This window comes from Rattus norvegicus, chromosome 15 (genome assembly GCF_021556685.1).
Source record: "Rattus norvegicus strain SHRSP/BbbUtx chromosome 15, alternate assembly SHRSP_T2T, whole genome shotgun sequence".
NCBI lineage: Eukaryota > Metazoa > Chordata > Mammalia > Rodentia > Muridae > Rattus > Rattus norvegicus.
The window spans coordinates 27575641-27647729 of NC_141548.1; the positions used below are offsets into that span (position 1 = coordinate 27575641).

At 40.0% G+C, this 72089-nt stretch overlaps 3 protein-coding genes and 1 long non-coding RNA gene across 5 annotated transcripts in view; all 4 read left to right on the forward strand.

The window, feature by feature from the left end:
• Window positions 1-3549, forward strand: part of Or11g1 (olfactory receptor family 11 subfamily G member 1) — an 11061-nt gene extending 7512 nt beyond the window's left edge. The window contains exon 2 of one of the 2 annotated variants that reach the window (XM_087586361.1): window positions 2603-3549. In XM_087586361.1, coding sequence (XP_087442487.1) covers window positions 2614-3549 — 936 coding nt within the window. In that variant the 5' untranslated portion in view covers window positions 2603-2613. Of the gene's footprint in view, window positions 1-2602 lie in introns of those variants that run through there. The other variant, NM_001001003.1, reaches the window with a different exon arrangement.
• A 22240-nt stretch (window positions 3550-25789) lies between these two features.
• On the forward strand, window positions 25790-26725 carry Or11g24 (olfactory receptor family 11 subfamily G member 24). The gene has a single exon (NM_001000840.1). The coding sequence runs from the start codon at window positions 25790-25792 to the stop codon at window positions 26723-26725; it is 936 nt and encodes a 311-aa protein (NP_001000840.1).
• A 12441-nt stretch (window positions 26726-39166) lies between these two features.
• On the forward strand, window positions 39167-40102 carry Or11g26b (olfactory receptor family 11 subfamily G member 26B). Its single transcript, NM_001000839.1, has one exon. It carries the CDS (start codon window positions 39167-39169, stop codon window positions 40100-40102), a length of 936 nt encoding a protein of 311 aa, NP_001000839.1.
• Window positions 40103-42432: 2330 nt separating this feature from the next.
• On the forward strand, window positions 42433-48777 carry LOC134481959 (uncharacterized). Its single transcript, XR_015638291.1, has 2 exons — window positions 42433-42988; window positions 43447-48777. It is a non-coding gene; the product is annotated as an uncharacterized LOC134481959 (long non-coding RNA).
• Window positions 48778-72089: the final 23312 nt, after the last annotated feature.

Below are 72089 nucleotides of genomic sequence, written 5' to 3' on the forward strand. Positions count from 1 at the left end.
TTTTCATATAGATTGTTTTTGGACTCCTTGCATAATTAAAAAGAAAACTTAAGATTGATTGATATGAAATAGCAAACAGAAAAGACAGTATTTTTCACAAATATAGGCCTGTCCTATTTACAAAGTTTTTTAAAGACCGAATATAAGAGGATGCTAGACTGGTAACGCAGGAGTGGGTGGGTGGGTGACAAGAGCTCCCTCATAGAGGAAAAGAGGAGGAGGGATGGGTTGGAGGGATTGCAGAGGGGAGACTGGAAAGGGGGGAACAACATTTGAAATGTAAATAAATAAAATAATCAATAAGAAAAAGAAGGGGAAAAACAGGTTGAATATCTAACTGTAGCATTAGTAAATATAGATAGTTGGGGTAATTTAATTAAGAAAAACAAAGCAATTTTGTGGAAATATAACTCTCCATAGTCATTGTACTTTGAGATATTCCTTAGCACTGTTTGGGACAGAAAGAAGAAGGAGGAGGAAAAAAAGGAAGAGAAAAAGAGGGAGACGGACCTTTTTCAAGTTTCTTTCCAAGGGAACTTAATTTAATATTGTACTAGCAATTACAGAATCCACCTTTCACATAACTGGATTGGGAACCAGAACTTTGATGATTCTATTTATAACATAACAGTCAAATATCTACTTCAGAAAATAAAATTGTTGATTCCATGCCTCAGCTACGTCTACTCTTGATGCTCACGAAAAATGCTTTAACAGAAGTAAAATAAAATTATGAATCTAAATTATTTAATTGATCTAAATGTCTTCCTACCAAAACTGATGTGTTGCATTATCAGAAAACATGAATCAATATATCAGAAAATAATATTTCTCCTAAACTCTCTGTCCCACTGCTTCACTCAGTCACCTGTGAGCTACATTCTCTCTCTCTCTCTCTCTCTCTCTCTCTCTCTCTCTCTCTCTCTCTCTGTCTGTCTCTCTCTCTCTGTCTCTCTCTCTCTCTTTCCTTCTCTCCCTCCCTCTCTCTCTCTCTCTCTCATAGATTCATTTTCTGTATGCTTGTTGGAAATTTTCTATAAGCAAAATGTGGATGATTCCCAATGACTTAAAAACAACTTTCAAGGAAATGGATAAACCCATGAAAAATTTCATTAGAAATCTATAAATATACACTTACACTATTTTCTTTTGAGGAGAGACATGGTTAAGCAAAAAGTGGAATTAAGAAACATCTGCTAAAGTAATTACAATAGTCAAGACACATAAGAGACCAAAGAGACAGAAGCAGCTAGCACAGGACCTAATGGGTCTGCACCAGGTCCTCTGTATACACACTATAGTTGCTATGTTAATATTTTTGTGGGACTCCTAACTTTGACAGTGAATAGGACTCTGACTCTTTGCCTGCTCTTGGGACTCTTTTGCTCCTGTCGGGTTGCCATGTTTAACTTTGATCTGATAGTTTTGGTCTCAACTTTCATATTTCAATCTTGTCATGTTACCTACTAGGAGCCTATTCTTTTCTAATGAGAGACAAGAAGAGAGTAGATCTGGAAGGGAAGGGAAGTAGGAAGCAGCTGGGAGAAGCAGAGGGAGAAAAAACTATAATCAGGGCATATACTATGAGAAAAGAATCTATTTTTAATAAAAGAAAAATTGTATTAAGAAAATTTAAGAAAAAGAAACCTTTAGTTCAAATCATAATACTGATCACAGGCTCATCTCCTATAGAGAACTTTGCAGAGTGGCTGTCAGTTTTAATCTATACTAAAATGGTCTCCTAGAACAGTTCATTGGCAATTCTCATGATCTTTTAATGATATTTTTGTTGAAAGAAAAGCATGTTAAATATGGCAGTCCACTCTGAAGAAAGTAAGAGAGCACCATCCAATCTGAGAAAGACAGAAAGGAAAGTTGTTAAAATACAACTTCTATCATTGCTCAGCATGAGGTAAAGCCCCTTGCCCTAAAAGGTGAAGACATTGACAGACTATAAATATGCCAATGGGAGTGATAAAATATCAGTTAGATGATGATACTGTATAAATGAATGATAAAGGAATCATTGATCCTGGAGATAAACCAAAATATTCATCCACAATAGAATGATAAAAGAATGAAAAAGTGCTTTATTTCTGTAAGACATACATAGAGCCATAAAATATCATAATGTTGCTATGGAACAAAAGATATATCACCCAAAAGACCAACAGGACAATTTCATTTGTGGCAAATACAAAAAGGGGAAAAACAAAGAAAGATTGTAGGTTAAAGTGACATGAAGTTATAAGGAAAGAGGAAGCAACTGTCATAAATAAAAAAATGAGTGATGTGACAACAGGTTGGGACAATATAGATACTAAGTATGGTGTTTGATTGTTTATTAAACTTTATACTTACATATTAAACACAGCGTCACTCACCACACTGCACAAAAAGAAAATTTCTGTGCCTTTGTGTTGGTGTCATCTTATATTGGGTGTTCTACAAATCAAAACCATGCCCAGCATACAAATTTAAGATTAAACAAAATAGTGACATTTGATGTATAAATGTTTGCATTCTTCGAAAATGACTTAAAATATTTCATGGTTAAATTTCTCTTTGAACTGACATTTGATAATTTCTGATACTTTCACAGGTCACAGGCAGATGAAAGCCCTCAGCAGTCCTAGCAACTCCAGCACCATCACTGGCTTCATCCTCCTGGGCTTCCCCTGCCCCAGGGAAGGGCAAATCCTCCTCTTTGTGCTTTTCTTCATTGTCTACCTCCTTACCCTCTTGGGCAACGCTTCCATCATCTGTGCTGTGTGCTGTGATCAGAGACTCCACACCCCCATGTACCTCCTGCTGGCCAACTTCTCCTTCCTGGAGATCTGGTATGTAACCTCCACAGTCCCCAACATGTTGGCCAACTTCCTGTCTGACACCAAAGTCATCTCTTTCTCTGGATGCTTCCTGCAGTTCTATTTCTTCTTCTCCTTGGGTTCTACAGAGTGCTTTTTCCTGGCAGTCATGGCATTTGATCGTTACCTTGCCATCTGCAGGCCTCTACATTATCCTGCCCTCATGACTGGACGCCTCTGCAACATCCTTGTGATCAGTTGCTGGGTGCTTGGTTTCCTCTGGTTCCCTGTTCCCATCATCATCATCTCCCAGATGTCCTTCTGTGGGTCCAGAATTATAGACCACTTCCTGTGTGACCCAGGCCCCCTGTTGGCCCTCACTTGTGTGAGAAATTCTTTACTTGAACTGACTAGTTCTACTTTAAGTTCCCTGCTTTTATTTGTTCCATTTTTCTTTATCATGGGGTCTTATGCTCTAGTAATGAGAGCTGTGCTGAGGGTCCCTTCAGCAGCTGGACGAAGAAAGGCCTTCTCCACTTGTGGGTCACACTTGACTGTGGTTTCTCTTTTCTATGGATCAGTGATGGTCATGTATGTGAGCCCAACATCTGAACACGCAGCTGGAGTGCAGAAGCTTGTGACTCTGTTTTACTCTGTGGTTACACCACTCCTTAATCCTGTGATATACAGTCTGAGGAACAGAGATATGAAACATGCAATGAAGAAATTACTGAAAATATAAAACTTGCATTCTTGTTTTTAAAAAGAATCTCATTTTGCCTATATATTAAAGGAAAACTAACCAGTCTTGATGGTATGGATCTGTAATCCCAGAACTCCAGAGGCTAACACAGGAAGGCTGTCAGTTTGAGGCCAGTCTAAGGTCTGAAATGTGAGCTTGTCTCCAAAATAAAACAAACAGGAAGAAAAATGAAAAGAAGCTAACTGATTTCACTTGGAACGTTGTTATTTTTTTTTATTTCCTAGAATATGTAGGAGCATAAGGGACCACTAGATATTAGTATAGAACTGTGAACTTTTAGAAGCTTGATTTGTTGGGAAAATAAAAATGTATCTGAAAGCAAATCTTCTACTGACACAGAAAATCTTTCCCCAGAAGCAGAAGAGAAATAAAATAATTTTGTTTCTCAGTGAGCATTAAGCCATAATGTATGATAATTATATTATTTGTATGATAATTACAAAGAATTCACTAAATGATTGTAAACATGAGAAAAGTTCTGTAGTTTTATATAGTAAGAAGACTACAATAAATTGCATATATTTTATCAAGACATAAGGCTTGACAAAGTCTAAGGGCAAAGTCTGTGAGCAGAGATCAACCTATACTCAGCTGGTAGTAGGATTACATCTGTGTTTGCTAACAAACTTTATACAAATAATACATTAAGTCATCTGTGACACGTTAAGATCCTGCAAATACAGAAGATGAGAGATGAGAGCACTATGCTCTTTGATGGTTATACCTCAAAGACACACACACATAACTCTGAGGGAGATTGCAAGTTCTCCAAAGTAAATGATCTAAGAGAAGAGAGGTAAGAAAGAAGAGAGATAAGATTAGCAAGATAAGAAAGCCTCTTTTGGTTGTTTTCAATAAAGACAATTAAGTGTATTGTCTTTTCCAGTATTTTCCTTTTCTAGTAACAGTAGCATAACCTTCAGACAAAACCTAAAACTTTCCACTAACTTTACTCCAACAGTAAGTTACCTTTATACCTTTAGTCGAACTTATATTTCTCTCCTCCAGAAAAATCTATCACAGTAACATTAAATAATAAAAGGTTAATATCTTTGAAATATGAAAATGTCCCGATCAGATGAATAAAACGCCAGTGCTAGAATATGAAAACTGAGAAATATATTAAGTACAACAAAGAAGATTTAGAAGTCTAAAAAGATATTCTATTTTAGTTAATGGAGGAAAACTAAAATTAAATCCAAGAAATTTACCACAGAGGTACAGTAACAAAAGTAGCATGACATTGGCATAAATAGAGGCAAGTGGATGGTACAAAATAGGACCCAGATTTGGAGCCTCTGACCTACAGTGACTTGATTATTGTTCAAAGAAGTCAGGAAATAAAGTCTCTTCTACCAAATAATGCTGGAAAACCTAGATTTCCATATAAGAAAACAAAATTGTATTCTATTTTTTAAGACTAATATAAAAACTTGTAACAAAAAACAACTCTGAATTAATCAAATACCTTAGTATATGACCTAAGACCCTGAAACAAAAGAAAAGATAAAGAAACACTTTACAGTACAGAAATAGGAAAGGGCTTTGTGACTAGGATGTCAAGAGCTCAGAGATAAAATCAAGAAGAGTTCACAAGTGAGATTGTATGGAAAAAGCTTCCAAGCAAAGACAATAATTACATGCATGTTCACTACAGACTATGCATTGTAGCCAAGTTATAAAATTAGACTAAGTCTCCATCAACAGAGAGCTGGGTTTAAAACTGTGATATATATATACACACAGTGGAATCTTATTCAGTTGTAAAGAATGAAATTATGATGTTTTCAGGAAATCTGATGGAGCTGGAGATCATATTGTTAAGTAAGATAAGTCAGATTCACAAAGACAAATATCACATTTTAAAATATGCAGAAGTATGTGTGTGTGTGCGTTTGTGACTATGTGTGTGTGCACGCACGCGAGTGTGTAATATTTAGAAGAATAGTACAAGAGAGAAGGAAGCAATCTAAAGGGAAATGGAAGGAAGAATGAGAGAATGCAATGAATGGAGTACGGCGTATGAAAGCTGGAAGGGACACGGAGGAGAAGGAATCACAGTAGAAGAACAAACAAAAACAAAGTTCAGTGATATTTATGTATGCAGATGTCACTGAAAATTAAAAAATAAAAAGCTCAGTATGTTTTTTATCAGAATTTGATTTGCACTAGTCTTTCCTCCTCTGCTTTTGTGATCGCCAACCTCCAGAGTCTAGCCATGACCTGCCTTGTCTGCATTCAACCTACAGACACACACTGAAGGATCCTAGGGTCTTTTTCCAGCCTTATGCCCACCTGCCTCAGGTCAAGGCTAGGCCAGATTCCATTCTCTACCCACAGCTCTCGGGAGGAACAGAAACATTCTTGAAAAACTGCAGAATGTACTGACTGATAGTCACCTGAACCTCTGTTTCCAGATAGAGATCAAAGGCATGTCATAATCTTCCCATGTTTGCTAGCCAATAGATTCAAAGGTCAATATGCTTAAAAAATAAGTTTAAATGGTAACCTTGATGATATAACCTGTACCCCTAAAAAGTATAAAAACTGTTTGTTATAGCCATTTGGAGTCGCCTTCTAGTTACTCACCTAGTTACTTGGTAGTTAGGACTCTTACAACACCATGTCCCAACCTCTCTATCTAGTGAGATATGTGATAAAGCAGATATTGAGTCAGCATTAATCAGCAGAGATGAAAATGCCACTACCCGATAGCAACAAGGACAATCCAATAAAGCTAGGCAAACACAGATTCATAATGGAACATTTCTAAGTTCATTCTATGACGTCTGATACCAAAACAAGATGGATAAGAGCAGAAGAAATGAAGAAAAGCACAGGTGAATTTCCTTGCCGATCATAAACACAAACACCCACAAAGACTCATAACCCTATAGGTCGAAGAGTCTACTAGAAAGCTTTTACATCTAAGAAACGGTGAAGGCACAGTATCAAGGAACAAATATGATTACTATCTTTTCTACACACCAGCAAATTTGATGAGAAAGAAAACAGAAAGTAATCATTTCATTCACAATATTCTCCCTCAAAAATGCCAAAGAGGTGAGAGACCTCACGAATAAAAATTATAAAATAGAGAAGAAAAAATTTGAAGAAGACATTATATGAAGAAAACTTACCATCTTTGTGAGTAGGCAGAATTGATATGAATTAAATGGTCATATCATAAAAAGTAATCTATGTGATCAATGAAATTTCTACCAAAATTATGATATTTTTCAAATCAATAGCAAATCTAACCCCAAAATTCATATGGCGATACAAAAACTTGAGTTACCTAAGCAATTGTGGGTGAAAAGAGCAACTGTGGAGATAACACATGGCTTGACTTAAAGTTGTACTGCAAAGCCAGAATAAAAATGGAAATTGCAAAAAAGTAGAGACCCTATTGAAATAGACTTGGAGGCACAAAGGTGTTAGCAGCTCTAGTTATCTGATTCTCCATGAGACAGCCCCAAATTATGCTGCTAAAGGACAAACGATGCAGAGTGAATTGAACATATGCATACAGACAAATGGAATTACATTCCCACTTCTCATTATCTACCAAAAACTCAAGGTAGACTAGAGATAGGAAATTTTGAAAGCACTGTAGAAAAAAATATGAAAAATAGTTCAATGTGTAGTCATGAGAATTAGCTTTCTAGAAAGGACTCTGATACCTCAAGAAAAATATCAAGAATTCTCAAATGGGATGCACTGAGTTTAAAAAGTTTACACGGTGGCAACCAACAGATTGGGAAAAGATCTTTACCAATCCTACAACAGATAGAGGCCTTATATCCAAAATATACAAAGAACTCAAGAAGTTAGACTGCAGGGAGTCAAATAACCCTATTAAAAATGGAGTTCAGAGCTAAACAAAGAATTCACAGCTGAGGAATGTCGAATGGCTGAGAAACACCTAAAGAAATGTTCAACATCTTTAGTCATAAGGGAAATACAAATCAAAACAACCCTGAGATTTCACCTCACACCAGTGAGAATGGCTAAGATCAAAAACTCAGGTGACAGCAAATGCTGGCGAGGATGTGGAGAAAGAGGAACACTCTCCATTGTTGGTGGGATTGCAGACTGGTACAACCATTCTGGAAATCAGTCTGGAGGTTCCTCAGAAAATTGGACATTGAACTACCTGAGGACCCAGCTATACCTCTCTTGGGCATATACCCAAAAGATGCCCCAACATATAAAGAAGACACGTGCTCCACTATGTTCATAGCAGCCTTATTTATAATAGCCAGAAGCTGGAAAGAACCCAGATGCCCTTCAACAGAGGAATGGATACAGAAAATGTGGTACATCTACACAATGGAATATTACTCAGCTATCAAAAACAATGACTTTATGAAATTCATAGGCAAATGGATGGATCTGGAAAATATCATCCTGACTGAGGTAACCCAATCACAGAAGAACACACATGGTATGCACTCATTGATAAGTGGATATTAGCCCAAATGCTTGAATTGCCCTAGATGCACAGAACACATGAAACTCAAGACGGATGATCAAAATGTGAATGCTTCACTCCTTCTTTAGGAGGGGAACAAGAATACCCTTGGCAGGGAATAGGGAGGCAAAGATTAAAACAGAGGCAGAAGGAACACCCATTCAGGACCTGTCCCACATGTGGCCCATACATATACAGCCACCCAATTAGACAAGATGAATGAAGCAAAGAAGTGCAGGCCAACAGGAACCGGATGTAGATCTCTCCTGAGAGACACAGCCAGAATACAGCTAATACATAGGCGAATGCCAGCAGCAAACCACTGAACTGAGAATGGGACCCCCGTTGAAGGAATCAGAGAAAGGATTGAAAGAGCTTGAAGGGGTTGTTGCCATACGAACAACAATGCCAACCAATAAGAGCTTCCAGGGACTAAGCCACTACCCAAAGACTATACATGGACTGACCCTGGGCTCCAACCTCACAGGTAGCAATGAATAGCCCAGTAAGAGCACCAGTGGAAGGGGAAGCCCTTGGTCCTGCCAAGACTGAACCCCGAGTGAACGTAATTGTTGGTGGGAGGGCGGTAATGGGGGGAGGATGGGGAGGGGAACACCCATATAGAGGGGGAGGGGGAGGGGTTAGGGGGATGTTTGCCCGGAAACCAGAAAAGGGAATAACATTCGAAATGTAAATAAGAAATACTCAAGTTAATAAAATAAAAAAAAGTTTACATGGGGAACAAAAATAATCAATAGAATGAAACATCCTACAGAAGTGAAAAAAATCCTGTGTAGGCATTATTTTTTAACAAAAGTTTATTGTCCAGAACATATATAAACTCAAAAAAAAAGAAAGAACAAAAATTGAGTATAAATTCAATCAACAAATTTCATATTTTGTTTTGCCCTATTAAGCTGTCATCTCTTGGAAGCCTGCTCTTTTCTGAAGAGGAAAGGGGGAATGCATCTGTCTCAGTTAGGGTTTTATTGTTGTGAACAGACACCATGATCAATGCAAGTTTTATAAAGGACAACATTTAATTGGTGCTGGCTTACAAGTTTTGAGGTTCAGTCCATTATCATCAAGGCAGGAGCATCGCAACATCCAGGCAGGCATGGTTCAGGAGGAGCTGAGTTCTACAATTTCACCAGAAGGAAGCCAGGGACAGATTGAGCATCCTCAGGCAGCTAGGAGGAGGGTCTCCAAGCCCACCCCCACAGTGACACATTTCCTCCAACAAGGGCACACCTTCTAATAGTGCCACTCCCTGGGACAAACATATGCAAACCATCACAGCACCTTCTTTCTTTTAAACATTTTATTTACTTACACTTCAAATGTTGCCCCTCACCTCTCCCTCCCCACTCCCAGAGTTCTTCACCCCATCCCCATCCCCTTTGCCCAGAGAAGGTGATCCCCCACCCATTCCCATCCCAAAACATCCTCTCAGCATTCTCTTTCCCCAGGGCATCAAGTCTCTACAAGATTAGGCACATCCTTTCCCACTGAGGCCAAACAAGGCAGTCTGCTACATATGGGGGAGCCACAGACTAGCCCATGTATGCTCTTTGGTTGGTGATTTAGTCTCTGGGAGCTCACAGCGGGTGGGTTAGTTGAAAGTGTTAGTCTTCCTATGTGGTTGCCATCCCCTTTAGTTCCTTCAATCCTTTCTCTAACTCTTCCGTAGGTGTCCCTGACCTCAGTCCAATGGTTGGCCCTAAGTGACTACATATGTCTCAACCAGTTGTTGGTAGACCCTCTCAGAGGATATTCATGCTAGGCTCCTGCCTGCAAGTACAGCATAGCATCAGTAGTAGTATCAGGGTTTGGGATGGATCCCAAGTTGTGCTGGTCAGTGGATGGCCTTTCCTTCAGTCTCTGCTCCACTTCTGTCCCTGCATTTCTTTTAGATGGGTACAATTCTGGGTCAAAAATTTCAAAGGTGGGTTGATGACTCCATCCCTCCATTGGGGGGAGAGGGTTGGAGGTGGTCTCTTCAGGTTCCATCTCCCCATTGTTGAACATTTCAGCTAAAGTCATCCCCATTGAGTCTTGCGAGCTTCTCACATACCAGGTCTCTGTGACTTTCTAGAGCTACCCGACCCCCACACCCCCACCCCCAGCAGGTGCATATTTCCATTCATTCTCCTGGGACAAAGCAGGCTCTAGGTAGAGAAAAGCTTCAATCCAGGCATGGTGGTACATGCCTTTAATCCCAGCGTTACAGAACACATAGCCATGTAGATCTCTAAGTTCAAGGTCAATCTACAGAGCAAGTTCCAGGAAAGCCAAGCTTAGTCAGAAACAGAAAGCTAGGAATAGAATAAGGGGGTCCAATTTCCAGCTCCAGCAAGCAGCAGAACACGGCAGCTTTGGTCAAGTAGCTCTGGCTGTAGAGTGAAAAAAAAAGAAGGGACTACTGGGACAATTGATGTTGGATGGCTGGAGCTAAAAAAAATAACTGTAATTAAAAGCAGACCAACATCACTGAGGTGAAATCTTCTGGGAAGTGCTTTCTGAAAGCACAAAGAAGCTGTGTTCCAGAGATAGCTGAGGTTGTACCTCATGCTGCAGCTGTACTTGGTAATGTGTAAGAGTCATCCAGGTGGTACTGTTCTTAAAGACATGAAGGAGTCATATAAAGCAGCTGAGGCTTAGCACTGTGAGAGGCCATGGAAAGCTATTGGTGAAGGTGCAGCCTTAGTTGTAGTTGAAGACCCAGGCCTGAAGGGGTCATGCAAAGGATTTGAGATTTGGCACCATGAAGAGAGCCTATGAGAGGCTATAGGTGAAACCTAGTTGCAACGGAAGACTCCAGCATATTGGAGACGCCAGTACCATGGGATGATCACCAAGAACAGCAGCAGCAGTGCAGTGGATCAACCTGAGTTTAGAGTGGTACAGAGGGCAGAGCTGGAGAAGGGACACCAGCCCATTGGAGGAGCCCAAAAGATCATGTGTAGATCACAGACATTAAAACAAGAAGCTGTAACATTGAAGTTGCCTTTAGAGACTCCAAGATTTTCGAGATGCCAGAACCATAGGATATCTCCTGAGGAATGTTGCTAACAAGGAGTGGAACTTTGAACTTTGGACTTTTGGCATTGTTGGTACCACTATAGACTATAGGGGCTTTGGAAGTTGGACTAAATGTACTTTTTAAATTATGCTATGGCTAGATATGGCCCACATAAATGCATATGTTTGAACAAGCCTATGTGGCTTGTATATGTCATGGTTTGTATGTGCTTGGCCCGGGGAGTGGCACTGTTGGGAGGTGTGGCCTTGTTGAAGTAGGTGTGGTCTTGTGGATATGGACTTCAATTCCCTTGTCCTAGCTGCCTGGGTGTCAGTATTCTGCTAGCATCCTTCAGATAAAGATGTAGAACTCTCAGCTCCTCCTGCACCATGCCTGCCTAGAGGATGCCAATGCTCCCACCTTGATGATAATGGACTGAACCTCTAAACTTGTAAGCCAGTCCCAAATAAATGTTGTCCTTTATAAGCACTGCCTTGGTCATGGTGTCTGTTCATAGCGGTAAAACCCTAAAACAAGAATGGATGTGGAAATAGCATCCATCATTTGATGTATACAAGAAACACACATTGCTGGGGACCAGCCCTGGTGAGGGTCTTCTTTCTTGTTGGTTCTTCTAGAGGCAGCAGGTGTGGAAGAGTGTTGGCAGAGGGTAAGACTTTGTCTTACGAGATATTTAAGGTTACTGTATAACAAAAAGTTTGCTTATATCTAAGTCTAAGTTACTATGCTACTGTAGCTGACCTGCCTTCTGCATTCCTCTGAGGCCAGAAACTGCAGCCTCTGGCATTTAGCAAACTCTTCCTAAAACAGCAAAGGATTAAGTAAATAGCCTTTGTTCTTTCTCTGCAGGAACTGCAGGCTCTAACTTTCAGCCTGCTGGTCTGAGGTCACAGGAAGAAAGGGGGACACTTGGAAAAGTGATTACAGCTTTATTACTAAATGTAAAAAGTTTCCTATGAAAGCTATCTAAGGGAGAAAGTGGAAAGATCCTCAGTGAGAAGGGGAAAAACTCTTCTAAGTGGGGAAAAGGAAAAAGCTTCTACTCTAAGTGGGGAAAGGCAAAAAATTCTCCCTAAGGGGAAAAGTTCCTTTATCTCTCTCTCATCTCCTTGTCCTCAGTACTTATACATCTTTTAGATTACATGATCACATGTTACAAAGTTCATCACAGGTTCACACAAAAAATCAAATTATAAATCGAAATAGAAGTTTACAACAGAGGATGTTTACATGCATATCCATTGGGAGAAATTATCTGGCTAAACATCCATCACCTGTCTCAGCTCCACAGGTTCACTGAAAGTTTAAAACCATATTAGTTGTTAGTGAAGTTTTGTATAGATAAAACCAGTCAATATTTTATCTTCTGTCCTAGCACCTATAATAAATCATTAGCTCCCTTTTTATGATTTTTAGTTAATTGTTTTACAACCTCTTGGAATGTGCTCTGAGTAAGAGAAAGTCTGGTTACCATCTAAGAGCAATTAACTGGTGACACTTGGAGACTGGCAGAGTTCTCACTGCAGTTTTGACTATCAGAAAAGGACCCAATAGCATTCCCACTGTAAAAAAGCTTAATAACCACTGTTATAATTTTAGCAATTATTTCAGGATCATCATTAGGACTGAAGAAGCCATCTATTTGTCTATGTAGCATCACCACAAGACAGTACATCTTTGTAGATCTGCAGAGATCTGCTCTAAAGAGATGGGCTATTACTTAATGATTGTTATATATGTTTAATAATAACAGGAAAAGCATATTAATAGCAGGAATCTTTCCTAAAATAAATTCCAGACTTAATAAGGGCGAACCTGTCTTAGATTATACAATCCGAAGCAGGCCATTTTAGGGAAATCACCTTCTAGTTATTAGCTTGTCCCATTTTGGCTCCTGACAACACATCAGCCATAAACATAGACATTACCTCAGAGTAAAAGTCTGGAAAAAAGAGTTTTCCAAGCAAATGTACTCAAGAAGCAAGTTGGAGTACCCATTCTTATGTCTAATAAAATAGACTTTCAACCAAAATTAATTAAAAGAGGCAGGAAAGGATATTTCATGCTCACCAAAAGAAAAATCTACAAAGATAATATCTCAACTCTAAAATTTATGCCCCAAAGACGAGAGCATTTATAAAAGAAACATTGCTAAAACTTAGATCGCACATCAAACCCCACACATTAATAGTGAGAGACTTCAACATCCCATGCTCGCCAACTGACAGGTTAGCCAGACAAAAACTAAACAGAGAAATAACAGAAGTAACAGACATTTGGAATCAAATAAACCTAATAGACATTTGTAGAATATTTCACAAACACAAAAGAATATACCTTCTTCTCAGAACTTCATGGATCTTCTCCAAAATTGATCATATACTCGGCCACAAAGCAAACTCAACAGATACAAGAAAATTGAAATAATGCCTTGCATCTTATCAGACCACCATAGATTAAAGATGCACTTCAACAACAGCAGAAGCACTGGAAAGCCTACATACTCATCAAAATTAAACAACTCTCTATTCAATGACCTATGCATCAATGAAAAGATAGGGAACAAAATTAAACACTTTTTAGAACTCAATGAAAATGAAGGCACAACATACCCTAATTTATGGGAAACTATCAAAGCAGTGCTAAGAGAAAATTCAGAACAATAAGGGCCTCCATAAAGAAATTAGAAAGTTCCCATACCAGTAATTTAAAGGTACACCTGAAAGCTCTAGAACAAAAAGAAGCAAGCACACCGAAGAGGAGTAGAAAGAAGTTAATAATTAAAATCATGGCTGAAATCAATTAGTTAAAAAACAAAGAAAAGAATAAAAAGAATCCGATAGACAAACTCATAGCCAAACTAACCCAAAGACAGAGTCATAGTATGCAAATAAACAAAATCAGAAATGAAAGGGGAAACAACAATAGACGCTGATGAAATTAAAAGTCGTTAGGTCTTAGTTCAAAAGCTTGTACTCCACAAAACTGGAGACCCAGAAATAAACCCACATATCTATGGATATTTGATTTTTTATAAAAAACCCAAAACTGTACAGTGTAAAAAAGAAAGCATCTTCAACAAATGATGCTGCTCTAACCAGATGTCTACATGTGGCAGAACAAAAATATATCCATATTTATCACCCTACACAAAATTCAAGACCATGTTAATCAAGAACCTCAACATTAAACTTGATACAATAAATTTCATAGAAGAGAAAATGGGAAATGCCCTTGAGTGCATTAGTACAGAAGACATTTTTCTGAACAGAATACCAATGGCTCAGGATTCAAGATCAATAATTGATAAATGGCACCTCATGAAACAGCAAAGCCTCTGTAAGGCAAAGAATACTGTCAATAGGACAAACAATAGCCTACACATGGGGAAAAGATCTTTACTAACCCTACATCTGACAGAAAGCTAATGTCCAAAATTTACAAAGAACTCAAGAAGTTAGATACCAATAACACAAATAACCCAATTAAAAATGGATTCCCGAACTTAAGGGAGAAATCTCAAAGAGAAATCTCAAATGGATGAGAAGCACTAAAATGCTCAGTACACCCAAGGCAAAATTTAGAGACCACATGAAGCTCAAGAAGAAGGGAGACCAAAGTGTGATTGTTTCTATCCCCCTTAGAAGGGGGAACAAAATACTCACAGAAGGATGGAGACAAAATGTGGAACAAAGACTGAAGGAAAGGCAATCCAGAGACCGCCCCACCTGGGGATGCATCCCATATAGTCACCAAACCCAGAAACTATGGCAGATGCCAAGAAGTGCATGCTGATAGGAGCCTGATATAGCTGTCACCTGAGAGGCTGACAAGTACAGAGACAGATACTCAAAACCAACCATTGGACTGAGAACAGGGTCTCCAATGGAGGAGTTAGAGAAAGGACTGAATGAGCCAAAGGGGTTTTCAACCCCATAGGAAGAACAACAATATAAACCAACCAGACAACCCAGAGCTCCCAGGGACTAAACCACCAACCAAAGAGTACACATGGAGGGACCCATATGTAGTAGAGGATGGCCTTGTCAGGCATCACTGGGAGGAGAGGCCCTTGGTCCTGTAAAGGCTCGATGACCCAGTGTAGGGAAATGACAGGGCAGTGAGGCGAGAGGGAGTAGATGTGTGTAGGGGGAAGCACCCTCATAGAAGCAGGGGGAAGTTGGATGGGATAGGGGGTTTCTGAAAAGGAAACTGGGAAAGGAGATAACATTTGAAATGTAAATAAAGAAAATATCCAATAAAAGAAAAAAAAAGAAATGTTCAAAGTCCGAAGTCATCAGGGAAATTCAAATCAAAGCAGCCCTGAGGTACCATCGCACACTGGTCAAAATGGCTAAGATCAAAAACTCAAGATGTAGCACATGATGGCGAATGTGTGGAGTACGTCATTGCTGGTGTGAGTGCAAGCTTGTACAATCACTTTGTACAGCTTCTCCAAAACTACCTCAAGACCCAGCTATCCCCCTGGGCATAGCCCCAAAAATGCTCCACCATAGCACAAAGATAGATGCTCAACTATGTTCATAGCAGCTTTATTTGCAATGGCCAAAACCTAGATGTCCCTCAACTGAAGAATGTATAAAAAAAAAATGTGGCACATCTACACAATGGAATACTATTCGGCGATTAGAAACAAAGACATCGTGAATTTTGCAGGCAAATGGATGGATCTTAAGAATATCATCCTGAGTGAGGTAACCCAGTTCCTTAAGGAAACACATGGTATGTACTCACGTATAAGTGGATATTAGCCATAAAGTATAGATATCTATGCTACCTACACTCTATAGACTCAAAGAAACTAACAGAGAAGGAAAGCACAAGGGAGAATATTTGAATCTCACTTAAAGGGGTAATACAATTGTCATTGGAGGCAGATAGAAGGAACAAGGTAGAAGAGTAGGAAAGTAAGTGGGGCAAGGGGGTCAAGATTGGTTGTGGGAAAATGTGGGGCTGTGAAAGGTACCCTGATTCCTAGTCAAGACAGATTGAATCCCTGATACCCTATGGGACAGCAGGAGCATTCCCAGTCTCCTATGAGATCAGGCCTCTCTCACATAGCTACAGCCCCCATAACCCCTGGTAGAGAGGTTTGAGACATATGAGTCACATAGGACAATGCCCCAAGCCCTCCTCTGCAGATGAGGATGTGACCAGGTCATGTAGGCTCAAGACATATTAGTCATGTAGAAGCAGAACCAGGCCCCTAAATATGTAGATGAGGTCTTCCCAAGCTCTCAAGTCAAACCAATAGGAAGTTCCTGCTGCCAAACCCTGACCCATCCTGAAACTGTATTGAAGAATCCTATTAAGAAGGATTAAAGATGTGTTCAAGAATAACTCCATAATCTGAGAGCTTCTGTTATAAGAGCTGTAACACCACTGCTTGGGAAAGAGATCTGCTCTCCCGAACTCACTGCCAGAATCTCCCTGCATCCTTCACCAGCTAGTCAGTTCCCTGCTGGTTCAGCCTCGCCTGATGTCCTGTGACTGAGATGCAGTGGAAGCAGCAAAAGCCGTTCCCAGTCTGCCCAAGTTCTCCCCACTTCAACTTAACCCACGCCCCTAGCCAGACCAGAGATCTCCAAGGAAAGCCTTCAGCATGGAGACCCACAGGGAAAAAGAGGTCAGATGGCCTCGAGAATGGATGGAAATGTGTGACAGATGGGGTGAAGAGGTAGAGGGCATCTCCCAGAGTAGACAGAGACCTGAGATAAAGGAGGTGCCCAAGAATCAATGGTGGTGACCTTAAATGTGACACACAACATTGTGGATATGGAACCCGAGGAGGCCAGGCAGGAACCCCAGTGGAATGATAGGGGCATAAACCCACCCAGAAAACTTTCAGCCCAAAATTTATCATGTCTACAAGAAATGCAGAGACGGGGGATGGAGCAGAATCGAAGAAATGGCTAACCAATAATCAGCCCAACTTGAGACCCATCCCATGCATAAACACCAATCCCTGACACTTTTAATGATACTGTTACACTTGCAAAGAGTCTAGCATGGTTGTCCTTTGCGAGGCTCTACCTAGCAGCTGACTCAGACAAATTCATACACTCACAGCCAAACAGTAATTGAAGCTTGGGGATTCTTGTGTAAGAAAAAGAGAAAAGATTGTACCCTAGAGGCATAGGAACTCCACAAGAAGACCAACAGAGTCAACTATCCTGGACCTTAAAGTTCTCAGAGCCTGAACCACCAACCGAAGAAAATTCACAGGCTGGACCTAGGCTTCCCCACTCATATGTAGCACAGTGTGATCTTCATGTGGATCCTGAACAACTGGAATAGGGGGCTATCCCAAATGTTATTGCCTGTACATAGGGTATGTTCTTCTAGCTGGGCTGCCTTGTCTGGCCTCACTGGGAGAGGATGCAATTAGCCTTCAGTGATTTGATATGCCAGGGTTAGGGGAAACAAAGGAGCCCCCACCAGCTCAGTGGAGAAGGGGAGGAAGGAATGTGGGAAGAATTGTAAGAGGGGTGATGGGGGTGAGGCAGTGAGCAGGATGTAACCTGAATAATAAATAAATAAATAAATAAATAAATAAATAAATAGCATTATTGTGTTGGAAAAAATAGGACACAAAGCTGAGTGAATTGAGAAGTAAATACATCTGGTAGTATATGCTACAGTGTTGAATATGACCAAGCTATATTATACAAATCCTCAAAGAATTAATAAAAGCATATAAAAATAATGAAAAAGTGAATACATAAACAAAAATAAAATTAAATTAAAAATAAAATATTTTAAACATTAAAAAAAAGAATGTTTAACTTTATTTGGAGTGAAGAAGTCTTGAAACTCAGCTACCTCCAAATTATAGCTTCTGTGCACATTGCTGCAGAATGACTCTAGTGTGATCCCGTGAGTATCCTCAGATCTGAGAAGTTTCCCACAAGAGGCAGGATTCTCCAGAGGAAGTATGATAATTCAGGGGCTTTGGTTGCAAGAAAAGAGAAGTCTCTATAATGATACACAGAGTGTGTGTGTGTGTGTGTGTGTGTGTGTGTGTGTGTGTATTAAACTTCACAGACCCATCCATCATGCCCCCAGTGAATCTCTTTCTAGAAGAGAGGAGTATCTGCCATCACAAGATTAACAAACTTCTGTAGCACTGATACCACTATTACATGAGCTTAGCAAGCATATGACAAGTATCCAGAAGAGGTTTGGTGGCTGGTTCATAAACTTAATAGTCACTTCTCTAAGACATCAAAGAGATTAAGACCAAACAAAATGAATGACTTCCTTACCCTTGGGTGAAAATAGGAATCAGAAATTAAGGCACAATTCCCAGAGGATTGGAGTGAACAAGGGAATAATATTACAGAGCTGTGCCCTAATGCTGTTCTCCAGAATAAAAAAAAAAATACTCAAGCAAAGAGCCTGCCCTGTTTAAAATCCCAGGACATATTTTTGCACCTTATCTTCAAGCTGGCTGTTACAAAATCAGCTACCTTTGCACTTGAAAAGTCCTAGAAGAGGCTATTGAAGATGGTTCTTCTCTTGATATTCTCTCTTTCAATTCAAAAAATAAGGTAATGTACTGGTTAACTGAGGAAAATAAAATACAGTTGTATCCACTTGACATTAGAAGAAATTAAGAGAAATAAATACTCACTTGTATATTATTCACTATTGAGTATTTAACTGCCCTAATCCATGCTGGGGTCTCATTTTCCATGACAACACTGCTTTTAGAGTATACAGATGGATAATCTTAAGAGTTTGATTTTATAAGTACAATAGAGAGCACCAACTAGATGCCAGGCACTTAACAAATACTATTTATCTAATTCTCAAAACAAATGACATGGGCAGAACTGTCACTCTACATTTTCCAAAGAGGAAACCAATATATGAAGAAGTTATAATTTGTCTAACATATACAGCACATAGACTGTCCTTAAACCCCCCAACAGTCAAGCTTTGGAACCTGTGCCTTTCCACACATGCTTTTCAGGCCAATGAAGTCATGGAAAATGCTGATGTGTCTATTGTCTGGACTGGTGGGGAGTTGACTGGTGAAAATGCAAAACGCAGACTCTACTCTGTTTCTGGGACTTAGCTTAATAGGGTGGGGGTAACCATGAAAAAGACCCAGGGCATTAAATTATTGCTCAGAATTCCACAGAGCCCTGAAGCCCTACTTTTATATACCACTTCCTAGAACACAACACAAAGTGGACAACGTTAGAAGGAACATGTCAATTCACAATAATATGTTAGGAGATGAAATTCTTTCATATTTAAGCATTAACTGAAAAAAAACTGAGTAGCAATAGTCTAGTGAACACACCTTTTCCTCAACTCACATCTACCTTTGTTAATATTCAAATCTTCCACAAGTTTACTATTTCCCAGGAGAGTTTCTTAAAGCTTATGCTTGGGAAACTATCCTGAGAGGGAACTGCTCTAAACAACACAGGGCATGATGTTAGTAAAAATCCCACAATTTCCAGATCAATATAGATAAGAAATAGTCTACTCTACATAAACACCCCCAGCCCAAAAACACAAATGCAGATTGCCCAAAAATGACGTTACACTTTGAAAATGCTTACATGATGTTTTATTGATTGCATGATAAAAATTAATAAATTAAATCATTTATCAAACACACCTTTATCAGACTCTCTGGGCATAGGAAGGTTAATATTTTTTGTCCTGTAGCATTAGAAAAGTTCATTCCTAGAATCTGGTAAAGATGGGGCTGAGAATCCAGGAAAGCAGTCTTTAGGAAAGAGAAATAGTAAATTCACTAAGAAGTTAATCCTTGAATCATATCAAATTCATCAGCCTGATAGTCTGTGTCTGACTTTCTTTATTCCACACTTTGAATCTGATATAACACTTGCCAATGACAAAATGGAAATATTGTGTCTAAAGTAGACATAGTCAAGAGCACAGGATGGCCTAAAGAAGTAAGGATTTCAGTTGAGGAAAACAGTTTGGCTGGCCAGTCCTAGTCTTTGTTTAAATTGTATGTTTCTCCCTTTGTCTATAGTTATCTGTAATTCATGAACTATTTTATTTGATGTTTAGATTATTTGATCTAATTTATTCTTTTAGTTCTAGTTTGCATTCTAAAAAGTTCCATATTTATGAACTCATGAGGAATAATTAGTTCTAATTCTAAGGGAGATTTGCCATAATATCTAAGTTATTATATTTCTTATTTGTGATTGATAATTTTAAGTATCCTGTTATGTTAGTAATATATTGGGCTTTAATTTGTGTATATTTCAGAAGAATTCAAATAACAAATGTTAATACTTTGAAATACTCGTTAAGAAAATTGTCTTATCTCATAAAACCACAATGGAAACAGAAAGCCAGATTTATAAATCAAGATTGCATAGGTTTTTATGACTTAACCAAATCTTCTTTTGTAATTGGATAGGGAAATTGTATCACAATAAGAGTCCCTTTGTACTATTTCTCATTTATCCTTACTAGTAAATATTATTATTAAAGTTATTAATAATAATTAAAATTATTAACTATCACCATACAGGCATGGGCTCTCAAGATATGAAACACCTTGAACATTGTTACTAGAAACTGTTTTGTACTACTTGGGTACAAAAGATCAACAAAACCTTGGAGCATTTCTGAAAGAGTCTACAGTAACTCTAAGGCGGCAGACGTCTGAATGTATCCTAGTGTTTCTCAGAACCTTAACTCTGTAGCCTGAGTCTGCTCCCTGAGAACCTAGAGAGTGGAAGTAGAGAACAAACACCTGTAAGATGTCCTCTGATCTGCACATGTGCACCATGGAATGTATGTACTCACACATGAACACATGCATGCACACATATGTGCACACAAGCACGCACACATTAACTAAAAAAAAAGATAGAAATGTGAATTTGAAAACAAAATTAGAATGCCAAAGGAAATGCAAATATCTTAGACAATTTTTTTTGAAAATCTGAACGTTAAAGGATTAAAGAGCAATACCGAATATGAGGCAGTAGAAATAGTACAAGAAAGGCTTTTACTTTGGTTAACTGGGGCACTCAACTGTTAATGTTGTTGAAGATGAATATCGCCCAGATTTTCTGAAGTTGATGTGGATTTAAAATGAAGAATGAACACACTGATACAAGTTTAAAGAAAGAAATACAAACCTAAAGGGTTTTCTCCTGAAATGATGAAGCATAGGACGTGGTTATTTGTACCTTACAGGACTGTTTTCCTGTAAACTGAAGGAAGCCTTTGCTGTGGAGTATTCTCCAATCCATGAGATCACCTTGCTATTTGTTTCCCAGGAACACATGGTGGAAATTCCGTAACCAATTCTCTTAATTATGATTTAAGGCTCTTTTAATAGGGCATGTCTCCCTAGCAATGCTAGGTCCTTTATACATATATATTTTATTTTTATAAAACATCAAGTAGTTGTTTTATGAGGAAATATCCAACATTTTCCAAAATAGACAGATCCTTGATTCAGATAAATTATGGGAACGTTTTTTGCTATGAATGCATATGTTAAGTCAGTTTCGAAAAGCAGCATCATTTAATTAATTAACCATCAATCTAGAAGTTCGGAAAGGGAGATCAGAAAGAACTCTGATGATCAGCGACACACTGAAATTTTGTGTAATATGCAACCTTTTACAAATATATTTATATATTTAGTTTTTATTTTATTATTTACAATTCCATACATGTATATAATGTACTCAGTTCATACTCAACTCTCCACCTTCTTTTACTTACTTTTTTTCTCATCAACCTCCTTTTATCAACAAGGCCTTCTGCCATTCTCTTATGTTCTATGGCCCACTGAGTTTGTTTAACCGGGGTCACCAAGGTTCTCCTGGTGTCCTCCATCCCCTCTGACTCCTACAATCTTTCCCCTTCTCCTCTGTGGGGTTTTCCAAACTCCAAAATGATAGACCCTGTGGACACTTCCAATCCAGACTCTTTCCGCACCATATCTGTCCATCTCTACACTCAGCCTTATTTGCTCTCTGACTACAACTGGACATGGCACCAATCTATGAGCAAAATATCATTAGGAACCATTTTATTGATTGATTGTTTGATTGCTTGGCAATAGTGTTTAGTTTTAACATAGGTCTATAGACTATCCAATCTCCAGTTCATGCCATAGGCCGTGTAGGTTATTGGTTCCCTCTCGTGGCATGGGCCTTAAATTAAACCAAACATTAGTTGTCCTCTTCCACAAGTCCTGTGCCCCCATTGGCCCAGTACATTTTACAATCAAGACAGATTGTAGATCAAGGGTTTTATGCCTGGGTTGGTATCCAAGCCTCTCTTTACATTGCCTGTAGAGTATCTTCTCACTCCAATCAGACTAGAACATAGGCTGTTCTATGCAGGCACCAGCTTGACCTCTCTATTCAATGCGCTGGGTGGATATTGCCCTTGGAAATGGCGTCCTGCTGTCAGTTTTCAGGGAACAGCTGTGTGTTCTAGTATCATCCTGAGTTTAGAGATTTCTACTGGAAACCCCTCAGCCAACAGCTCAACCAAATACAGCACAGTTCCACCACTGGAAGCCTTGTCAAGCTACAAATCATGTCTAATTCAGGCTCCATACACTTCATTACTAGAAGTCCTCATTACAGTAACCCTCATAGATTCCAGGAAGTTTCCACTGCACTAAGTTTCCACCACCCCCTCCCAACACAATGTTCCCCAATTCCAGATGTATCTCCTCTCACTCTCTCCCTTCATTATTTTCTTCTACCTCATCCTTACTGCTCCCATCTCCACCTGCCCTCCCTCTACCTACAATATCTATTCTATTTCTGCTTCCCAGGAAGATCCATCTGTCTCCCGCAAAGCCCTCTTCTTTACCTAACATCCGTCAGTCTGTGTGTTGTAGCTTTATTATCATTTTCTTAACAGTTAACAACCACTCATAAGTGAACCCATACTATATGTGTCTTTCTGGGTCTGGGTACCTCACTGAGATGATTTTCTCGAGTTCCATCCATTTGCCTGCAAATGTTATGCTGTCATTTTTAACAGCTGAACAGTACTTCATTGTATAAATGTACCACATTTTCTGTATCCAGTCTTCATTTGACGGATAGCTAAATTGTTTGCAGTTTCTGGCTAATATGAGTAAAGCTATAATGAGTATATTTGAGCAAGGGTACTTGTGGTAGGATATAGCATCCTTTGAGTATATGCCCAATACTGGTATAGATAAGTCTTGAGTAGATTGATTTCCCATTTTCTAAGAAAACACCATATGTATTTCCATAATGGTTGTACAAGTTTGCACTCCTACCAAAAAGGGAGGAGTATTTCCCTTGTAACACATCCTTGACAGCATGATGTTCCCCACCCCAATGTCCCCCTACCCCTGCCATTGATCATAATCATTGTGACAAATGTAGGGTAGAATCTCAAAATAGTTTTGATTTGCATTTTCTTGGTGCCTAAGGACATTGAAGATTTCTTGAAGTGTTTCCTAGTCATTTGTGACTGCTCTATTGAAAATTGTTAGAACTGGTTAGCCTTTTTTTTCCTCCATCTTTATTAAATTGGGTATTTCTTATATACATTTCAAATGTTATTCCCTTTCCCAGTTTCCAGGTCAACATCCCCCTAACCCCTCCCCCTTCCCTTCTATATGGGTGTTCCCCTCCCATCCTCCCTCCATTACCACCCTCCCCCCAACAATCACGTTCACTGGGGTTCAGTCTTAGCAGGACCAAGGGCTTCCCCTTCCACTGGTGCTCTTACTAGGCTATTCATTGCTACCTATGAGGTTGGAGCCCAGGGTCAGCCCATGTATAGTCTTTGGGTAGTGGCTTAGTCCCTGGAAGCTCTGGTTGGTTGCCATTGTTGTTCATATGGGGTCTCGAGCCCCTTCAAGCTCTCCCAGTTCTTTCTCTGATTCCTTCAACGGGGGTCCCATTCTCAGTTCAGTGGTTTGCTGCTGGCATTCGCCTATGTATTTGCTGTATTCTGGCTGTGTCTCTCAGGAGAGATCTACATCCGGTTCCTGTCGGCCTGCACTGCTTTTCTTCATCCATCTTGTCTAATTGGGTGACTGTATATGTATGGGCCACATGTGGGGCAGGCTCTGAATGGGTGTTCCTTCTGCCTATGTTTTAATCTTTGCCTCTCTAGTTCCTGCCAAGGGTATTCTTGTTCCCCTTTTAAAGAAGGAGTGAAGCATTCGCATTTTGATCATCCGTCTTGAGTTTCATGTGTTCTGTGCATCTAGGGTAATTCAAGCATTTGGGCTAATAGCCACTTATCAATGAGTGCATACCGTGTGTGGTTTTCTGTGATTGGGTTACCTCACTCAGGATGATATTTTCCAGTGCCCTCATTTGCCTATGAATTTCATAAAGTCATTGTTTTTGATAGCTGAGTAATATTCCATTGTGTAGATGTACCACATTTTCTGTATCCATTCCTCTATTGAAAGGCATCTGGGTTCTTTCCAGCTTCTGGCTATTATAAATAAGGCTGCTATGAACATAGTGGAGCATGTGTCTTTTTTATATGTTGGAGCATCTTTTGGGTATATGCCCAAGAGAGGTATAGCTGGATCCTCAGGTAGTTCAATGTCCAATTTTCTGAAGAACCTCCAGACTGATTTCCTGTGGAAACAATTCCTAACATATATTCTTTGCCTTGCCAATAGAAGCTGATCATCCAATAGCTGTGAAGAAAGGAGAATATGGCAGAACATCCAGCAGTCAAGAAAAGCGGGGGCAGGGGGAGAGTCATATTGGTGAGGAGAAGTTGGAATGAGAGCCAGGAGGAAGGGGTCCAAAGAGAGATCATGGAACACATGTGAATGCAAAGAGCCAGAACAATAATAAGTATCCTGAAAGATAATGGCTTGGAAGTAGCCAGATTAGCATGGAGAATTAATAGATTTAACTGCCCAACTATTGAGGTGCAGCTTGAAATAAATCTTGGTTTCTCTGTCTGGTTATTAAGGACTAGCAAAGGTAAAGATATAAAGCAAGATTAATTCACAATTTACATTTAAAATAATTCATTTTCACAATGTACTTACTTAGTTTTCCTTCATCTTCTATTTGGTGTCTGTTTGATTGATTGATTGATTGATTGATTGATTGATTGATTGATTGATTGATTGAAACAGGATCTCTAGTCCAAGCTCACCTCAAACTTAGTACATAATTGTCAGTGGCCTTGAACTCCTAATGCTCCTGCTTCCACCTCTCAAGTGCTAGGGTTACAGATCACAAACATGAGTAGCTTTCATTTATTTTTCTTAACTATGAGATATTTCTAAAGAAAAGTATCAAGTGAATCTTCCATCACACCTAAAATAATACTCTTTGATGTACCATTTCTATCAGTCTATGCTTGCAATGGCATTTGACGAGGAAATAGTCAACATAGTCTATTTATTCCAATGGAAGAGAAAACTGAAGTGGCTGTTATGAAGCACAAAATAGGGACTTAAACTTGTTCAATTCATTGCTGAATATCCAGTGCTTGGAAAAATACCCAGAAATTATAACAAATATTGTAATGCCTGAATTTACAGTATGTAAAATTATTTAATATTACAATAAATAATTAGTTGATGGTGAGAAAGCTACTCTGTTTTTGTTTTGGCAAAAATTAAACTCTGTCAGCTATTTCTAGAATATTCAACAATTTCTGTTACTTTCACAGGTCACAGGCAGATGAAAGCCCTCAGCAGCCCCAGCAACTCCAGCACCATCACTGGCTTCATCCTCCTGGGCTTCCCCTGCCCCAGGGAGGAGCAAATCCTCCTCTTTGTGCTCTTCTTCATTGTCTACCTCCTTACTCTCATGGGTAACGCTTCTATCATCTGTGCAGTGTGCTGTGATCAGAGACTCCACACCCCCATGTACCTCCTGCTGGCCAACTTCTCCTTCCTGGAGATATGGTATGTTACCTCCACAGTCCCCAACATGTTGGCCAACTTTCTTTCTGACAGCAAGGTCATTTCCTTCTCTGGATGCTTCCTGCAGTTCTATTTCTTCTTCTCCTTGGGTTCTGTAGAATGCTTTTTCCTGGCAGTCATGGCATTTGATCGCTACCTTGCCATCTGCAGGCCTCTACATTATCCTGCCCTCATGACCGGGCGCCTCTGCAACATCCTTGTGATCAGTTGCTGGGTGCTTGGTTTCCTCTGGTTCCCTGTTCCCATCACCATCATCTCCCAGATGTCCTTCTGTGGGTCCAGAATTATAGACCACTTCCTGTGTGACCCAGGACCCCTGTTGGCCCTTGCCTGTTCCAGAGTCCCATTGATGGAGGTTTTCTGGGCAATTATAAGTTCTATGCTCTTGTTTATTCCTTTTATCTGCATCATGGGATCTTATATATTGGTCTTGAGAGCTGTGTTTAGAGTTCCTTCAAGAGATGGACAAAAAAAGGCCTTCTCCACTTGCGGGTCTCATCTGACTGTAGTTTCACTCTTTTATGGTTCAGTGATGATAATGTATCTGAGCCCAACATCTGAACATGCAGCTGGAATGCAGAAGCTTGTGACTCTATTTTATTCTGTGGTTACTCCACTCATTAATCCCGTGATATACAGTCTGAGGAACAGAGATATGAAACATGCCCTGCAGAAGATTTTAAGAACGTAAAAATGTTGGAATTTTAAGCAAACAAAAGACAGAAGACAGACAGATAGATATGGCCCAAGGAATGACATTATAAGGATGTGTGGCCTTGTTGAAGTAGGTGTGACACTGTGGGTGTGGGCCTGCCTGGAAGTCAGTCTTCTATCTCTACATTGCCATGTTCCCAACTTGATAATAATGGACTAAACCACTGAACCTATAAGTCAGCCCCAATTAAATGTTTTCCTTGTAGATCACGGTGTCTGTTTGCAGCAGTTAAACCATATCTAAGACAATATATAATAGAATATTAATATTATTCAACAACAAGAACAAGTAAATTGTATCATTTACACCAACATGGAGATCATTGTATTAAGTAAAATATGTCAGATATGGAAAGTCAAATACTGCATGTTCTCAATTATGTGTAGAAATTTTTTAAAAAACTAATAGGATAATGGTTGTCAAAGACTAAGAAGTTTATGGAGAAGCAATATGGCTAGTGTTTGTGGGGTTCTGTTGGATAGTTATTCAACATATGCCTTTGATTGTGTAATAAGATGATTATGTCTGACAATCATTAATTCTGTTTCAAACAAAAGGACTGAGATTTTGAGTGTACTGAACATAAAAAAGTGATAAACATTTCAAATGATTTTTATAGCAATTACCTTGGGATTATATGTACTGTATTCACATACTAAATATCTCCCTTATATCACAAATATATATATATATATAATTATTGAATCAATTAAAACTGTAGAACTACACATCTTAGAATATGTCTATAAACTCAGAACTTGAAAGGTGGGACTGGATGACCAAAATTTCAAGGGAGTTTGGATATACAGTAAGATCATGTTTCATGAAACAAAATAAAAGAACATGGTGGTCCATGCCTGTGATACTTATATTTCCTGTTGCTATAGTAAACCTCATGACCAAAAAATTTAGTAATGAGAAGAAATACTTTGTATAGAGATTATGTATATAATTCATCATTCCATGGAACCAAGACAAGATATTAAAACAGGAAACTGGAAGCAGACACTGAAGACCATGGAGGAGCATACTTTACCGGCTTGCTTTTCATGGATTTCTTAACTTGTTGTCTTCTACAACTCACCTGCCCAGGAATAGCACCACCTACAGTTGGATGAACCCTTCCAAATCAAGCATTAATTACTAATGAAGAAAATGCTGCACAGATATGCTCATAGGCCAATCCAACAGAGGCTAATTCTGGGTGACTATAATTTATGTCATTTAGATGAAACATAACCAATATATATGATCACTTTACAACCTGATCTATAAACCCATAGCTATTAGATAACCTTTCTTTGTTTATTCCTAAGCCCTCATGTTAATTTAATAATGTAAAATACAGTCTAACTTTTTAAAACTCCCATATTATATTAAACTTTTCAACTCTTTAAAAATTGAGTGCATCTGTAAAATATCCAAACACTCATCAGGGTGAAACCCTGGAAAATCTACAATAAATTACCTGCTACTTTTTTAAATTTTCCTTTTTAGAACTTTGGAGATGAAGACTATATTTATATTATTTCCATCCTATCCTCTCCCTCTTTGCAACTACTCTGATGCCTCCCATGCCCTCATAAGTCTGAAACCTCTTATTTCTTAACTATTATTGTTACACATACATACACACACATGCATATATAATTATATATATGTTGAAAAATGTGTTTATCTGTGTGTGTATGTGTGGATAGGTATTTAAAAAGCAGCTGAGAATTATAATGCTACAGATTGGGGGGGAAAATCTTCACTAACCCACATCTGATAAAGGGCTAACATCCAAAATATATAAAGAACTTAAGAAGTTAACCATCAAAAAACCAAACAAACCAATAAAAAAAATAGGGCATAGAATTCACAACAGAGGAATCTTGAATGGCTAAGAGGCACCTAAAGAAATGTTCAATGTCCTTAGCAATTAGAGAAATGCAAATCAAAATGACCCTGAGATACCATACCACCTTATACCAGTCACAATGACTAAGATCAAAATCTCAGGTGACAATACATGTGGGCAGGGATATGGAGAATGAGAAACACTCTTCCATTGCTGGTAGGATTGCAAATTGGTACAGCCACTCTGGAAATCAATTTGGGTGTTCCCAGAAATATCACTCTTGGGGATATAGCCAAAAGATACTCCACCATCCCATGAGGGCATGTGTTCTGCTATGTTCATAGTAGCCTTATTTGTGATAGCCAGAAGCTGGAAACAATCCAGATGTCACACAACAGAAGAATGGATACAGAAAATGTGGTTCATTTACACAATGGAATACTACTCAGCTATTAAGAATGAGGATATCCTGAGTTTTGCAGGTAAATGGATGAAACTAGAAAATATTATCCTGAGTGGCGTAACTCAGACCAAAAAAGATATGCATGGTATGTTCTCATTAATAAGTGTATATTAGCCAAAAAAAAGAGTACAGAATACCCAAGATACAGTCCACAGAAGGTCAACAAAGATACAGTCACAAAGGTCAACAAGCTGAAGGGTCCAAATGAGGACATCTCAGTCCCAATTGGGAGGGAGAAGAAAGCAACCACAAGGAGGGGAGGGAGGGAGGAAGGGACATGGGAGGGAAAGTGGATGGGGATGAAGGAGAGAAAGGAACGTGATCTGGTATTGAGTGGTGGGGGAAGGACTGAAGCCCTTAGGGCAAGGAAAGAATGGAAACAGGTGACCACAGAAGGAAAAAAGTTGGGAGGACACCCTAGAATGTACCAAAGATGTAGGAAGTGAGAGAATCTCAGGACTCAAGTGGGGAACCCTAGATGAAAAACCCTACAATGGGGAGAGGGAATTTATTGAATCCACGTCCAGCAGAAAGACCGGACATCTAGTGAAGGATGGGGTTTCTATGCCACAACAAAAACTTTGACCCATAATTCTTCTTGTCTGAAAGAAACTCAGGGATGGAAATGGAGAAGAGCCCGAGGAAAAGAAGGTCCAGCAACAGGCCCAAAGTGGGATCCAGCTCCAGGGGAGGCCCTAAGACCTGACACCATTACTGAAGTTATGAGGTGTTCACATAAAGGGACCTACCATCACTACCCTCCAAAAGACCCAACAGGCAGTTGAAAGAGTCAGATGCAGATATGTGCACCCAACCAGTGAACAGGAGCTACCACCAGGGGAAGGTAGACTGACCCAGAGCTCCAACTGTATATGTAGCAGAGAATAGCCTTGTTGGGTCACCAGTGGAAGGGGAAGCCCTTGGTCCTGCCAAGGTTGGACCCCCAGTGCAGGGGAATATGGGGGGCAGTAAAGGGGATGGACGAAGGAATACCTGTATGGGGGAGGAGGAGGGGATAAGGTTTATGGATAGGAAATCGGAAAAGGGAATAACATTTGAAATGTAAGTAAAGAAATATATCTAATTTAAAAAAAAAAAGAAGTACAAAGGCATCAGTTCAGGCCTCCATATGCTACTGAAAACTTGTCACAAGAAATCTAAGAAAAGCATCAATGAAAGGAATAAAAGTGAAAAAAGAAGAAAGAAAAAAGAAATGAAGGAAGGGAAGAAAGAAGGAAGGAAGGAAATAGAGAAGGAAGGAAATAAATAGAATTTGAAAATTTATACCTGTAGAATCTGCCTAAAATATGGATATACACATTTATAAAAAGGGCTAAAGTGGAGTCAGTCTACATCAGATAGCAATGTTTCTTCTGGATACCGCAGATTAAAAAAATAAAAATCCTAGTGACAGTATAAGTTTCTTCCTTTTGGAGGTTCTTGTCATAATGGTTCCATAGACCCCCTAAATATTAAAGGCTATATCCATTGCTTTTGTTTATCATCCAGAACTGATAACCCTATTGCTAGAGATAACTCATACTTGCATCATAGAACCTGGAGAAATCAAGATGGTACTGACCCAGAAACTTCATTTATACTGACTAGCTTTCATTGTGCAGAAAGGTGCTATGCAGGACACCAGACATCAGTCTTACACAGCTATGATGCCTCTTTGCTACAATAATGATCAGCCTGGCAAGGGATGACCACTGGTACAAGAGTGGCACAAAGTCGTGAGTGCCCACAACTTTATTGTTAGATTTAAGGCCTGATCCACAAGGTACATTTCTCAACCCTCATCAAAAAAGCTAGCATTTTTAGTAGATAGTTACTAACACAGAGATCCACAACTGGGCAAGATACAGAAAATAAAAGAGTATAATTCTTCATAAATGGTGAATCTGTATCAAACCCTGCCCTCAAAATGCTCAAGGATAGAAGGGTGCAGAAAGGTCGTAAGAGGCAACGGAAGTGGTTGACTATAACAAAAGAGTCTTCCCAAACACAGCAGGGCAGTTGCATGTATGAACTCATAGTGGTTGTGACAGCGGGCACAAGATATGCACTTTCAAGACGAACAAATATCCTAGCATGAGAAAGAAGTTGGGAGTGAAGTCTGTCTCTAGCTGAGGAGTTCCTGGCAATTGATAGCTGCTGGGAGAGGGGTATCTGTTTTCTTTAAGGATGTGTCATCTGGTAGTTGAGTCATGCTAGACTGGAAGGCCACACATCGAAAGAGTATAAGGGAAACACAAACTGAACTGGATGAGTTGTTTTTTGTTGTTTTTTTTTTTAAAAAAGGACACAAATTTGAGTGAGCATGGACGTACATAGATCTGGTAGAGCTTAAGAGTTGTGAGTATGATCAAAATATACTACACAAATTCTCATATAGCTAATAAAAACATAAGAAAATAGTGGAAAAAGAAAACCAACTTAGAGAAGGATTGAAACTCATCCACCCTGAAGTGTAGCTTCTGTGCACACTGCTGCAGAATGATCTTAGTCTGATCCCCTGAGTGTTCTCTGAGCTGATAAATGCCCCCACAAGATTCAGGGGCTTTGATTGCAAGGAGGGAGATGTCACTATAGTGGTCCAAAAGGGTGTGATTTTTGATGAAACGTCACAGATCCCTCCACTACTCCCTCATGAATCTCTCTCAAGAAGGGAGGAGGATCTGTCATCAGAAGCCACAGTTGAAGTTAACTTGTCACAAAATTAAAAAACTTCTGTAGTATAGATACCACAATATTCTGGGATTGGTCACCATATACAGAGTATCTAGAACAGGGGTGCTGAGTGGCTGATGAACTTAATTCTCTCTCTAAGACCTCTAAGAGAATACAGTCCAACAAGTATACGACATCCTTACCCTTGGGTGAAAATAAGAATCAGAAACTAAGGCACAATGCCCAGAGGAAGAGACTGGGCAAGGGAATAAGTATTAAAGAACTGTGTCCTGACACCATTCTCTAGAATAAAGGATATTCAACAAGGAGAGAAAAAGCCCTATTTAAAATCCCAGAATTCTACAGAAAATACTCCACTGACCTTCCTGACAAATGTTTGCACCTTATCTCAAGCTAGCTATTACGAAGTAAGCTACCTCGACCCTCAGAAAATCCTCTAAGAAGCTATGTAAGACGCTTCTCTTTTTATTCTCGCTTCCAATTCAAGAAAGAAGGTATTGTAGTACTAAACTAAAGAAAATAGTAAAATATAGTTACTGAATCTATGCCCCTGAAAAAGGTCCACTGTTCACATTGTGAGTGTCTGATGTGTCAGATATAGGCACAGTGCGCTTTGTCTGTTCACTATCTCACTCAGCATACTTCATGACAACCCTTTCTGAAAGGCATTATCATACTCACTTGATATTAGAAAAAAGTAAGAAAAAATATTTACCCATAGCATTTTTCTTAATTATGTATTTAAATGTCATAACCCATGCTATAGTCTCATTTTCCATGACAATACTGCTTTTAGAGTACACAGGTAGATGTTCTTCAGAGGTTTTTTTTGTTGTTGTTGTTGCTATTTTATAAGTATAATAGACAGAAATAACTGGATGCTAGACACTTAACAAATATTATTTATCTAATTCTCAAAACAAATGACTTGGACAGGACTGTCACTCTACATTTTCCAAAGGGGAAAGCAACATATGAAGAAGTTATAACTTGTCTAACATACACAGCACAGAGGCTGTATGAACCCCAATGGTCTAGCTTTGGAATCTGTGCCTTTCCACACATGCTTTTCAGGCCAACGAAGTCATGGCATATGCTGATGTGTCTATTGTCTGGACTGGTGGGGAGTTAACTGGTGAAAATGCAAAAACATGGGCTCTACTCTGTTTCTGGGACTTAGCTTTAAGGGGAAAGAAAGTAGCCATGAAAAAGACCAAGGGCATTAAATTATTGTTCAGAATTCCACAGAGCCCTGTACTCCTACTTTTATGTCCCACTTCCTAGAACTCAACACAAAGTGGTCAACACTAGAAGGAACAAGTCAATTTACAACAATATGTAAACAGAGGAAATTATTTCATATTCAAGCACTGACAAAAATTGAGTACCAGCAATCTAGTGAAAGCATTTTATCCTCAGTTCACTTCTAATTTTATTAGCATTAAAATCTTTCATAATTTTCCTATTACCCAGAAAAGTTTCTAAAACTTATGTTTGACAAACTACCCTGAGAGGGAGCTGCTCACAAGAACATATTGTATGTTGTTGATATAAAGCACACAGCTTCCACATCAGTACAGATAAGGGCTAGTCTTAATTTGTGGATATTTCAAAAGAATTCAGGTAACAATACAGTATGCTACATGAATGCTCATAGTCTAGAAACACACGTGCAGATTGCCCAAAAAGACGTTATGCTTTGAACATGCTTAAATAGTATTTTACTTATTACACAATAAAGAAATTCATAAATTGAGTCATTTATCAGACACATCCTTATCAGACTCTCCCTGCATGTGAAAGTTACTTCTTATTCTACAACATTAGAAAAGCTCGTTCCTTGTGTCTGGTAAAGATGGGTCTGAGAAGCCAGGAAAACAGTCTTCAGGAGAGAGAAATAGTAAATCTGCTAAAGAATTAATCCTTGAATCATATCAATATATCAGCCCTTACAATCTGTGTCTGACTTCACTTTTATTCCACAGTTTGAATCTAATGAATTATTTCCTTACTACATAATGGAAATATTATATCTAAAGTAGAAATAGTTAAGAACACAAAACGGCCTATGGAACTGAAAATATCAGTTGAGGAAAACATATTTTGGCTGGCCAATCACAGTCTTTTATTAGATTGTATATTTCTTCCTTTCTTTGCAAATGTCTGTACTACATAAAACATTTTATTTGATGTTAAAAGTACTTGAAATAATTTTTCCTTTAGTTCTAGTTTGTTTTTTGGAAAATTTCAATGCATTTTTATAAACTCATGAGGAATAATTAGTTCTAATTCTAAGGGAGATTTGCCAAAATATCTAAATTATTATAATTCTTATTTGTGACTGATAATTATAAGTATCCTGTTATGTTTGTAGTACATTGTTTTAATTTGAGATATTTCAAAAGAATGCAGATAACAATACAGAACTGCTTTAACATACACTTTAGCAAACTTGCCTTTTCCATTAAATAAGGAAAGAAACAAAAATCCAGACTTGTAAATCAAGATTGCATAGGCTTCTGTAGCTTAATCAAATCTTATTTCTTATTTTGTAATTGGAAAGGGAAATTGTGCTACAATAGGAGTCAATTCTGTACTATTCCTCATTTACCCTTACTAGCAAATATTACTATTAAAATGCTTAATAACAATTAAATCAAAAGTATTAACTAGCACTTAATAAATACAGGCATGGTCTCTCATGTTATGAAATACCATGAACATTGTCAATGGGGGCTGTTTTGTACAATTTGGGTACAGAAGAGTCAATTAAATATGTAGTGTTTCTAAGAGCATCTAAAGTTACTCTGAGGTGGCAGAAGACTGAATGTGTCATAGTGTTTCTCGACGTCCTAAACCTAGGGTGACCTGAGTCTCATCCCTAAACTGGAAGGAGAGCTACAACACCTGTAATATGTCCTCTCATCTCCACACATGCACTGTGGCATGTATGTACTCACACATGAACACATGCATGCACATATGTGTATGCACAAGCACACATATACATGCATTAACTAAATAAAAAAGCTAGGAATGTAAATTTAAGACAGATTAGCATCACTTTTTTATCTTTTCCTGTATTGCTGCATTTATCAAAGACAATTTTTAATTCATTTTATGTTTTTAACCATGTGTGTGTTGAGATGTGCTTATGAGCACTGGTATCTCCAGAGGCTAGAATTCTTGTATCCTTCTGAAACTGGAGATACAGGTGAGATTGAGTTATCTCTCCTCCCTCCACAAATTAACCTTTATAAAAGTAATCTACTGTTATGGACCCAGCTAATGTTCTTTAATACGAAGTTTATTTGGGTTTGTCTCTTAAAATTTCAATGGAAGAGGGAGGTACTTCTCCAAATGGGGTTTCTTTGGAAGATTTAAAATATAATTAATTTAATTAATTTAAAAACTAGACTTTTATTCAAGTCATTTTGAATAATAAGAGATTTGTTATGAACTGTAGTAAAAAAAAACTTGAACCTTTTAACATATTCAAATAGGTTAAGTGAGATGAAAGCACAAAAATATGATTAGTGAAAGAACATCATATCCCCACTAGTAAGGGTGTTTCTGCCAAGCCTGGTGACCTGAGTCTGGTATCTGGGGACATAAGCAATAGAAGGAAAGAACGGACTCCTGTATGTTGTTCTCTGATCTCCACTTACACTATGGTATGTTTGTACTCACACATGAACACATGCATCCACATATGTGCACACATACACACACACACACACACACACACACACACACAAAAGAACTACATAAAGCTATAAGTGTAATTTTGAAAACAAAATTAGTATCATTGTTATTGGTTGGGAGCATGCCAAAGGAAATTCAAACTATCTTAAACAATGTTTTAAGAATATAAGTATTAATGGATTCGAGAGTTATAAAATAGGAGAATCAGTGGAAACTCTGCAAAACAGGCTTTGAACTTACTTAGGGTATTCAACTGTTGTCTTAGTTAAAGGAAAATATCACCCAGATTTTCTGAAGTTTACGTGGATTTGACATGAAGACACTGACACATGTTTAAGGTAAGATAGAATCTCAAAATGGTGTTGATTTGCATGCTCCTGATAGCGAAGAACGTTGAACAATTCTTTAAATGTTTTCCAGTGGTTTGGGAATCCTCTGTTGAAAATTCAGTTTAGATCTGGCTAGCCTTGACTGTCAGCTTGAGAAGCACCTGGGAATCAAATTTCAGTTAACACTGTCTATGTCCAATTTGTGGAGGACTGTCGGGTTTATGCCACTGTGGGTGGTTCCATTCCATAGGCATGGGATCCTAAACCCCAATAGTGGAGAAAGCAAGCTGAACTCTGACATTAAGACATTCATACCATTCTTCTGACTGTGGAAGAAGTAAGACCAGCAGCCTGAAATTGCTGGAGCCTTGACATCTCCACTGTGATAAAACTATAACCTGCAACTGTGAGGTTGGTTTTCTCAGGGTATTTTGTCTTGGCAACAAAATGAAAGGGAGACAGAAAGCATCTGTGGGATACTGAGCTAGATACTGAAAAAATACAGATGAGGTGAGATTTCTGGGCAAAGAGAAAACCTATGCCAAAGAACTTAAATAGGAAAGAAATAAGCTAGAGAAAGGAGTCCTGTAGACCTGAAAAAGTGGGAAATGGGGAGGTAGACCAGGAAATAGAAATGGGAAGATAAGTAAGCATAGGCAAGGGCCTGATTATTTAGGGTCCATGCACAATAAATTAGTACTTAGATTTTTCATTAGGGTAGGAAAGTTATTAAATCCGAAGAAATTATGTTTGATCAAATTATGAAAATTCAGTATGACTACAGTATGACTCTGAAAAAAAAACAGAGGGAACATTGAGGACAATTTGATAACAATGCAGAGATGTGATAATGGAGGATCGAGCCTGAGGTACACATAGGAGAGAGACAAGCCAAGGAATTGAGGGACAGATTGGAAATAGTTCTGTGAAAGTAACATCTATGTTGTTGTGTATGAAGGGCAAGAGAAATGGAATAGATAAGACACTATGATGGTTCATAAGTTGATAATTTAGGAAACTTGGTAAAACTACTTATACCAAACCACACAGCCACCGTAGGCAATACATAAGTAGAATCTATTTTTATTTACTTCTTTATTTATTTAGTTATTCATTTATTTACATCTCAAATGCTGCCTCCCTCCTGGAACCCCCTCACACAGTCCTTCCCCCACATTACCCATCCCCTTCTCCTCTGAGATGGTGGGAGAGGGTGGGGCCCGCCTGGACATCCCCCCACCATGGGGCAGGAAGCTCTGTCACATTAGGTTCGTCCTCTTGAACTGTTTTTTGTTTTTTTAAAGGTGAACATTTCTCTAAGTTAAACGACAAATACAACCACTTAATGATTTGCATGTGTATGTGTTATCATAACTTTTGCTATTACATACCTTAGTTCATTAGTTATTTAAAATCTTATTAATGTCCTTCCTGCCACTTATCAGTAAAGATTGTACCAAAAGATCCAAGGATTCATTCTTGAAACATATACAAAAAGCAAAAGAAAATAGGGTAATTTTTTCTGTTAAAATGATGTCCATCTTGAATGCTATGATTCTATTAGCTACAGTATATGCTCAATTTTAAATCTGAGAAAATTGTGAAATTTGATTTCAGTTTTTTTTTCTCATGAGAAGTAAATACTTTGCCATTTGCAACTTGATTCTGGGGCACTGGACAGATGTTACAGATCTCAGCAAACATATACAAGACAGCTGTTTCCCTGCAGACATCTCTGCCCTCCTGGTCCATCCAATCCCAGGAACCCCCTAAAGTAATACAAACTAGGTGAGCTCCAGGCTACCGAGGAGCTGAATCGCAGCCCCAAATTAATGTTCTTCTGAGAGAGGAGTGGAGGTATAAATTTCAACTTCATTTGATTATTGCTATTAAATTTAACTTTACCTATGTATTAAATTCCAGTTATTTGTAAATTGCCATTAGAAAAATTGATGGATTTATGCATGAATTTGTTACTTAAAACAATGACTTACACCCAACAAAGGGGAGAGAGAACCTATAGAGACCATATCCAGAGTTAGGCACTGCCCCCGGTTGAGGGATGAGGCCACCCACCCTTCTCAAAATTTTAACTCAGAATTGTTTCTGTCTAAAGGAAATACAGGCACAAAAAGTGAAGCAGAGACTGACGGAAAGGCCATCCAGAGACTACCCCACCTGGGGATCCATCCCACATGCAGACACCAAACCCAGACACTATTGCTGATGCAGGAAGTTCTTGTTGGCAGGAGTCTGATATGGGTATCACCAGAGAGGCTCTCCCAGAGCTTCCAGGGACTAAACCAGCAACCAAAGAATGCACATGGAGGGACCCATGGCTCCAGCTGCATATGTAGATGCATATGTAGAAGACAGCCTTATATGGCATACTTGGGAGAAGAGCCCTTGGTCCTGTGAAGGCTTGATACCCCAGTGTAGGTGAATGCTAGGGCAGTGAGGCAGGAGTAGGTAGGATGGTGGGGGGGCACCCTCATAGAAGCAGAGGGAGGGAGTAGGATAGAAGGCTTTCATAGGGGAAACCAGGAAGAGGAGGTAACTTTTGAAATGTAAATAAATACAATAACCAATAAAATTTTGAAAAAAAAAACAGATTATCCTGAAATACAGTTATTCTCCAATAATATCTTAGATGACACTAAAATTCCATTTCTTGTTTTGGCAGGTGTGTGGATCAAGCCAGGAGTTAATGAGGGTTCGGTGGGTGTTCTTCCACTGAGCTACAACTGTGACCCATCACTTTCATATTTTTCCCACAAACAGTATCAAATAACTCATCTAAGAACAAATGCACCAGCTGACTATTTAATGTATACTACAAAATATTTGTTTGCTTTTGTTTGTTTCTGTGAAACAGGATCACATGGAGCCCAAACTCGTTTCAAACTTATTATATGGTTAACAATACCCTTTAGCACTAACGCTCTTGCTCCCATCTCGCAAGTACTGGGGTTAGAAGTATGCACAGCCATGTGTAGCTTTCATTCATTTCTGTAACAACCAGATATTTCTAAATATGAGTCATGCATATCTTCCATTACACCCCAAACAAAATCCTTTGATATCCCAGTTCCATCAACCTTGCTTACAATTGTGTCTGATGAAAAAATAGTCAACCTAATCTATTTATATCAATGGAAGAGAAACAGAAGTGGCTGGTTATGCCGCACAGAGTGCAGGTTTAAACATGTCTGCTCACATCTGGATATCCAGGACTTAGAAAAATACCTAGAAAGCTGTAAAATTCAATTAAATATTGAGACGATGAGCAAACTATTCTGTTTGCTGTTTGGACAAAAATTAAACTCCCTCAGCTATTTCTAGAATACTCAAAATTTTCTGGTGCTTTCACAGGTCACAGACAGATGAAAACCTTCAGCAGCACCATAAACTCCAGCACCATCACTGGCTTCATCCTCCTGGGCTTCCCCTGCTCCAGAGAGGAGCAAATTCTCCTTTTTGTCCTCTTCTTCATTGTCTACCTCCTTACCCTCATGGGCAACATATCCATCATCTGTGCTGTGTGCTGTGATCAGAGACTCCACACCCCCATGTACATCCTGCTGGCCAACTTCTCCTTCCTGGAGATATGGTATGTTACTTCCACAGTCCCCAACATGTTAGCCAACTTCCTCTCTGAAACCAAAGTCATCTCTTTCTCTGGATGCTTCCTGCAGTTCTATTTCTTCTTCTCCTTGGGTTCTACAGAGTGCTTTTTCCTGGCAGTCATGGCATTTGATCGCTACCTTGCCATCTGCAGGCCTCTACATTACCCTGCCCTCATGACTAGGCACCTCTGCAACATCCTTGTGATCAGTTGCTGGGTGCTTGGTTTCCTCTGGTTCCCTATTCCCATCACCATCATCTCCCAGATGTCCTTCTGTGGGTCCAGAATTATAGACCACTTCCTGTGTGACCCAGGTCCTCTTTTGGCCCTCGCCTGTTCCAGAGCCCCATTGATGGAGTTTTTCTGGACAATTATAACATCTCTTCTCCTGTTTATTCCGTTTCTCTTCATCATGGGAACTTATATATTGGTCCTGAGAGCTGTATTTAGAGTTCCTTCAAGAGATGGACAAAAAAAGGCCTTCTCCACTTGTGGTTCTCATCTCACAGTAGTTTCACTCTTTTATGGCTCAGTGATGATAATGTATGTGAGCCCAACATCTGAGCATGAAGCTGGAAAGCAGAAGCTTGTGACTCTATTTTATTCCGTGGGTACTCCACTCCTTAATCCTGTAATATACAGTCTTAGGAACAAAGACATGAAAAACGCCCTGCAGAAGATTTTAAGAATATAAAAATTCAAATTTTAAGCAACCAAAACACATTTAACCACATACACATATATTCAATACATATTGACTTCATACATATGTATATATATACATATATATGTGAATATTATTCAAACACAAGAATGATTAATTGTGCCTTTTATAGCAACATAAATAACATGGAAAAAACATTTTATGAAGTAAAATATGTCAGTTATGGGACATAACAAATTCTGCAAGTTATCACTTATGTGTAGAAAGTGTTCTTTTAAAAATGCTTAGGATGATGCTTTGCAGAGACTAGGAAGTATAAGGAGAAGCAATGTGGTTAGTGTTTACAGAGGGTGCAGTTGGATAGGTACTCAACATAAATGTTTGATAGTATAGTAATATAATATATCTGAGAAGCATTAATTCTATTTCAGACAAAAGAACCAAGATTTTGAATTTTCACAACATAAAAAATAAGACAGATGAGGCCTCCAACACATATACAGAGGACTCCTGGGTCTTGTCCAGTCAGAGAAGATGCACCAAACCCTCAAGAGATGGGAGGCCCCAGGAACATTAGAGATCTGTTGAGGTGCGGTGGATATATCCTTGTAGAAACTGGGGGTCCAGGGAGGAGGTATGGGATGTGGAACAGTTGGGGGATGGGCAGGAGGGGAATAAAATCTGGAGTGTAAAAACAAATAAATACATTTTAAAAAACTAAGACAAGCATTTTAATAATATTTATGACAATTACATAAAATTATATACATTGTGTTCATAGAGTGAATGTCACCTCGTATCTACAAATAAGTACAATTATGAAAAATAAAAAGTAAAAATATAGAATTAAACATCTTAAACCATTCCTATAATCTGAGAACTTGAAAGGTAGGACTGAAGGATCAGAATTTCAAGGGAGCTTCAATACATAGTAAGATTGTTGTTTCATGAAACAAATAGAAGAAGACAATGGTCTAGTAAACCCCATGACCAAAAGCAATTGAGGAAAGAGAGGGATTACTTTCTATATGATTTTAATCCATCATTCTGTAGAACAAAGACAAGATATTAAAGCAGGAAACTAGAGGCAGACCATGAAGGAGCATACTTTACTGCCTTGCTTTCCATAGCTTTCTTAACTTTCTGCCTCCTACAACTCAGGATGACATCCCAGGAATAGGACCACCCACAGTGGGATGGAACTTCCCACCTCCATCATTAACCATTTTTAAAGGTTTTTGGATATTTTACATATTTACATTTCAAATGTTATCCCCTTCCCTCCCTATCCCATACTCCGTCCCCACTCCCCCTGCTTGTATGAGGATGTTCCCACTCCCACCCACCCACACCCACCTCAACACCTTGGCATTCCCCTACACTGGGGAAATGAGCCTTCACAGGACCAAGGGCTTCTCCTATTGATGCTGAACAAGGCCATCCTCTGTTACATTTTTGGTGGGAGCCATGGGTCCCTCCATGTGTACTAATTGGTTGGTGGTTTAGTCCCTGGGACCTCTGGTGGGATCTGGTTGGTTAATATTGTTCTTCTTATGTGGTTGCCAACCCCTTCATCTCCTTCAGTCTCAAACCCCTCCATTGGGGTGCCCTTGGTCAGTCCAATGGTTAGGTGCAACTATTCTCATCTGTATCAGTAGGGCTCCAGCGGAGCCTCTCAGGGGACACCCATATCTGGCTCCTGTCAGCAAGCACTTCTTGGCATCAGCAATAGTGACTGGGTTTGGTATCTGTATGTGAGATGGATCTCTATATGGGGCAGTCTCTGTATGACCTTTTCTTCAGTCTCTGCTCCACTCTTTACCCTGGTATTTCCTCCCATGAGTATTTTGTTCTCCCTTCTAAAAAGGAATGAAGCATCCACATTTTTGGTCTTTCTTCTTATTGAGCTTCATATGATCTGTGAATTTCTCCATAGGTATTCCAAGCATTTGGGCTAATATCCATTTATCAGTGAGTACATACCATGTGTGCTCTTTTGTGACTGGGTTACCTCACTCAGGATGATATTTTCTAGTTCCATCTATTTGCCTAAGAATTTCATGTAATCATTGTTTTTAATAGGTAGGTAGTACTCTATTGTGAAAATGTACCACATTTTATGTATCCATTCCTCTGCTGAAGGACATCTGGGTTCTTTCTAGCTTCTGGCTATTATAAATAAGGCTGCTACAAACATAGCGGAGCATGTGTCTTTGGAATATGTTGGAGCTTCCATTGGGTGTATGTCCAGGAGTAGTATAGCTGGGTCCTCAGGTAGTACTATGCCTAATTTCCTGAGGAACCTCCAGACTGATTTCCAGAGCGGTTGTACCACCTTGCAATCCCACCAACAATGAAGGAGTTGAAGGGTTAAAATTTCTAAAAGTTAGTCATGAACAAAGTCCAGACATGCCTGAGAGAATTTGAGATAGGGCTCACTGGCCCGACTATCAACTCCCAAGGACACTGGCCATCTGGAGCCACCCCCTCCCCTTCCTTCACTCCCTGAGGATGGGTCATCCCCCTGCTACAGTGAGATGAGTTGCCCTGCCCACATTGCTGAGATGCTAGATTACACGTATGCTTTGTTGATGTAACTCCGTGCCAAAAGTAACTGTACACCCTTTGTATTAGCCAATTATGTGTATTCACACGAAACCCCTGGTTTTCCCTATATAAGCTCCTGCCTAGAGAGGCTCGGGGCTTGACTCAATCTCCTGTGTGAGATACGTGTCAGCCCGAGATCTCGTAAATAAAACTGCCTCTTGTTGATTACATCAAGACCGGCTTCTCGTGTTTCCTGGGGGTACCTCAACCCGTGACTGGAGCGAGAGTCTCCCCAAGTCTGGGGGTCTTTCATTGGGGGCTCGTCCGGGATAGGAGCGTAACTCCCGGAGATCCGAATGCTTCTTGGAGGTACGTTAGTGTGAGTGCTGGAAAGCGGCCGCTGTGTGAGTGTGAGAGTATTGTGTGTGTGAATTAAGTCCTGTAGTCTGTGTTTTTCAGTACCGGTTTAAGGTCTTGGTGCACTGTCTGGGCAGAAGAAGACTCCCCACTCCGTTGTTTTTGAGTGCACTCGAGTGGATGGGCTTCCCACTCTGTGTTGTTTTTGAGTGCACTCGGGTGGATGGGCTTCCCACCCCGTTGTTTTTGAGTGCACTCGGGTGGATGGGCTTCCCACCCCGTTGTTTTTGAGTGCACTCGGGTGGATGGGCTTCCCACCCCGTTGTTTTTGAGTGCACTTGGGTAGATGGGCTTCCTACCCCGTATTTAAGTGTGCTTGGATAGAAGGGCTTCCCACCCTGGACAGATGCCTGTGAGTAGGTACTGGGTTTCTACTTCGAATAGCTGTTTTCTTTTTGTTCTTTTTTTAGATAGCGGAAGTGAGGACGCCCCAGCTCTGGGAGACGTCCCACGAGCCGACTTTTGTCGGGAGGACCCAGCAGGTGACAGTCAAAGAGATCTGACTGTGACTTGACTTCGGAGGTCGTGTTCGGCTGCCTATTTAAGTATAGGCATGGACAAGTGTGCTTAGATGTGTTAGTGTCTGTTGTCTGTATTCTGTTTCTGTGTTTGGTATCCCAGAAGCAGCTAAGGTTAAGCTGCAGTTTGGGCCAGGTACTGAAGGTACCAGGCATCTGTGGAAATTGGTTATAGGATGCTTTGTCTTGGGTCTTGTTTGTCTGCTTTGTTTTCTGTGGTATTGTCCAGTGTCTTTTTGGCTTTTGTTTCGTTTTTGGACTTGGACTGACAACTGTGTTTGAAATCTTGGACTGACAACTGTGTTTGAAATCTTGGACTGACGACTGTGTTTGAAATCATGAAACTGTTTGCTTTGTTTGTCAAAGAGTTTTACTTGGTCCTCTTGGTGCTTAACTTAAAAGTTAAAAATAATTTGCTTGAGAGAAATTGTTTTCTGTCGGGGAGTTTTATCTTTCTCACTTGAGCCTCCTCCCCAAGGAGAGCTGCCCCTCTCTTTACTCCCATTGTCCAGCCCAGCTGCTGTTAACCGTTGTGTATGAAGGACTCCAGGTTAGCGAGTGATCCGTCTGAAGCAGGCATTAACAAGAACCTGAAAGCTTTACCTTAGATCCTGAAGAAAAATTCTCCCTGTTGCTTAAACATTCACAGCTTCTAAGGAAGGGACAACACAGAGTAGGAAAATGTAGGGGCTGAGGGTGGTGAGCATACAGGCCTGCTAGCAAGCTACAGGCTGCGAGTGGGCAACAGCGCAGCTCTGGCCAAGCCAGTGTAAGAGGAGTTTCAAGGTAAGGAGGCTGGCTGGGGTTGGCGCTTTGACAACAAAGATAGCGTAGAGTTAGTGGTTGTATTATGAGACTTTTGGCCCTGAAAAAAAAAATTCCAGTTGCTGCCTTCAGTGGCCAGACCTTCAACACTTGCTCACAAAAGGAGAGTGTTCATTTAGAGAAGTTCTTTAAGGGAGCCTGCCTTATCTGCTGGCCCTATTCCAAGAGAGGAGTTGATCTCCAACATTAAGTAACCTTCCCTGTTAGTCGTCATTGACATGGAGAGTGCCTTTGATCCTATCCCCACAGCAGCCAGTTCCTGCCCCTGTGGTCAAAATGCCCCAGGTTGGGGGGCAGAGAAGCCCCTAAAATAGTTTCAAAAAATCTACAACAAACTGTAAAGAACTTTGTTTTGTTTTGCCAGTCAAAATTTAGAATTCAGGCTTTGGCTGTGGCCAAGGTCAAGATTAATGTTTTCTTTTCCATGGGCCTTTAGCCCACTGAGACAGTTTGGTGAAGGACTACTACTACAGTCCTGATATTCAGAGACATGGAGAGAGCTATAGTTTTTTTTTATTAAAGGTTGGTACTATAGTATTAACAATCTCCTTATTAGATGTAAGAGACAAGAAGCCCCAGGTAAACTGGTTACAATTCTTTTGTCAGCCACTTAGTATCTAACACCCAGGTTCTAACCCTCTCTCCATCCTTTTGTTATTAGTTCTTACTAGAAGCCTAGTGTCCTTCAGAGGCTGGGTTTATTGAGAGACAGAGCCACTGAGCTGACACTGAAGGGAGGTACTTCTTAAATAAAATCTAAGTCCAGAGAGATAGTCGATAACAGATCAGCTGCCTCTCTGCTTGCCTTTCTGTTTCACAGACACAAAGCTTGTGCTTATTTCTACAACAGCCTTTTTGTCCCAAGAAGGCCTCCTGGCTTAGCTGTGTGACTAAATGCTATTTGCCCTCTTCAGTGGACCTCTATTCTCAAGATTCCTTTGTTTTCTCACCATCCCATTTAAGATGCTTGTTAGTAGCTGTTACAGGTCTTCTTTACCACCGAGGAAAGACAGAATTCTACTAGAGGCCAGAAAAAAATGTTCCAGACATGGATGGAAGGCCCTCACTTCTGCCTGTTGACTTCAAAACGCCTAAAGGTAGGGAGTGCCAGGTCTGCCGCCAGGCTCCAAGGGTGGGTCTCAGAGGGGCTAAAAAATGCCCCACCAATTTGGCTAAAGTAAAAAAAAGATATAAAGAAAAAGTTACAGAAACTCATGAAGGGTTAAGCTAAGTCACTGAGAGAGTTGTTGTAAGTTACAGAGAAAATAAGGTTGATATATGGTTCAGGGTCGGTGCACAAAAGTAGACAGCAACTAATAGCTGTAGAAGAAGATACAGACAGAGAGACTGAGGAAGAGAAAGAGACAAGAGGGGAACATATACTGGCCACAGTAGTTAGGGAACCTAGGAAGATAGTACCTGGCAACAGAAGAGAATTCCTGGCTAAAGATCAGTGTGCCTAATACGAAGAAAAAGGACACTGGGTCAGGGACTGCCCAAGAAAGAACAAGAGGGGCCACTGGAGAGTTTCTTGGTCCTAGAGTGCTGGCTATGTACAGAGATAGAAGGGAAGTGTGGATACTGGGACCCAATGCTCTGTGCTCCTATGCCCTCCCCCCGAGTGGGTCAATATCCAAAGACCTTGAGTGCAAGGGGCTACTGGCAATGAACAATACTTATGGACTGCCCGAAGAACAGTGGACCTTGGCGTGGGCCGGGTAACCCACCCACTAGTTCATGGTCATCCCTGACTGCCCCTATCCCTTGCTCATGAGAAAATTGCTCTCCAAAATGGCTTGTGTGGGCTAAAATGGCTGGGTGAGGCCATGTGTATACATATCTACAGACTGTGTATGTGGAGCTTAAGACCTGTCTCAGTGCACCAGTACCTGATGCTGGGAGATGTGTGTGTGTGGCTTAGTGCCGTTCTGCCTGGAACACATCATTCCTGCCAACCGGGCTCTGACAATTATCACCCAATCCAGGACTTAAACTGCGGTAGAGTGGCTGATGTTTTGCCTTTAAATGAAATGTCCCAGAGGATGGGATCACTGATCAGCTGACATGGACTAGATTCTCCACCTGTTGGGGGCAATCTGGTCACCTTGCTGCCCAACCCTGACCTAGAGCCACCACAGCACAAGTGTCAAGCACTGACAGAAGCCCATGGGTGGAGGAAAGACCTCTGTGACTGGATGATTGACCCCTGCTGAAAGCCGAGGACCTTGTCCACAGACAGGAACAGTTCTCTTCATGAAGGTCAGAGATAAGTGGGTGCTGCCGTGGTGGACAACACAATGTCATCTGGGATGGCTGAACTTCCACCCCCCAGCACATCAGTGCTACAGATGCCTTTACCATCTCTTGGATGCCCTGGTGAAGCCAACAACTGTGAATACTATTCATTGCTCAGGATATCAGAAGGAAGAGATTCAGTGGCATGGGACAGTAACAAAGCAGATAAAGTGGCTCGGAAAATGGCTATGCAGGAGCCTATCCTGGTTACAGGCCTACAAGAGACGGCCTCTACAATCATCAAGAAGATACTGGAAGAAATCTTTCCCCCGATTTGAAATGCCCAAAGTAATCTGGTCAGACAATGGCCCTACTTTCGTTGCCAAGGTAAGCCAGGGTGTGGCCAAGTATTTAGAGGTTGATTAGAAATTACATTATATTTACAGACCTCAAAGTTCAAGACAGATAGAATAAATAAATAAAACTCTAAAAGAGACCCTGAACAAATTGACCATGGAGACTGGCACAGACTGGGTGACACTCCTTCCCTCTTGCTCTCTTCAGAGCAAGAAATATCCCTTCCAAATTCAGCCTTACCCCCTTTGAGACCTTATATGGGGCCTCAGCTCCCCTGACTGTATTAGATGATGTTACTGAACCAACATGTCATAGTGCCATAGTAATAATGATTTGTGTGCCAGGCTAAAAGACCTACAGGGGATACAGAAAGAAATCTGCTCACAGCTGACAACAGCCTATGCCCCGGAGACCCCTGACATCCCATCAGTTCCAGGTCGGAAGCAGCTACACTGAGCCCAGACACTCGAGCCTCGCTAGAAAGGACCGTACCTGGTGCTGCTGACCACCCTGACAGCCGTCAATTCTCAGCCCTCACCAGCCACATACTAGCTGTTGGGGCTGAGAGTTGGGACCTAGAGGGACACTCAGATCTTCATAAAGCTCCCTAGACTTGCACATCAGATAAGTGGATACATCAGAGATGTGACTGAGATGTTGCTATAATGCTCACTTGAGGAGTGTGCTTTAGAAACAAGAATTTCATGTTTGCCCTGGGTTCCATCGAAAAAAATATAGAGATAGGCTTGATTTCTATTACAAATGATGTAACATTACATATGTTAATACTCCTAATACTTCTTGGGACTGTGCCTCAGGGACCACAAGTTTAAAAGTTCTAAGATAGTCATGACCTTGGTATATAGGTTTAGATAGTGTTCAGATTGGAATCCTAAAGACTTTTTAGCTGACCTCCAAGAATACCTAACCTCCCTCTCAGAGGTAGTCCTTCAAAATAGGAGAAGATTAGACCTGATATTCCTTAAAGAAAGAGGGCTATGTGCTGCTTTGAGAGAAGAATGTTGTTTTTACCTCAATCACTCCGGGACCATTAAAGATTCTATGGCTAAACTTAGGGAGAGGTTGGACAAGAGACGACGAGAACGAGAAACCACTAATAACTGGTTTCAAAGCTGGTTCGATAGGTCCCCATGGCTTACCACCCTGCTGTCAGCCTTAGCTGGTCCCTTGATTATCCTCCTCCTTTTGCTCACTGTTGGGCCCTACATCATTAACCGCCTTTTTGCTTTTATTAGGGAACGGATTAGTGCTATACAAGTCCTTATGTTGAGACAACAGTATCGGGCTGTACGGAGTGAAGAGCCACTAGACGCTAGATTCATCATGGAGTCCTAAGATTAGGACTATTCACAAGGAGTAGAGGGGAATGAAGGGTTAAAATTTCTAAAAGTTAGTCATGAACAAAGTCCAGACATGCCTGAGAGAATTTGAGATAGGGCTCACTGGCCCGACTATCAACTCCCAAGGACACTGGCCATCTGGAGCCACCCCCTCCCCTTCCTTCACTCCCTGAGGATGGGTCATCCCCCTGCTACAGTGAGATGAGTTGCCCTGCCCACATTGCTGAGATGCTAGATTACACGTATGCTTTGTTGATGTAACTCCGTGCCAAAAGTAACTGTACACCCTTTGTATTAGCCAATTATGTGTATTCACACGAAACCCCTGGTTTTCCCTATATAAGCTCCTGCCTAGAGAGGCTCGGGGCTTGACTCAATCTCCTGTGTGAGATACGTGTCAGCCCGAGATCTCGTAAATAAAACTGCCTCTTGTTGATTACATCAAGACCGGCTTCTCGTGTTTCCTGGGGGTACCTCAACCCGTGACTGGAGCGAGAGTCTCCCCAAGTCTGGGGGTCTTTCAGAGTGTTCCTATTTCTCCACATCCTCACCAGTATCTATTGTCACCTGAGTTTTTGATCTTAGCCATTCTGACTGCTGTGAGGTGGATCTCAGGGCTGTTTTGATTTGCATTTCCCTGATGACTACGGATGTTGAATATTTCTTAAGGTGCTTCTCAGACATTTGGTATTCCTCAGTTCAATCATTAATCATTAATGAATAAAATGCTGCACAGATATGCTCATAGGCCAATCCACCTGAGGCTAGTTGTAAGTAACTATAATTTATGCCAAGAAGACAAAAAAATACCTAATACATATGAACACATGCACTGCGACATGATCTATAAATGCAGTGCAATCGACTAACCTTTCCTTTATTTATTTTTTTCTTGAAAAATGAAAACAACTTTAATGGCACCCAAAGGTAGCCTTTGACTAAATTATTTCAGGCAACCAAATGGTGTATTTCTTTTTTTTTTTTTTTGCTTCCTTTTATTTTTTCCTTCATCTTTATTAAATTGGCTATTTCTTCTTTACATTTCAATTGTTATTCCCTTTCCCGGTTTCCAGGCAAACATCCCCCTAACCCCTTCTCCTCCCCTCCCCATCCTCTCCCCATTACCACCCTTCCCCCAACAATCCCGTTCACTGGGGGTTCAGTCTTGGCAGGAACAAGGGCTTCCCCTTTGACTCTTACTAGGCTATTCATTGCTACCTATGCAGTTGGAGCCCAGGGTCAGTCCATGTATAGTCTTTGGGTAGTGACTTAGTCTCTGGAAGCTCTGGTTGGTTGGCATTGTTGTTCATATGGGGTCTCAAGCCCCTTCAAGCTCTTCCAGTTCTTTCTCTGATTCCTTCAACGGGGGTCCTGTTCTCAGTTCAGTGGTTTGCTGCTGGCATTCGCCTATGTATTTGCTGTATTCTGACTGTGTCTCTCAGGAGAGATCTACATCCGGCTCCTGTCTGCCTGCACTTCTTTGTTTCATCCATCTTGTCTAATTGGATGGTGTATATGTATGGGCCACATGTGGGGCAGGCTCTGATTGGGTGTTCCTTCTGCCTCTGTTTTAATCTTTGCCTCTCTATTTCCTGCCAAGGGTATTCTTGTTCCCCTTTTAAAGAAGGAGTGAAGCATTCGCATTTTGATCATCCGTCTTCAGTTTCATGTGTTCTGTGCATCTAGGGTAATTCAAGCATTTGGGCTGATATCCACTTATCAATGAGTGCATACCATGTGTGTTTTACTGTGATTGGGTTACCTCACTCAGGATGATATTTTCCATCCTTTGTTTATTATTAAGCCCCCGTGTTAATATTATATAAAACACAGTCTAATTTTTAAACTTCCAATTCAGAAAGTTGTCTTCTGTATCAATGAGTTTAAGGCCATACTCCATTTTCCATTCCTATTGCTAATAATGATAATAATAAAACATTTTATTACATTATTTTTTACAGTCCAGACATTCCACCCTCTACGTCCCCCTCCCACAGTTCCTCATCCCAACCCTCCTTCCCCCTATCTCCAACAGGATATCTCCTCATACCTTGGGGCCTCAAGTCTCTCTATGGTTAGGCACATCTCCTCCCACTGAGGCCAGATCAGGCAGTCCTCATCTATATATGTGTTGGGGGTCTCAGACCAGATCTTGTATGCTGCCTGTTTGGTGGCACAGTGTTTGAGAGATCTCAGGAGTCTGGGTTCACTGAGACTGCTGGTCTTCCTATAGGGCCACCCTGGTCTCAGCTTCTTCAAGTCTTTCCCTAATTCATCACAGTAGCCCCCAACTTCAGTTCAATGGTCATGTGTAAGTATCTGCATCAGTCTTAGTCAGCTGCTTGTTAGTCCTCTCCAAGGACAGCCATGCTAGGCTCCATTTTGTTGATAGTTCTTAGTGATTTTTGCCTTCTTGTGAGCATTTCTTTATATAAATACTAGCTCCATTTTTTAATCACTGGATTTCAAGCATTGCATTGTTTGTTTTGTTTGAGTTTCACTTTGGTTTTTTTCACCTTTTTTACACTTGTTTTTAGTTCTTCATATTGGCTGTATATTAATCCTCCATTGGGTGTATAGCTGGCAATGATTATTTTCTATTCTGTGAGCTTCCTTTTTACCTGGCTTTTAGTTTCCTTGGCTGTAAGGAAGCTTTTCGGTTTTATGATGTTCCATTTGTTAATAATTGTCCTTAATTCCTGAGCAACTAGAATTTCTATTCTGGACATTTTTCCTACACTAATATCATGGTGAAGACTGCCTCTGCCTTGTTTTCTTCAAGCAGCTTCAAGTGTTTCAAGTTGCAGATTTAGATGTATGAAACATTCAGAGTTAGTTTTTATGCAAGAGGATAGAAATAGCTCTATTTTCATTCTACAGCATGTGAACACCCACTTTTCCCAGCACCATTTATTGAAGATGCTCTCTTTTTCCAAACTATGTTTTTGTGTCATCACATGTTAAGTGAATGAAGTTACATATGCTCATGCTGGAGTCTTGGATTATGGTCTATGGCCTATATGTCTTTTTGGTGTCCTTACCATGTGTTTTTATGTCTATGGCTCTGCAATATATCTATTTTATTAATCACTTTATTCATTTACATTTCAAATAACATTGTTACCTTCCCAGTTATCCCTCCACAAACCCGCAATCTCATCCCCTTCCCCACCTTCACTTTGTCTCTATTAGGGTGCTCCTCTAACCACTTACCCACTCTTGCCTCACTACTCTAGCAGCCCCCTACACTGGGAAATCAAACCTCGACAGGTTCAAGGTCCTCCCCCCACATCGATGTCAGATAAGACCATCCTCTGCTATATATGTATCTGGAGCCATGGTTCTCTCCATGTATAGTCTTTGGTTGGTGCTTTAGTATCTGGAAGCTCTGTGTGGTCCAGTTAGTTGATATTGTTCTTCCTTCGGCTCCTTCAGTCCTTCCCGTAGCTCTTCCAATGGGGTCCCTGGCCTCAGTCTCATGGTTCACTTTGAGTAACTGCATTTGTATTGGTCAGGTGCTAGTAGAACCTCTCCTCTCCGGGAATAGCCATACCAGGCCCCTGTCAGGAAGAACTGCTTGGCATCAGCAATAGTTTTGGGGTTTGATGTCTGCAAATGGAATGGATGCCTAAGTGGGGAGGTCTCCGGATGGCCTTTCCCTCGGTCTCTGTTTCATTTTTTTGTTCCTGTCTTTCCTTTGGACAGAAACATTTCTGGTGTAAAATTTTGAGTTATGTGGATGTCACAATCCCTTACCTGGGGGCCGTGCCTATCTACTGGAGGTGATCTCTGCATTTTCTTTCTCCCCTTTGCTGTGTATTTCAACTTAAAGTCATCCCTGTTGGGCCCTGAGAGCCTCTCACTTCCCTGGCTTCTTGGACTTTATAGTGGCTACCTCCAGTTCCTCATTCCCCCACTGCTACATAGTTTTATTCTATATCCAGACCCTTTGTAATTCTCTCTGTCCCTTCCAATATCTGATCCTGACCTCCTTTATTCCCTCCCACTACTCTGTTCTCTCAGGTCTCTCCCTCCCTCTACCTCCTGGATTATTTTGTTTTCCCTTCTATGGAGAATTGAAGGACCCACACTTTGGTCTTTCTTCATTTTAAGCTCCATATATATTGTGAGTTGCATTGTGAGTATTCTGAGATTTTGAGCTAATATCCACTTATCAGTGAGTATATACCATGTATATTTTTTTTAATCTGGGTAATAACACTTGCCATGAACCACCACGGTCGGATATAGGGATCCCTGGGATGAGGATCCTTGAAGGCTAGGTGGGTAGAAATTCGGCAGTGATAAACAGAAACAAACACAGAGGCAGTTTGAATCTGAGTGTATTGTTCATTATTCAAGCAGGATTTTTACACATATGCTACCGGTATTAAATTTCTTAGATGTGTTTAGTGAAGCAATCATGGATAGGGCAGATAGCATAATTGTCATTTGGCACAGTAAAGTACAAAATCATCCAAGACTAATGGCATATCTCCAAGAACAGATTAATAAATTTTTATGTACAGTTACTGTTAAACATCTAATACCTAATTTTTGTGAATCTTCAAGATGTAAATTTAGACTATTTTAGTTCTTTATTATTTAAGGCTTGCTTTACCATACACCAAAGACCACTTCTGATGTCACACGTATAGCCATATGAAATTTTATTGTTGGGAAAGTTTTTATCGCAATACTATTTTGTAATTTTATAAATGATTAGTGAAGTAAAGCACTGGTTTTCCTGGAGATAAGATTGTGGCTAGTGACCCCATCTCAATGGATGGTTTCGTATCCATTTTTCTCACTTAAAATCTCAGCCTAGGCCATCAATAACATCTTGTAAATATGGAAAGGGAATAGAAGAAGACAGAACAGATAAATTGCCATGAGAACTATGGCTCAATATTTTGTTCCAGCCAAGAAATCCAGGTTCCAGGAAGCCTCCTTCCTTTGAAGTTTTTGCCTCAGTCTGTGGAACTTGTCACACAGATTCTACTGGAGATGGTGTGACACTCACTCAAATAGAATATATTCTATTTAAATCCCTTTGCCTGTAAAATTAATGATGTCCTTGTTTTTAATAGCTAAATAGTTAACCATTGTGCAAATGTACCACATTATCTGTATCTAATCTTCTGTTGAGGGATATCTGGGTTGTTTCTAGCTTCCGGCTACTATAAAAAAGGTTGATATGAACATGTGCCCTTGTTATAGGTTGGAACATTTTTGGGGTGTATGCCAACAGTGGTGTAGCTGGGTCTTCAGGTAGAAAATTTTCCAATTTTCTGAGGAACAGCCAAACTGATTTCCAAAGTGGATTTACCAGTTTGCGGTCCCACCAGCAATGGAGGAATGTTCCTCTTTCTTCACATTATCACCAGCTTCTCCTGCCACCTGCGTTTTTGATCTCAGCCATTGGTATGAAATATGATTGGTATGAAATATTATTGGTATGAGGTAGAATGTCAGGGTCATACTGATTTGCATTTCCCTGATGATTAAGTATGTTGAAGATTTCTTTAGATACTTCTCAGCCACTAAATATTTTTCAGCTGAGAATTTTTGTTTAGCTCTGTACCCCACTTTTTAATGGGGTTATTTGGTTCTCAGGAGTTTAACTTCTTGAGTTCTTTGTATATTTTGGATGTTAGCTTCTATCAGATGGAAGGTTGCTGTTTTTTTCCTATTGACAGTGCCCTTTGCCTTACAGAATCTTTGCAATTTTATAAGGTCCCATTTGTCAGTTGTTAATCTTAGAGCATGAGCTATTGGTGTTCTGTTCAGGAAATTTTCTCCTGTGCCCATGTGTTCAAGGCTCTTCCCCACTTTCTCTCTTATTACATTCAGCATATCTGGTTTTATATGGAGGTCTTTGACCTACTTGGAATTGAGCTTGATACAAGGAGAAGAGAATAGATCAATTTGAATTCTTTACATGCTGACCACTAGTTGAACCAGCGCCATTTGGTGATAATGTTGTCTTTTTTCCACTGGATGGTTTTGACTTCTTTGTAAAAGATCAAGTGATCATAGATGTGTGGAATTATTTCTGGGTCTTCAGTTCTATTCCATTGATCTATCTGTCTATACCTGTACCAATATCATCCAGGTTTTATCACTATTGCTCTGTAGTACAACTTGAGTTAAAAGATGGTCATCCCCCAAGAATTCTTCTATTGTTGAGAATAATTTTTGCTATCCTGGGTTTCTTGTTATTCCAGATGAAATTTAGAATTGCCCTTTCTATCTCTGTGAAGAATTGTATTGGAATTTTTATGGGGATTGCATTGAATCTGTAGATTGCATTTGGTAGGATGGCCGTTTTTACTATGTTAATCCTGCAACCAATGAGCATGGGAGACCTTTCCATATTCTGAGATCTTCAGTCTCTTTCTTCAGAGACTTGAAGTTTTCGTCCTATAGATCTTTCACTTCCTTGGTTAAAATCACACCAACATAGTTTATATTATTTATGACTATTCAGAAAGGTGTCAATTTCCTAATTTTTTTCTCAGCCCATTTATCCTTTGAGTAAAGGAAAGTTACTGATTTGTTTGAGTTAAGATTATTTCCAGCCACTTTGCTGAAGTTATTTATCAGCTGTAGGACTGCTCTTGTAGAATTTTTGGAGTCACATAAGTAAACTATCATATCATCTGCAATAGTGATACCTTGAATTCTTCCTTCCCAATTTGTACCCATTTGATATCCTTTTGTTGTCTAATTGCTCCAGGTAGAACATCAAGAGCTTTATTGAATAGATATGGGGACAGTGGGCATCCTTCTCCTGTTGGTGATTTTAGTGGAATTGCTTCAAGTTTCTCATCATTATGTTTGATGTTGGCTATTGGTTTGCTGTATATTGCTTTTATTATGTTTAGTTATGGACCTTGAATTCCTAATCTCTCCAATACCTTCAACATGAAGGAGTGTTGTATTTCCTTGAAGACATTTTCAGCATCTAATGAGATGACCATGTTTTTTCCTTTGAGTTTGCTTATATAGTGGATTATGTCAATGAATTTCTGTATATTGAACCATCCTTGCATTCGTGGTATGAAGCCTACTTAAACCTGGTGAATGATCATTTTGATGTGCTCCTGGATTCAGTTTGTGAGAATTTTACTGAGTAATTTTGTGTCGATATTCATGAGGAAAATTGGTCTGAAGTTCTCTTTCTTTGTTGGGTCTTTGTGTGGTTTAGGTATAAGAGTAATTGTGGCTTCATAGAAGGAATTCAGTAGTGCTCCATCTGTTTCAATTTTATGGAATAGTTTGGATAGTTTTTATATGAGGTCTTCTATGAAGGTCTGATAGAATTCTGCACTGAAGTCATCTGGACCTGGGCTCTTTTTGTTGGGAGACCTTTAATGACGGCTTCTATTTTGTTAGGAGCTATGGGATTGTTTAAATTGTTTACCTATTCCTGATTTAACTTCGGTACCTGCTATCTGTCTAGGAAATTGTCCATTTCCTGCAGATTTTCAAATTTTGTTGAAAATAGGCTTTTGTAGTAGGATCTGATGATTTTTTTAATTTCCTCTGATTCTGTAGTTATGTCTCCCTTTTCATTTCTGATTTTGTTAATTTGGACACACTCTCTGTGTCCTCTCGTCAGTCTGGCTAAGGGTTTATCTATCTTGTTGATTTTCTCAAAGAACCAACTTTTGGTTCTATTGATTCTTTGTATGGTCCTTTTTGTTTCTACTTGGCTGATTTCAGCTCTGAGTTTGATTATTTCCTGCCTTCTACTCCTCCTGGGTGTATTTGCTTCTTTTTGTTCTAGAGCTTTTAGGTGTGCTGTCAAGCTGCTGACATATGCTCTCTCCTGTTTCTTTCTGCAGGCACTCAGAGCTATGAGTTTTCCTCTTAGCACAGCTTTCATTGTGTCCCATAAGTTTGGGTATGTTGTACCTTCATTTTCATTAAATTCTAAGAAGTCTTTAATTTCTTTCATTATTTCTTCCTTGACCAGGTTATCATTGAGTAGAGCATTGTTCAACTTCCATGTATATGGGGGTGTTCTTCCCTTATTGTTATTGAAGACCAGCTTTAGCCCGTGGTGGTCTGATAGCACGCATGGGGTTATTTCTATCTTTCTGTATCTGTTGAGGCCTCTTTTATGACCAAGTATATGGTCAATTTTGGAGAAAGTACAATGAGGTGGTGAGAAGAAGGTATATACTTTTGTTGTAGGGTAGAATGTTCTATAAATATCTGTTAAGTCCATTTGGTTCATGATTTCATTTAGTCTGTCTATGTCTCTGTTTAATTTCTGTTTCCACGATCTGTCCATTGATGATATTAAGGAATAGTGATTATTGCTTCCTGTTATATTCGAATTTGGATGTGAGATTATGTTTGTGTGCTTTACTTCTCTTTGTTTTGTTGCCAAGACGATTAGTTTCTTGCTTTTTCTAGGGTGTAGCTTGCCTCCTTATGTTGGGCTTTACCATTTATTATCCTTTGTAGGGCTGGATTTGTAGAAAAATATTGTGTAAATTTGGTTTTGTCATGGAATATCTTGGTTTCTCCATCTAGGTTAATTGAGAGCCTTGCAGGATACAGTAACATGGGCTGGCATTTGTGTTCTCTTAGGGTCTGTATGACATCTGTCCAGGATCTTCTGGCTTTTATAGTCTCTGGTGAGATGTCTGGTGTGATTCTGATAGGTCTGCCTTTATATGTTACTTGACCTTTTTCCCTTACTGCTTTTAATATTCTTTGGTTTGTTTTTTTTAATTTCGTATTTTGACTATTATGTGATGGGAGGAGTTTCTTTTCTGATCCAATCTATTTGGAGTTATGTAGGCTTCTTGTGTATTCATGGGCATCTCTTTCTTTAGGTTGAGGAAGTTTTCTTCTATAATTTTGTCGAAGATATTTACAGGTCCTTTAAGTTGGGAGTCTTTGCTCTCTTCTATAACTATTATACTTAGGTTTGATCTTCTCATTGTGTCCTGGGTTTCCTGGATGTTTTGGGTTAAGAGCTTTTTGCGTTTTACATTTTCTTTGATAGTTGTGTCGATGTTTTCTATTGGATCTTCTCCCGCTGATATTCTCCCTTCTATCTCTTGTATTTTGTTGGTGATGCTTGCATCTATGACTCCTGATCTCTTTCCTAGCTTTTTTATCTCCAGGATTGTCTCCATTTGTGATTTTTTTAATTGGGTCTATTTCCATTTTTAGATCTTGGATGATTGTGTTCAATTCCTTCACCTGTTTGGTTGTGTTTTCCTGTAATTCTTTAAGGGATTTTTTGTGTTTCCTCTTTAAGGGTTTCTATTTCTTTACCTGTATTGTACTGTATTTCTTTAAGGGAGTTATTTATGTCCTTCTTAAAGTCCACTATCACCATCATGAGGTGTGATTCTAAATACAAATCTTGCTTTTTTGGTGTGTTTGGATATCCAGTATTTGCCTTTGTGGGAGAACTGGCCTCTGATGATGCCAAGTTGTCTTGGTTTCCATTGCTTAGGTTCCTGAACAAATCAAACCTACTTTGAGATTTCTTCTCACACATGTCAGAATGTCCAAGATTAATAAAACAGGTAGCAAATCATTCTGGTGAGAATGTAGAATAAAGGATACACTCTTCCATTTTTTTGTGAGAATGGAACATTGTACAGCCACTATTGGAATCACTTTGGTGGTTCCTCAGGAAGATGAGAACAGACCTACCTCAAAATACATCTATACAACTCTTGTGCAGAAACTCAATGGATGCTTCATCCTACTACAGAGACACTTGCTCAAGCATATTCATTGCTGTTGTATTCTCTTTTTTTTTTGGTTCTTTTTTTTTTTTCGGAGCTGGGGACTGAACCCAGGGCCTTGCGCTTCCTAGGCAAGCGCTCTACCACTGAGCTAAATCCCCAACCCCGCTGTTGTATTCTTAATAGTCAAAAACAGCAAACAACCCAGATATCCCTCAGAGATGGATGTATTAAGAAAATATGATACATTTACACGCTGGAATATTACTTTAATGCCAAAAAATGCAAGATAAAAAAGAAAATGAAAGAATGAACCCTGCACATTCACAGGCAAATACAAAATTCATCTTGATCATCTTGAGTGAGATAACCCAGATCCAGAAATACAAACATGGTATGTATTTGCTTATCTATAAATATTAGATGTAAAGTCTTGATAAGATACAATCCATAGAACCATACAGGCTCAGTATAAAGTACAGATAACTAGGTGACAAATATATTTCCCTAAGAAAGGGACCTAGAATGCATAGTTATAGATGGATGTGGTGGACTAGAACAGGAGATTCAGTTGGGGAACTTAAGGGTAGTAGGGAAGAGAGAGAACACAAGTAGATGCAGGTAAAATTTAGATACCTTTGTGATATGAAAATCTAAAACAGTTAAAACTTCATAAAATACATTCACATTTATCTAAATAGAGTCACCATATAATGGAAAGATAAAGCCCCACATAGGCATCTGATGACAACAAATGAAGCTTCCAGTACCTGGACTTGGTTACATCTAAATGACATGTCCCATGGTAATCACCCACACAACCCAGACTGTTGTCAGAGCTAAAAATTACTCTCTATAAACTGACAGCATGAACACATTGCTGAAAATAACACCTTTACCACTCATTGAACATGAAAAAGTGAAGTTTGATACTTTGCACCATCCAAAGGAGAAATACAAGGGTTTGCCAACCACAAACCCTTAGATATAGTATTCTACCTGCAAAATATGCTAGTGCACTGATGTGGAAAGTTTTTGGCGGGGGTAGGAGGAGCTATGAAAGTAACCAACCAATATCTTTACTTGGCTTAAGGCATGTTCTACAGCATGAAACCCTTATCTAACACTGTTTTTTTTTAAGTCTTTTATTCACTTTATTATCTGCTTATTTGTTAGTGCTTATTATGCAGCTTAGGGTGGCCTCAAACTCTCAATTCTCCTGTATCACCATGCCTGGCCAGTCCCTAATGATTTTAAAAGAGATCATAGAATATGCTAGTTCTTCTTTTTTTTTTTTTAATTTTATTTTATTTTTTTTTATTATCTTGAGTATTTCTTATATACATTTCAAGTGTTATTCCCTTTCCCGGTTTCCGGACAGACATCACCCTCCCCCCTCCCCTTCCTTGTGGGTGTTCCCCTCCCAAACCTCCCCCCATTGCCACCCTCCCCGCATAGTCTAGTTCACTGGGGGTTCAGTCTTAGCAGGACCCAGGGCTTCCCCTTCCACTGGTGCTCTTACTAGGATATTCATTGCTACCTATGGGGACAGAGTCCAGGGTCAGTCCATGTATAGTCTTTAGGTAGTGGCTTAGTCCCTGGAAGCTCTGGTTGCTTGACATTGTTGTACTTTTGGGGTCTCGAGCCCCTTCAAGCTCTTCCAGTTCTTTCTCTGATTCCTTCAACGGGGGACCTATTCTCAGTTCAGTGGTTTGCTGCTGGCATTCGCCTCTGTATTTGCTGTATTCTGGCTGTGTCTCTCAGGAGCGATCTACATCCGGCTCCTGTCGGTCTGCACTTCTTTGCTTCATCCATCTTGTCTAATTGGGTGGCTGTATATGTATGGGCCACCTGTGGGGCAGGCTCTGAATGGGTGTTCCTTCAGTCTCTGTTTTAATCTTTGCCTCTCCCTTCCCTGCCAAGGGTATTCTTTTTCCTCATTTAAAGAAGGAGTGAAGCATTCACATTTTGATCATCCGTCTTGAGTTTCCTTTGTTCTAGGGATCTAGGGTAATTCAAGCATTTGGGCTAATAGCCACTTATCAATGAGTGCATACCATGTATGTCTTTCTGTGAGTGGGTTAGCTCACTCAGGATGATATTTTCCAGTTCCAACCATTTGCCTACGAATTTCATAAACTCCTTGTTTTTGATAGCTGAGTAATATTCCATTGTGTAGATGTACCACATTTTCTGTATCCATTCCTCTGTTGAAGGGCATCTGGGTTCTTTCCAGCTTCTGGCTATTATAAATAAGGCTGCGATGAACATAGTGGAGCACGTGTCTCTTTTATATGTTGAGGCATCTTTTGGGTATATGCCCAAGAGAGGTATGGCTGGATCCTCAGGCAGTTCAATGTCCAATTTTCTGAGGAACCTCCAGACTGATTTCCAGAATGGTTTTACCAGTCTGCAATCCCACCAACAATGGAGGAGTGTTCCTCTTTCTCCACATCCTCGCCAGCATCTGCTGTCACCTGAGTTTTTGATCTTAGCCATTCTCACTGGTGTGAGGTGAAATCTCAGGGTTGTTTTGATTTGCATTTCCCTTATGACTAAAGATGTTGAACATTTCTTTAGGTGTTTCTCAGCCATTCGGCATTCCTCAGCTGTGAATTCTTTGATCTAACACTGTTTTATTACCAAGGATGTGAGAATAGACAGCAGAGTAATGTAGTAAAAAGCAAAATAGTGAATGTCTATGAAAGAAACAGAGCAATAAAATGACACCTAATGACATTCTGCTACACTCATAGATCAGTACATTGTTCAGTCATAATCAGAGAAGCTTTTTCCTGAAGCATGTGGAAATACACACAGAGACACACAACCAGATAATATACAGAGTAAGAGGCCTTGGAACACTCAGCCATAAATGGTGTGTGGCCATCAGATTCCTCAGGGCTCATGAAACCATATGGAAAAGGAAGCAAAAAGAGTTAAAGACCTAGAGGGGATGAAGAACACCAAAGAAACAAGGTGTTCTACACACAACTAAACCTATGCACATATGAACTCACAGAGATATGGCAGCATGCACAGGGCCAGCATGGATCTGCACAGGATGTAGATCTAGAGCTGAAAGGAGAAGAGGATATATGTCCCCATCCCCAAACAAGACGCTATGTTCAATTGATAACCACTTGTAAATGAAATTTTGTTTTACTCCAATGAAGTCTCCTTTTGAAAATAAACTATTAGTACTACTCAGCTATCAAAGACAATGACTTCAGGAAATTCATAGACAAATGGATTGAACTAGAAAATATCATCATCTTGAGTGAGGTAACCCAATCACAGAAAAACACACATGGTATGCACTCACCAATAAGTGGATATTAGCCCAAAAGCTCGAATTACCCAAGATACAATCCACAGACCACATGAAGCTCAAGAAGAAGGATGACCAAAATGTGGATGATCCCACTCCTTCTTAAAAGGGGGAAAATATCCATAGGAGGGGATATGGAGGCTAAGTTGGAGCAGAGACTGAAGGAACAGCCATTCAGAGCCTGCCCCACATGTGGCCCATCTATATACAACCACCAAAACTAGATAAGATTGATGAAGCTAAGAAATGCATACTGATAAGAACCAGATATAGATGTCTCCTGAGAGACACAGCCAGAGCATGTCAAATACAGAGGTGAATGCTAGCAGCAAACCATTGAACTGAGAATGGGACCCCCATTGGAGGAATTAGAGAAAGGATTGAAAGAGCTGAAGGGGCTTGCAACCCCATAAGAACAACAATGCTTACCAACCAGAGCTCCCAGGGACTAAACTACTACCCAAAGACTATACATGGACTGACCCATGGCTCCAACTGCATATGTAGCAAATGATTGCCTTGTTAGGCACCAATGGAAGGAGAAGCCCTTTGGTCCTTCCAAGGTTGGATCCCTCAGGGGTGGGAAGGGGGGTGGGTGGGGAGGGGAACACCCTTATAGGAGAAGGGTAGAGGGATGGGATTCGGGGCTTATGTAAAGGAAACTGGGAAAGGGAATAACACTTGAAATATCAATTTTTAAAAATCAAATAAAATTTTTAATTAAAAAATTAAACTATTATTAATAGTAGGCTGCATATCTAGCACTACATGACCAACAGAAGGTAAAATCAAGGGCATCTTTGGAAATTCTTTGTCTGATAATGTCATGTCTAGAATACACAAAAACACAAAAAATTTATTTTTATTTATTTTGTTTCTCATTTATATATTATTTCTCTCCTAATACTGTGAAAGTTTTTGCACATATAATATGGCTTCCAATTTAGTACTTTTATGCATTTTCTGAGTATGCTTATGAGTGTGTCATATACCTGTCTCATGTGCCTTTTCTTTGGTACTTTTCCTTCTGTTTGTTCAGTTTTTACTATTCCATTGTATTAGTATTTTTATCTTAATATTTTATTTTATTATTACCTCTTAGAAGCCTGTTTGTTTTCTAATAAGAGATGGTTTCATTGCTGAGTAAAAACACCATGACAAAAGCAACTCTTATGACGTACCACATTTTATTGGGGCTTCAATACACTTCATCATGGCAGGAAGCATGGTAGAATACAAGCAGACATAATGCTGAAAGAGATGAGAGTTCTACGTCTTTATCCAAATGTGGTCAGAAGAAGACTGTCATCAGCAGGTATCTGTCGAGCGCCCAATGTCCCGCCAGCAAGAACGACGCGTGGCAACAGGATTCTTCTGCGAGCAAACCTTTACTGTGTTACAGCTCTTCTTAGTGTTACAGCTCTCTTAGTGTTACAGCTCTCTTGAACAGGGACCCCGAGCAGCAAAATCGCTCGGCTTATATAGACAACAGTATGCTAATTATCTCTCAGGGATTGGTGGGGCTTGGATCACCCCACTACTTGTCCTCCAGGGATTGGCGGAGAATGAATCACCTCATTAGCATATTAACGGTCAACTAACACCTGGTGCATAAACCGCACATGTGCAGTACCGCTGTTCACCACTAGAGGGAGCCCTAGCAAGGGGACAAGCCTGCACATGCGCAGTAAGTCATTTATATCCAGACAAGGCTGGATGTCGGCGCCATCTTTGTTTCGCCACACCGCTCTCTACATCTCCCCCTTTTTTGTTTAATAAAATGACTGGTCTAGATCTGGGTGTCACGTCAATCTTGTCATTGCTCCTGTCTTAGGTCGTTCTCACCCAAACTCGGCCTTACCCGTCATAGAGTTACCCTATCGCCACCGGGCCCCGTGTCTTAGGTTGGTCCGAGTTCGAGGAAAGTTGCCCGTCCCTGGATACAATGACTCCACATGACTGTGACAAAAATGATCTAGGGCGAACTCTTGATCTTTCAAAGAGGCCAGCCATATGTTGGGAGAAGTACCCTTTTTGATGGCGGTCATAGCCTGGTAAACAACCACTTTGTGTCTGGCATGTTCTCTTTTTAAACGGCCAATAAGCCAGAGACCTACTCTGCATCCCAGAAGGACAATAGCTCCCCGGGACAAACATGCCCGCCCACTCCTTGAAAAGGGAGAAAGCATTGGTAATCCATGAGGTAAAGTCTTCAACTGTGATGGGGTCCAGCCTAGTGCTGTTGAGGACAGCAATCTGCATCAGCAATTGTCTTGATAGTTGCTCTGCTTTCATGGACCAGTTTCCTTTCAGATAATTCGAGATTTCTTTGCTCTGTTGAAAATGCTGAGAAAAGTTAGCTCAAAAAGGAATAATGCATAAACCTCTCAGGGAGGAAACACAAGACAGCTGTGTCATATGATACAGTGCTTCAATTTGTTCTTGAACTAAATCTATCCTTTGATTGGCTAATAGAAGGCCAGATGCCAAATGGGTATTAAATTATTTTTGTATCTCTAGCGCCACTGCAGTTCTTTCTACAATCTGATTGACAGTCTCAGCCGTCTGTATTTGATTGGTCATAGCGATTTCAGCTGTGGTAGCTGCGGCAGCAGACAGCACAATGGCTGAAATTATGGCTGCCGTAATTCCAAAATCTCTTTTGGCTCTCAGCAAATTAAGAATAGGAAAGCTATCTGGGTTTGCCTCCACTGGGATTGGCACAAAGGAGGGAATCTTAACCATCACTGCGGTGTCATTAGTGCCATCCCAGCATTCAGCTAAATAGCAGACTACATCAGAGCTATTACAATTTAAAGCACCACTGCTTACATTAGTGCTTATCAGAAAAAAGGTGATCTAGCACATACTGAAGTACTAGTGGCAGTATTATTTACCAAGAGGTTATTATATTGAATATTGATCAACCTGGTATCACTTTTTTCTGGTAGCTGAAACATTATACAGCACGAAGTTCTCACCCATCAACCTAGCAAAGGGGGTCAGGGATGTATATGCCCCTTGCTCATTGGACAGCACCCATTGAAACCAAGACCAGAGATTATGCTTGTCAGTCTTATTCTCAAAACAGTAGAATTGCTATGAACTGGCATGGGTACTGGCCAGGATCTGGCAATAGCCCACAGGGTGAGCGAATTAACCTGTATTACCATTCCCAGTAGTAATAGTAGGGTTCGTAGTCTCATCTTCAGGAAGAGCAGAAGGCAATTTTCGAGTCAAACACTCAGGTACCCAAATTGGATTTTCTTGATTCTGCGGAAAAACACAAATCGCTCCCCTAGATCTCGAAATCATGGGATCTGGGCCACACCATTCATCAGTTAAGACATCCTTCCACTTTACTTCTGCATTAGTTATAGGTATAGTAGCAGCATGGCGATCCGCGGCAGAGCGGCCATGCGCATCCAAAATTAAGAAATTTAGAGTAAAAAGAGCTAAAGAAAGTTGTTCTTTTGGTGTTCGGCTGCTGGCAATTCCCCCTTTTTGTTTTTGTATAAGCTCTTTTAAGGTACGATGTACTCTTTCCACAATTCCTTGACCTTGGGGATTGTATGGTAATCTTGTAGTATGTTTGACCTGCATTGTCTGGCAAAATGCCTGGAAAGACTTTGCAGTGTAGACAGGCCTGTTGTCTGTCTTGAGACTATCAGGCTTTCCCCAGGCTGCCCATGCCTCTAAGCAATGGCTAATGGCATTACGAGTCTTTTCACCAGTCATCAGAGTAGCGTGTATAATACCAGAACAGGTATCAACAGAAACATGAGCATATTTTAAATTTTACCAGTTTTATGTCAACTTTCTGTTATCAATGTTACATTTTTTTAAACCATATCCAATAACTTAAAAGCCAATAGTCCATAACCAAGGCATGTAGAGAATATTTATACATTTAAAACCAATCAGAAAACAAAATTGAAGTGGCTACACATATCTTAGCTACAGGTGCAAGGCTCCAAGGGCCGATTGAAACTGCTTTTTTAAGAGAAGCACCTTGTCACTTGCTAAATCTCCTTGAGATCAGGAATCCAAGTAGGCACACTCAAGTTTATCTTTTTGTTTGATTCTCCTGAATAAATTTTCAGGCGGTCTACCTCTATCAAATCTGATCAGTATGACTCTGTGAGGTTTCCAGAGCCTAATCACATACCTAGCAATAACCTCAACTTGAGCCACAACAAAAGCTGCACTGACCCCATTTTTTATCTTTGCCTTCTCTCTGTTCCTTTTATCTCCTTTTCTTTTCTTTTTTTCTTTTGAGACCTTTTCTCCCTCTGACATACTTTCTTGTTGTTCTGCAAGGACCCTCTGACCTGTCCTAACAGCTCTAACGGCTTCCTCACATCGTTTATCCTCTAAGCAGGCAGGGACCATTTGCCAAAGAGGTTTTGGTCCGGGCTTAAGCTTGCCGTCAGTGACTTCTCTATCCCACACAAAGAAAAAAAGAAACAAAATTACCAGCCTTGCCCACAAAGGATCCATAACTTTAGGTTTCTTCACAGTGGCTCTCCACCTAGGCCCATATCTTTCTTCCTCATATATGGCTGCCTCTTCCTCTAATTCCTCCTCCTCGGACTCTGACAACTCTTGCTCAGAGTCACTGCCAGCCAGTTCTAAGGCTTCTAATTCTTTTAATGGATACAAAGTATCCTCTCCGGATGACTTGTACTTCGTCCTCCGGGGCACTCTTATTTTTTCCTCCAGCGGCATTTTTTCTGCCTTTTGTATCTCTTTCACTTTTGTTTTAGTAACCTTTTTCTTTTTGCGAGCTCCTAATTTGAGCTCCTAATTTCTCACTCTGCTCCGTTTCTGCCTCTGCTCCGTTTCTGACATGCTCTCTTAAATCCAAAAAGGGGCATGCCTCTCGAAGCCTAATTTCTCACTCTGCTCCGTTTCTGACATGCTCTCTTCCAAAAAGGGGCATGCCTCTCGAAGCTTACCTTTTAATTTACCTTCTCGCAGTTCTGAATCCTCTTCAGCACACTGAAGGGTCCCCTCAGCACCGACGATGTTGGTTTCCGGGTTTCAGCACCACTTGTCGCGCGCCTAATGTCCCGCCAGTAAGAACGACGCGCGGCAACAGGATTCTTCTGCGAACAAGCCTTTACTGTGTTACAGCTCTTCTTAGTGTTACAGCTCTCTTAGTGTTACAGCTCTCTTGAACAGGGACCCCGAGCAGCAAAATCGCTCGGCTTATATAGACAGCAGTATGCTAATTATCTCTCAGGGATTGGTGGGGCTTGGATCACCCCACTACTTGTCCTCCAGGGATTGGCGGAGAATGAATCACCTCATTAGCATATTAACGGTCAACTAACACCTGGTGCATAAACCGCACATGTGCAGTACCGCTGTTCACCACCAGAGGGAGCCCTAGCAAGGGGACAAGCCTGCACATGCGCAGTAAGTCGTTTATATCCAGACAAGGCTGGATGTCGGCGCCATCTTTGTTTCGCCGCGCCGCTCTCTACAGGTATCCAGAAGGTGGCTCTTGAACATACTGGGCTGAGCTTGAGCATAGGAAAAGAGCTCAAAGCCCATCTACACAGTGACACACTTCTTCCAACAAGGCCACACCCTTGTCCATCAAGATCACAACTCCTAATAGAGCCATTTCCCATGGACCATACCCATTCAAATCACCACAGGGATGGATCCAAATGGTATGGGAGGTAGGAAAAAATTCACAAGACTAGAGCAATGGGAAGCCATAATCAGGATATATTATCTAAAGAGAAAAATTTAATTTCAAGAAAAGGGATAACTTCAATACCCCCTCATGATAAACATCTTGGAGTAACTCGGGATGTAAGGAACTTATCTTCACATAATAAAGGCAACATACAAAAAGTCAATACCCAGCATCACAAAAATAGGGGATATCTAGCTTGTCGATTCCTGTTCAGTATAGTGCTTAAATTTTTAGCTGAGCAATGAGATAAATGAAATAGTAATTTCATATAGATAGAAAGATAGATAGATAGTATATGAATGAGAAAGAAAGAAGTTATAGTGTCCTTTGTCAGCTAATATGGTTGTATGACTAAAAAGCACATAACAGACCATCAGAAAACTTCCCCCTTTGATAAACACATTAAGCAATATAATATGATACAAAATTAACTCGAAAAGCTTGGTATACTTTCTATCAACTGAAAATATCCCTAGAAAGAAATCAAGGAAAGCTAAGTTGTTTCGAGCTTCCAGTGTAGGAGCCCTGGTGAGTTAGCCTGACATTGGCAAACTGAAACTCTCCCCAATAATCAATATTAATCTGGGTCCCAGTGTCTGTGTTCTACTCTAGTCTGGTAAATTGTGTCATTCTCAACCAACAATCTTGACTGTGGTTGCAATTCCTGTATATTGCCACACCCTGGAAGTCTGCCTGACCCAAGCCTGCCCATACCATATCCAAACTTAGTGCATAGCCTGGATCGCACACCCTGTGAAACAGTTCTGTCAAGTTTCACAGAACTTAGCCTTCCTATGCTATTTCCCAACCTCTATACTTGACTCAAGTTATACAACTGTGCATCATCTCAGTCTGGTAAGTCATCTAGACAATAACCCATCCACACTGTTGAAAGACCCAAGTTTTTCTTAAATTACATATCCTGGGCACTGCTCCAGACTAATGACATTCCAAGATACTAGACCATGTTCACTATACCTATCTGCCATAGCTATCCTGAAATGCATAATTTGTGTATCAGTGCAACTTGGCAATTCCTTCAAATATACCTTCTCATATTATCCTAACCTCTTAGGTCTAGCTAAAGTCAAACAGACTATATGCCAGCCCTAGCCTTGTAAGGGAAAAAGGCTGTTGTCTAGCTACTCTATCATCATACTCCAAGACAGAGGTGTAGTAGTGCAGCTTGCAGACAAGACCAACTAGATGCAGCTCTTTGTCCCATATGCACACTTTCTAGTTTATTACTGAACCAAGATCATCCTACTTCCACCAAACCAAAACCAGTATTGAATATCAAAAGAATTGAACTGCTAACTCCGCATACTTGTTCTGAAATCAATCTCATTACACAACAAAAACAAAACTTTCACTCAACAGGATAAATGAAACAAACAATATGTTTGGTTTTTTTTTTTGAGAAAATCAACAAGACAACTACTTATCCAAACTAAGAAGGGGTATGAGAATATTCAAACTGATAAAACCATAAATGAAAAGGACCAGTCTTAAAAAAAAAAAACAAAAAAAAAAAAGAAAAGAAAAGGACCAGTCTTCCACTAAGTTGGAGAACCTAAAAGAAGTGGATAATTTTCTGAATATATACCATATACCAAAGTTAAAACAAGATCATATAAGCAATTTAACCAGATCAATGACCCATAATGAAATAACAATAGTAATAAAAGTCTCCCAATAATGAAAGTCCCAGGGCCAAATGATTCTAGAACAGAATTGCACTAGACTTTCTAAGAAGACTTACTGCCAATTCACCTAAAATGTTTACATAAAATAGAAACAGGAGAAATATTGTCTAATTTATTTTATGAAGCTACAGCTAACTTTAAACCCAAACCAAACAATGACAACCACCAACAACAACAACAAAAATACAAGTTAAAGAGACAGGAAACAACACCATTCACAATAGCCAAAATAATATAAAATATCTTGGAGTAACTCTAAACATGCAAGTGAAAGATATGTATGACAAGAACTTTAAATCCCTGAAAAAATAAATGGAAGAAGAAATCAAAACCTGGAGAGATCGCCCATACATGGATTAATAGGATTAACATAGTAAAAATGGCCATCTTACCAAAAGCAATCTACAGATCCAACACAATCCCCATCAAAATTCCAACTCAATTCTTCACAGACATGGAAAGAACAATCCTCAAACTCATATGGAAAAACAAAAAACCCAGGATAGCAAAAACAATTCCTAAAAATAAAAAAAAAATTCCAGAGTAATCACCATACCTGACCTCAAGCTCTACTACCAAGCAATAGTGATTAAAAAAAACTGCATGGTATTAGTACAGAGACAGACAGGTCAATCAGTGGAATAAAATTGAAGATCCAAAAATAAACACACACACACACACACACACACACTTATGAACAGTTGATCTTTGACAAAGAAGCCAAAAATATACAATGGGAAACAGAAAGCACCTTCAGTAAATGGTGCTGGTTTACCTGGTAGTCTATATGTAGAAGAATGAAAATAAATTTGTATTTGTCTCTTTGCACAAACTCAAGTCCAAGTGTATCGAAGACCTCAACAACAACAACAAAAAAAACAAAAAACAAAAAACAAATACACTGAATCTAATAGAAGAGATCATTGGGCTTGGGGGATGAAGGGGAGATTTCCTAAAGAGAAAACCAATGACTCAGGCTCTAAGATCAAGAATTGATAAATGTGACAGCAAGAAAATGAAAAGCTTCTGTAAGGCAAAAGACACAGTCATTAGGACCAATCTGCAACCTACAGATTGGGAAAAAAAATCTCTTCACTAAAACAACATCTGATAAAGGGCTAATATCTAAAATATATAAAGAACACAAGATCAGGATAGCAAAAACTATTCTCAACAATAAAAGAACTTCTGGGGGAATCACCATCCCTGACTTCAAGCAGTATTACAGAACAATACTGACAAAAATTGTATGGTATTGGTACAGAGACAGGCAGGTAGATCAATGGAATAGGTTGAAGATCCAGAAATGAACCCACACACCTATGGTCACTTGATCTTTGACAAAGGAGCTAAAACCATCCAGTGGAAAAAAGCATTTTCAACAAATTGTGCTGGTTGAACTAGAGGTCAGCATCTAGAAGAATGCAAATCAATCTATTCTTAACACCCTATACAAAGCTTAAGTCCAAGTGAATCAAGGACATCCACATCAAACCAGATACACTCAACCTAATAGAAGAAAAAGTGGAGAAGAGCCTAGAACATGAGCACTGGGGAAATTTTCCTGAACAAAACACCAGTGGCTTATGCTCTAAGATCAAGAATCAAAAAATGAGACCTCATAAAATTGCAAAGCTTCTGTAAGGCAAAGGACACTGTCATTAGGACAAAATGACAACTAACAGATTGGGAAAGGTCTTTACCAATCCTACATCTGATAGAGGGACAATACCCAATATATACAAAGACACCAAGAAATTAGACTCCAGAGAGCCAAATGACCTATTAAAAATGGGGTACAGAGCTAAACAGAACATTCTCAGCTGAGGACCAAACAGGGATGAATATACCACAAAAAAACCCACAGCAGAATCAATGAATCTAGACCCTCCCAAAGACTGAACTGCCAACCAAAGAGCAAGCATGGGCTGGACCTACACACCCCCATGCACATATATAGCAGATGTGCAGCTCAGTCTTCATGTTTTTTTCCAAAACAGGAGCAGGAGCTGTCCCCAGATCTGCTGTCTGCCTATGGATCTTATTCTCCTAACTTAGCTGCATTGTCTGGCCTCGATGGTAGGGGATGTGCCTGCTCCTGCAAAAATTTGATGTGCTTAGGTGAAGTGTTACTCATGTTTCTCAGAGGAGAAAGGCAGAAGGAAAGTTGGAGGAGGGCTGTGATCAGGCTGTAAAACAGATAGATAAACAAATGGATGGATGGATGGATGGATGGATGGATGGATGGATGGATGGATGGATGGATGGATGGATGGATGGATGGATGGATGCAGGGATGCATCGATGCATGGATGGATGGATGGATGCCTGGATGCATGGATGGATAAATGGAAAGAGAGAGGAAGGACAGAGAATAGAAAACAATTAGAGAAGCATAAGTTTGCAGGCTTTTAAGAAATTGCATCAGTGCATACTGAAGTAGTTAAAGATATTGAAATGAAGACATGGACTATTGGTGAGTTGATAGAGTGGACAGGCAGGAGCCTAGTGAGCAGAGATCTCAGATTTCTGTCCCCAGCATTGAATTAAATTAGGTTCAGGGTTGCATGTATATTATCCTTCTCACAGTGGGAAGGTGGAAGCAGGAAGATCTGAAGTGCAATACCATCTACCGATACATACTATGTTCATGGCCTCCCTGGGCTACATGAAACATTGTCACAAGAAATTTAGTAAAAAAGGAGAAAAGGTGTGTGTGTGTGTGTGTGTGTGTGTGTGTGTGTGTGTGTGTGTGTGTGTGTGTGTGTGGAGAGAGAGAGAGAGAGAGAGAGAGAGAGAGAAAGTCATTTGGAAACTTATAATGATGTAATCTTCCTAAAATATGTACATACACATTAATAAAAAGAGCTAATGTGTAGTCACTCTGTACTTGATAACAAAATTTCTTCTAGATACAACAGGTTAACAAATAAAAAGGTTAGTGACAGATTCTGCTAGCAGCCTTCAGACGAAGACGTAGAACTCTCAGCTCCTCCTGCACCATGCCTGCCTAGATTCCACATGCTTCCTGCCTGGATGATTATGAATTGATCCTTCAGAACCTGAAGCCAGCTCCTGAATTCTGTTACTTCATCAGTGGTTTGGAAAGTCAGATACACCTTGAGAACTCTGAAATACTCATTGCTCCCAAACGCCGTGAGAGAGAGAGCTCACCGCCCAGAGAGGTCTGCACTCCTGAGACTGCAGAGCGGAAGAGACCACCAACACTGCCCACCCCTGCCCACATCCCTGGCCCAAGAGGAAACTGTATACTGCCTCTGGGTTCCC

Bases quoted from the DNA above. Each gene is read 5' to 3' on its own strand.
- Or11g26b (NM_001000839.1), top strand. From the start codon at position 39,167: ATGAAAACCTTCAGCAGCACCATAAACTCCAGCACCATCACTGGCTTC.
- Or11g24 (NM_001000840.1), top strand. From the start codon at position 25,790: ATGAAAGCCCTCAGCAGCCCCAGCAACTCCAGCACCATCACTGGCTTC.